Consider the following 71,502-nt stretch of genomic DNA (forward strand, 5'->3'; position numbering starts at 1 on the left):
TCATTTTTAGCTGCATTAGCTTAGCCAAGCTCCACCCATCAAAGAAAACTGCCCAGGCTTTTTTTTCCTGATGCTGTGCAAAGCATGATGGGATTTCTTATGTTGTTATTCACGTTGCCTAGCAACTGGGAGGGGTGATCAGAATACAGGATAGTTGGAACTGTGTCTCATGCTCCCTGTCATCTCCTTTCAACCAAAAACATGGTTGCCCCCATGAAATGAAACATTTGCCTGTTCTTTTAAAACAGGGTGGGTAAGAGATTATATTACCTACTGTATCTATTTTAATTAACATAACTATTGTAACTTAATGACAGTATGTTTGTTTAGGCTGAAGTTCCTCTTTAACAACCAAGGATTTATACAGGAAAATCATGACGATTAACAACGTTGCCCAAACTTTCGCATCCCACTGCATTTCTATTTTCAATGTTGATATGAAGGAATATGAACCAGGATAGAAAGGACGAGTGGGGTTTGAATTATAAAACAACATACTTTTCTTATGAAATCTTTACTGTATGTGTGACTTAGGGATCTACTGAAGATGTTATTATGGGTGTGGCATGGGCGTGGCTTAAATGTGCCTCTTTCTAATCTGAAAAAGTTGGGAGGTATGCAGATGTTTGCCTTAAGTTTGACTGGATTAGCTGCATGCTTGATTCCTACACTGCTGGTGGATGAAAGTTTGGTAGGAAGCCAGGCAACTGGTATTGTTTAATAGAAAAATACCCCTCTTAGTTCAGTTTCCTTTAATAAACAGTACTCTGTGTGTGCTGCAGGGCTGCTGCAGCAGCTGCTATGTGTCTGTGTGTGTGCTATGCACAGACCAGGCCAGCTGCTGGCCTGCTATTAACCTTAGCTACATTATAGTTAGGGAATAGGATTACTGTGTTTTTGTTAGTAGTACTGCGGTAAGCTAGTTAGTTGTTAGAGTAATAGTACTACTGTGTTAGCTTACTACAGAACTGCTTTGCTGTGAGCAGTGCCAGTGTGACAGTTAGTGTGCACTAGTGTCTTCTCCTCTGCTGTCTGATTGTCACTCATCACTTGGCACTTTGCACTTTGCATTTGGCACTTTGCACTTGGCACTTGGCACTTTGCACTTTGCACTTGGCACATGGCACTTTGCACTTGGCATTTGGCACTGTTCACTTGGCACTGTTCACTTGGCACTTTGCATTTGGCACTTGGCACTTTGCACTTTGCACTTGGCACTTTGCACTTGGCACTTTGCACTTGGCATTTGGCACTTTGCACTTGGCACTTGGCACTTGGCACGTGGCACTTTGTACTTGGCACTTGGCACATGGCACTTTGCACTTGACATTTTGCACTTGGCACTTGGCACGTGGCACGTGTGCCACGTGCCACGTGCCAAGTGCAAAGTGCAATGTGCCACGTGCCAAGTGCAATATGACACGTGCAAAGTGCCAAGTGCAAAGTACCAAGTGCAAAGTGCCAAGTTCCAAGTGCAAAGTGCCACATGCCAAGTGCACCGTGCCACTGCCAAGTGCAACCTTCGGCATGCTCCTGGCAGACGTTACACCTGCTGCTGCTGCATTGCCCTGCTCTTGCTGCCTTTGCTGCTCCCACCGCCAGGGTGCAACAGGCCACTGCTGCTGTGCTGATACCACCTATATTTAACCCAAAACACAAATGCTGTGTCATTTTTTGGAGGTGTCTGGGCTGAAAACTGTCATGCCCCAGATTGTGCGGTTGGACTTTAGACACAATGTGGGTTGCACGACCACTGTCTGGAACCTAGTCCTGATTAACAGCCATCGGGGTATCGGAGCAGCAATGTCTTTGTATAAATCTTTTTCAGGGAATGTCTTTATAAAGAATAAATGCCATGTTGAAAATCCCCCATGGAGAGACGGACTAGCCCAAAATCTGTCGGTAATGTCAGATTTCTAATACTTACTGTAAGTGACAGCAACATAGGAGAAAAGTCATTTATGGCTCATTTTACTCTGGAAGAAATTAACTTTATATCAGTATGTGTTTTACATTTTAAGATTTTCGCAACAGTTCCTCTTTAAACACAAAGGGCTTGATTTACAAAAGAGTGATAATTGAGTAATCATGCCAAAAAAGCTTTGCACGTGCAAACTTGCGTGCAAGCCATTTTGCACGTGTGTTGTTTTCACATGCAAGCGGACTTACGCAACGTACACAACGATAAGTCCGCTTGCATGTGAAAACGACAGCGCTTCGCGTGCTAACCTATTAGAGTGTACGCTTAGCACGCCCATGCTAAGCTGGTTTGCATGTGATGTAATGCACATAAACTTATGACTTCACACGATGTCATTAGTTTACGCGCGTAAAGCTTTACACGCATGATATCACATGCAAAGCAGCTTTGCACTGGCGTGCTTAGTGTTAGAACTCTTTTGTGAATCAAGCCCAAAGCCTGTTACAAGACGGGAGAGAGCTCTGACACAGTGGCCGTGCTCACACAACTAATATACTGCGAATGCCAGAAGTCCTCTACACAAACATGTTTCATGGAGTCACTGAGACCCCTCGTGGCAAACAGTGCACATTACATGTCCATTTGTTGGTTTCTGTATGAATAATAGTAAGCTCATTTCTTCTGAGTGGTGGAGCTCACTTCTAGGAGCTGCACAGCACCCAGAAAGTGCATAGGATGACAACAAGTATCGGATCAGCAATATAAACAGGGGCTTGAATACTATCCTTCTTGGAAAGCAGGTGTTGATGAGCATAAAGACCTAATTACGATTTCGTGAAAATTTGCACCATTAATGAAATTACGATTGCAGCCGTAATCGAACAATTATAATTTTGCAAAATTATGCAAAATTTCACATTTACGCGGAATTCCATAATTACAGATGTTTTTCATAATTACGACCATTTCCGTATGAAAACTAATTGGAATTTCATGTTTAAAGTGAAAATGTGTCCGTTGTGTTCCAGTCTAGAGCCTCCTGATACATTTAAAGAGCAATCAGAGATGCGCTAAGCCCCCCTCAAGGTGTGTTTGTAATTCCTGGGGGGGCTCAGCGCATCTCTGATGGAGGCCATTCAGAGGCAAGCTGGTGTTGCGCTGATCCACCTTTTGCGCAATTTTCAATTTCCGATTTTACTTGATTAGCCGCACCCAGGCTATGCATATACATAGGTTAGGATTTAGTTAGAGTTAGGCCCCTCCCATGGAGGATTGACTTCTTCGCAGTGGGAGGGACGAGTACTTAATAGGTTGCATGCAAGCTGTTACAGGAAACCAACATCCTCCAGTGGTAGACAGGTCATGTGTATGCTCGGTGTGTATTATATCCCACAAGTGGGGCTTGCACTCTTTTGCAGGTAGGCACTTTGCTGTTTTTAAGTAGCGCTGTTCATTTCCTTGCTATGTACACCTTTTCACTGCACCTATGTGACTGCTGCACATTGTATTATAATACCAGTCACTGCATACCTTTCACTGCACCTGTGTGACTGCACATTGTTCTACCAGCAGTCAGTACATACCTTTCACTACACCTGTGTGACTGCACATTTTTATACCAGCAGTCACTGCATACCTTTCACTGCATCTGTGTGACCGCACACTGTTTTATTTACCAGCAGTCAGAGCATCAATTTTCACTGTACCTGTGTGACTGCACAATGTTATACCAGCAGCCAGTCACTGCATACCTTTCACTGCACCTGTGTGACTGCACATTGTTCTACCAGCACTCAATACCCTTCACTGCATCTCGTTACCTTGCGGCGGTGAAGGGGCTTGCGTATCACATTGAAGCAATGACTGGCTATATGAGTTTGTTGGGGGGCACACCCAAGATAATAAGGTCGTTGCTTCATTGTAGACAGACCAAATTCGATCAGCTGGACAGTCACTGTTGTTCTGTCATTGAGCTACCTCAGCCCGACCAAATGGGCTGGAAAGCTGCCATCACCTGCACTCTCACCAACGTGCGCACCAGCACGGCCATCTGTTTGCGGTGTGTTACACAGTGAGTTTGGTCTGTCAGTTTGAGGCAGTACACTACTTACACTACCTGTTGATCCATGTCTACACACGCAAGATGTTTTCAAGCACTTTACGCCTCCAATTTAGGAATGCAATGTGATTTCTGCCCTTAAAACCCTGCTGTGCATCAAATCCGTAATTTTCCCCGGGACTTTTGGCATGTATCCAACTCCACCATGCCCCCTACAGGTGTTAGACCCTTTGAAATATCTTTTCCATCACTTTTGTGGCCAGAAACAGTGTTTGTAGTTTTTCAAGTTCGCCTGCCCATTGAAGTCGATTGAAGTTTGCAGGTTTGCGAACTTTTGCGGAAGTTCGCGTTCGAGGTTCGCGAACCGAAAGTCGGAGGTTCAAGCCAACTCTATCATTAATGTGCTTCAACCTGCATTCAAATTTTTAGATTAGGAATTAGTACATAATTTGCATCTGGTTTGCATTCAGGCATGTATTTAGCCCCTTTGGGGCTCTGCATGCCTCTGTTGGCTTTTATTTCCGTTTGCAGCCTGGAGCGCTGTCTCTTGTTTGATGTCTGTTTGAAGAAATGTGTATACCATTTATGATTAGCAGCACCATTCAAATTATTTTTTATTGTTAGACTTAGACTAGCAGTAGGTCTTCCCCGCAAGGGCCCATCATCACCCTGGGTAAGTCTAGTAGGGAATAACTTGTGCACATATTATTTATACTGATGCTAACGCCCTCCTTTGCTGTACCTGTTTTGTCCATATTTTGGAGCTCTGCACATCTTTGCAAATAGCTAATTCGGGTACAGCCTCTGTCTAAAGGCACTGCCAATTTCTCCTGCTATACAAAATTAAGTATTAATGAAACAGAGGCGCCAATATATTAAAAACAGTTGAAAACAAGAGGCAGTGGTGAACTTACCTCCCCAATGAAAACTCGATATAACAATGTCAGATAAAAACAAATATTTATTGATCACTCCAATAATGCTGCAACACATTTCATGGGTCTACAGCACACTTCATTGGGCAATTATAAGAATGAGTAACTGTGATTCATAGAGTCAAAGCCATGTGACTCTGTGACTGTGCATTAGTTTCTAACCAAATTCAGTACCCCTCAGCATTGATTTCAGACACACTGTTTGGTATGAATGTAAGGTCTTCCAAAACAGCAATACCATTAAAAAAAGCCTCTTTGAATCCATATTATCCTGCCTTTACTGTCATAAGTTAGAGAAGTCCTAGATAAGAAAAATGAGTTGTCTAATTTGTCTGAAGAGGAAAAATATACACCTTTATCTGCAGAAACTTCCTGCCCGGGCAATTAAAGTTGATATTGCTATCACCACTCCTTTGCCAGGAAGCAAGAGCTTTCCATTTTATCTGGGCCCTGGCCAGTTGAAGGCCCTAAAAGTAGCCATACATCTTGCGACTTTGCTTCATTGACTAAGCAATCAACTTAACTGGGCCACCGACCTCAGCGTGGTTGATCGGAAGTCGATTGGCTAGTGGCCCAAACATTACAAGTGATACATTATGTGATTCACTTTCACAAATCGATCTGACCAATGTTGTGCCCCCATGCTCTAAATGCAAAAATCAATTCAGTATAGATTCAGTATAGATCAAATGATATGTGGACAGTTGCTGATTCCTGTGTGACGCACCGATATCTCCCATCCTGGTCAACAAAGTTGGTCAATTCAACATATTGACCACTTTTCATTGAACGGGTATACTGAAATACACTTGATTCGATAAGATTATTAAATTAAAGGGTCGATCATATGGCCATAGGCCAAATTATGGCCACCTTAAAAATAGTCAGATCATGCCTGGGTGGTCAACCATCCTGTGATGCTGATGTGTTATTTGAGAATTCTTAAGAGTCAACATACAGACATACAGCAGGGTAAAGGATTTTCTTGAGATTACTCAATGACACTGTTTTTCTTTTAATTTTTATATTTAATTTATATTTAAAATTAGCATAACATTGAAAGCAATTAAGAACAATATATTCTTGCGGCTAAAGCATAAAATGCTGTAAGTATATTTTAAATTTTTATCTCCAGCTTTTTAGGCTCAGTATTTAGTTTAAGTAATTTCAACCCTTATTCTGTTTGCAAGCTGTGATGAACAGGACATTATCAAAATCAATTAAATGACTCTTAGATTTTCTAGGGGTAGCTTCACATTGGAGGATCGTCATTCCTTCTCCAACAAGAGCCTTTTTTGCAAAATTTTCATCATACTTGAAAACATGGAATTTTTGCTCCCCACATGTGTAATATGAGGCATTTGTTATCCCAAGTATGATCAGGTGTCCTCCTGGTTTTAAAAGCTCTATCATCTTTCTTAGGTTCCATATGTACTCCTCTTCATTTTCAGATATCATACCCAGCAGCCAAGCTGAGATGACGCAGTCGGCCTGTTGACCTCCTATCAGATCCGCTAGAGATTCTGTGTCTGTGTCAAATTTCACAACCCGGGTAATAGCCTCCTTAAGCTTCAACTCCTTAGCCTCAGAGTCATCATCACTGGAGAAATATGATATGTTATCAAACTGAGGATCACAGGTGATACAAATAGTACTTTTGATTGCAAAGGTCCTTATTGATTGCAAAGGTCATTCTACAAGAACTCACCTCTTTCCTTCTAATTTAACAACATGGGTGGCTGCGTGCCCCCAGCAGAAAGCTCCAGTGCGATCACCCTGCCATTTCAATATCTCCATGATGCATTTCTCATTGGTCCTCATCAGCATGATCTCTTGGAAGAATTCACAGGCAAATAAGAGATGATGAATTGATGGGCTAGCACTGAGGTCAATCAACAATTTTCCAGCCAGGCGACCTGCAGAAGGTACACAGGAAAGGACCGTAAAAATTAGAAAAAAAATCTGATACCTATTTCTTCAATATCATTGTAACAAGTTTATTACTAGCAAACAGGTCACAGAGGCAGCAGCAGCAGAACACATCCACTTTATTGTATAAACCTTTAAAATGGCATAGGCCAAATCACAAAACCACAGGTGAGAGAGAAGCCAATCAATTAGTAAAGTGGTCGACAGCTGTTTTGCTCCTGCTATCATGGCCCTTTATTAGAATGGTCCTGACAAAGCTACATGATAGGAGCGAAACAGCGGTCGACCTCTATAATAATTTATTGACCCCTCTCTCACCTGTGATTTGTGCTTCGGCCTATGCTGTTTTAAAGGTTTAAACAATAAAGAAGTGGCTAATAAACTGGATGTGTGCTACTGCTGTGACTGCTTGATACAATTGGCAGATCTACTTTTTGCATGCTGCACTCCTCAAAGCTGTGGCAATAGATCCAGTGCTCCTCCTCTCTTTACAACTGTCACTGGAGAAGTCAATCAGTCAAAGCCAATCAGTGAGGAAGGGAACTGTGAGCATGTGACCGATGTTTGAGGAAGGAGGGGATTTGAGATGTAAAATGGTAATGTGCTGAATTTATTTTGGTGTTGCAGTGAGGCTTTGATCAGATTCAGTATGTAATGTTATGTATGTCATACCAGTCTAGGTCATGAAGATCTAAAACCACTAATCTTTTTTGCAGCAAGCTAAAAAAAGTAAACGTATATATATATATATATATCTACGGGCAGCACGGTGGTGTAGTTGTTAGCACTCTTGCCTTGCAGCGTGCCGCTCGGTCCCTGTTTTGAACCCCAGCCAGGTCATCATCTGTAAGGAGTTTGTATGATCTCCCTGTCTCTGTGTGGGTTTCCTCCGGGTGCTCTGGTTTACTCCCACATCCAAAAAAACATACAAAAAAGTTAATTGGCTTCCCCCTAAATTGACCCTAGACTACAATAAATGCACTGCAGAATACATACATAGACAAATTACTATGGTAGGGATTAGATTGTGAGCTCCTCTGAGGGACAGTTATGTGACAAGACAATATGTTCTCTGTACAGCGCTGCAGAAGATGTTGGCGCTATATAAGTACTATATATATATATATATATATATATATATATATATATATATATATATATATATATATATATATATATATATATACTAGCTGGTCGCCCGGCGTTGCCCGGGTATGTAATTGGCTAGTGTTAGCTCTGTCCACTTTTTCTAATCCTAACACACAATTACTCAATGATGACCTAGTTTGTGAGCTTTGCGGTCTTTGGCATCAATAATTGGCATTGGAATGAAATAAATCTAATTGGCTGTGGCTCCACTCCTTTGAAAATCAATAGGTGAATTTTTATTAGCTTTTGTAGGCTCCACCCACTTTTCTGAATATTAATCCCAGTCACCCAGTGACCAACTGTGCAAAGTTTAAGAACCCTGCCTTTGACAGACAGTGTAAGAATGGCTGCAGTTTACATTCTGGCAGTTAAATTTGTATTTTTCTCCACCCACTAATGTCCTAATGTTTCCCGGGTATGTATTTGGCTGCTGTTGGCTGTGGCCACTTTTTCTAACCCTAACACACAATTGTCAATTGTGTGCTAGGGTTAGAAAAAGTGGCCACAGCCAACAGCAGCTACACATATGATACGCTCTTAATAGGTGACACAATGTTCCTCTTCATGCTGCTCTCACTGAGACCGTAACGCTATGCTCCTTTATGCCTCTCCCCCTAACCGTACAGTCAGATCAACATTGCGCATATCACCTTTCCACCTATTTTGTGTCCCTTACACACACACCCCATCGGAATACTCGTTTCCCCCCCCCCCTTTAGTTTTCCCCATCTTGCCCTGTATACACATATTCTCCACTATATATATATATATATATTCCCCCATCCACACACATTTACTTTTTATCTTTTATTTTTTACACACATCAGTATATCCCCACTTTACTCTGGGCCCCTCCTGCCCTCTCACTTGTTTAAACACTCACTTTTCCATTACAGCATAATAGCTAACATTGAGTGGTAGACAGGTCATGTGTATGCTCGGTGTGTATTATATCCCACAAGTGGGGTTTGCACTCTTTTGCAGGTAGGCACTTTGCTGTTTTTAAGTAGCGCTGTTCATTTCCTTGCTATGTACACCTTTTCACTGCACCTATGTGACTGCTGCACATTGTATTATAATACCAGTCACTGCATACCTTTCACTGCACCTGTGTGACTGCACATTGTTCTACCAGCAGTCAGTACATACCTTTCACTACACCTGTGTGACTGCACATTTTTATACCAGCAGTCACTGCATACCTTTCACTGCATCTGTGTGACCGCACACTGTTTTATTTACCAGCAGTCAGAGCATCAATTTTCACTGTACCTGTGTGACTGCACAATGTTATACCAGCAGCCAGTCACTGCATACCTTTCACTGCACCTGTGTGACTGCACATTGTTCTACCAGCACTCAATACCCTTCACTGCATCTCGTTACCTTGCGGCGGTGAAGGGGCTTGCGTATCACATTGAAGCAATGACTGGCTATATGAGTTTGTTGGGGGGCACACCCAAGATAATAAGGTCGTTGCTTCATTGTAGACAGACCAAATTCGATCAGCTGGACAGTCACTGTTGTTCTGTCATTGAGCTACCTCAGCCCGACCAAATGGGCTGGAAAGCTGCCATCACCTGCACTCTCACCAACGTGCGCACCAGCACGGCCATCTGTTTGCGGTGTGTTACACAGTGAGTTTGGTCTGTCAGTTTGAGGCAGTACACTACTTACACTACCTGTTGATCCATGTCTACACACGCAAGATGTTTTCAAGCACTTTACGCCTCCAATTTAGGAATGCAATGTGATTTCTGCCCTTAAAACCCTGCTGTGCATCAAATCCGTAATTTTCCCCGGGACTTTTGGCATGTATCCAACTCCACCATGCCCCCTACAGGTGTTAGACCCTTTGAAATATCTTTTCCATCACTTTTGTGGCCAGAAACAGTGTTTGTAGTTTTTCAAGTTCGCCTGCCCATTGAAGTCGATTGAAGTTTGCAGGTTTGCGAACTTTTGCGGAAGTTCGCGTTCGAGGTTCGCGAACCGAAAGTCGGAGGTTCAAGCCAACTCTATCATTAATGTGCTTCAACCTGCATTCAAATTTTTAGATTAGGAATTAGTACATAATTTGCATCTGGTTTGCATTCAGGCATGTATTTAGCCCCTTTGGGGCTCTGCATGCCTCTGTTGGCTTTTATTTCCGTTTGCAGCCTGGAGCGCTGTCTCTTGTTTGATGTCTGTTTGAAGAAATGTGTATACCATTTATGATTAGCAGCACCATTCAAATTATTTTTTATTGTTAGACTTAGACTAGCAGTAGGTCTTCCCCGCAAGGGCCCATCATCACCCTGGGTAAGTCTAGTAGGGAATAACTTGTGCACATATTATTTATACTGATGCTAACGCCCTCCTTTGCTGTACCTGTTTTGTCCATATTTTGGAGCTCTGCACATCTTTGCAAATAGCTAATTCGGGTACAGCCTCTGTCTAAAGGCACTGCCAATTTCTCCTGCTATACAAAATTAAGTATTAATGAAACAGAGGCGCCAATATATTAAAAACAGTTGAAAACAAGAGGCAGTGGTGAACTTACCTCCCCAATGAAAACTCGATATAACAATGTCAGATAAAAACAAATATTTATTGATCACTCCAATAATGCTGCAACACATTTCATGGGTCTACAGCACACTTCATTGGGCAATTATAAGAATGAGTAACTGTGATTCATAGAGTCAAAGCCATGTGACTCTGTGACTGTGCATTAGTTTCTAACCAAATTCAGTACCCCTCAGCATTGATTTCAGACACACTGTTTGGTATGAATGTAAGGTCTTCCAAAACAGCAATACCATTAAAAAAAGCCTCTTTGAATCCATATTATCCTGCCTTTACTGTCATAAGTTAGAGAAGTCCTAGATAAGAAAAATGAGTTGTCTAATTTGTCTGAAGAGGAAAAATATACACCTTTATCTGCAGAAACTTCCTGCCCGGGCAATTAAAGTTGATATTGCTATCACCACTCCTTTGCCAGGAAGCAAGAGCTTTCCATTTTATCTGGGCCCTGGCCAGTTGAAGGCCCTAAAAGTAGCCATACATCTTGCGACTTTGCTTCATTGACTAAGCAATCAACTTAACTGGGCCACCGACCTCAGCGTGGTTGATCGGAAGTCGATTGGCTAGTGGCCCAAACATTACAAGTGATACATTATGTGATTCACTTTCACAAATCGATCTGACCAATGTTGTGCCCCCATGCTCTAAATGCAAAAATCAATTCAGTATAGATTCAGTATAGATCAAATGATATGTGGACAGTTGCTGATTCCTGTGTGACGCACCGATATCTCCCATCCTGGTCAACAAAGTTGGTCAATTCAACATATTGACCACTTTTCATTGAACGGGTATACTGAAATACACTTGATTCGATAAGATTATTAAATTAAAGGGTCGATCATATGGCCATAGGCCAAATTATGGCCACCTTAAAAATAGTCAGATCATGCCTGGGTGGTCAACCATCCTGTGATGCTGATGTGTTATTTGAGAATTCTTAAGAGTCAACATACAGACATACAGCAGGGTAAAGGATTTTCTTGAGATTACTCAATGACACTGTTTTTCTTTTAATTTTTATATTTAATTTATATTTAAAATTAGCATAACATTGAAAGCAATTAAGAACAATATATTCTTGCGGCTAAAGCATAAAATGCTGTAAGTATATTTTAAATTTTTATCTCCAGCTTTTTAGGCTCAGTATTTAGTTTAAGTAATTTCAACCCTTATTCTGTTTGCAAGCTGTGATGAACAGGACATTATCAAAATCAATTAAATGACTCTTAGATTTTCTAGGGGTAGCTTCACATTGGAGGATCGTCATTCCTTCTCCAACAAGAGCCTTTTTTGCAAAATTTTCATCATACTTGAAAACATGGAATTTTTGCTCCCCACATGTGTAATATGAGGCATTTGTTATCCCAAGTATGATCAGGTGTCCTCCTGGTTTTAAAAGCTCTATCATCTTTCTTAGGTTCCATATGTACTCCTCTTCATTTTCAGATATCATACCCAGCAGCCAAGCTGAGATGACGCAGTCGGCCTGTTGACCTCCTATCAGATCCGCTAGAGATTCTGTGTCTGTGTCAAATTTCACAACCCGGGTAATAGCCTCCTTAAGCTTCAACTCCTTAGCCTCAGAGTCATCATCACTGGAGAAATATGATATGTTATCAAACTGAGGATCACAGGTGATACAAATAGTACTTTTGATTGCAAAGGTCCTTATTGATTGCAAAGGTCATTCTACAAGAACTCACCTCTTTCCTTCTAATTTAACAACATGGGTGGCTGCGTGCCCCCAGCAGAAAGCTCCAGTGCGATCACCCTGCCATTTCAATATCTCCATGATGCATTTCTCATTGGTCCTCATCAGCATGATCTCTTGGAAGAATTCACAGGCAAATAAGAGATGATGAATTGATGGGCTAGCACTGAGGTCAATCAACAATTTTCCAGCCAGGCGACCTGCAGAAGGTACACAGGAAAGGACCGTAAAAATTAGAAAAAAAATCTGATACCTATTTCTTCAATATCATTGTAACAAGTTTATTACTAGCAAACAGGTCACAGAGGCAGCAGCAGCAGAACACATCCACTTTATTGTATAAACCTTTAAAATGGCATAGGCCAAATCACAAAACCACAGGTGAGAGAGAAGCCAATCAATTAGTAAAGTGGTCGACAGCTGTTTTGCTCCTGCTATCATGGCCCTTTATTAGAATGGTCCTGACAAAGCTACATGATAGGAGCGAAACAGCGGTCGACCTCTATAATAATTTATTGACCCCTCTCTCACCTGTGATTTGTGCTTCGGCCTATGCTGTTTTAAAGGTTTAAACAATAAAGAAGTGGCTAATAAACTGGATGTGTGCTACTGCTGTGACTGCTTGATACAATTGGCAGATCTACTTTTTGCATGCTGCACTCCTCAAAGCTGTGGCAATAGATCCAGTGCTCCTCCTCTCTTTACAACTGTCACTGGAGAAGTCAATCAGTCAAAGCCAATCAGTGAGGAAGGGAACTGTGAGCATGTGACCGATGTTTGAGGAAGGAGGGGATTTGAGATGTAAAATGGTAATGTGCTGAATTTATTTTGGTGTTGCAGTGAGGCTTTGATCAGATTCAGTATGTAATGTTATGTATGTCATACCAGTCTAGGTCATGAAGATCTAAAACCACTAATCTTTTTTGCAGCAAGCTAAAAAAAGTAAACGTATATATATATATATATATCTACGGGCAGCACGGTGGTGTAGTTGTTAGCACTCTTGCCTTGCAGCGTGCCGCTCGGTCCCTGTTTTGAACCCCAGCCAGGTCATCATCTGTAAGGAGTTTGTATGATCTCCCTGTCTCTGTGTGGGTTTCCTCCGGGTGCTCTGGTTTACTCCCACATCCAAAAAAACATACAAAAAAGTTAATTGGCTTCCCCCTAAATTGACCCTAGACTACAATAAATGCACTGCAGAATACATACATAGACAAATTACTATGGTAGGGATTAGATTGTGAGCTCCTCTGAGGGACAGTTATGTGACAAGACAATATGTTCTCTGTACAGCGCTGCAGAAGATGTTGGCGCTATATAAGTACTAATATATATATATATATATATATATATATATATATATATATATATATATATATATATATATATATATATATATATACTAGCTGGTCGCCCGGCGTTGCCCGGGTATGTAATTGGCTAGTGTTAGCTCTGTCCACTTTTTCTAATCCTAACACACAATTACTCAATGATGACCTAGTTTGTGAGCTTTGCGGTCTTTGGCATCAATAATTGGCATTGGAATGAAATAAATCTAATTGGCTGTGGCTCCACTCCTTTGAAAATCAATAGGTGAATTTTTATTAGCTTTTGTAGGCTCCACCCACTTTTCTGAATATTAATCCCAGTCACCCAGTGACCAACTGTGCAAAGTTTAAGAACCCTGCCTTTGACAGACAGTGTAAGAATGGCTGCAGTTTACATTCTGGCAGTTAAATTTGTATTTTTCTCCACCCACTAATGTCCTAATGTTTCCCGGGTATGTATTTGGCTGCTGTTGGCTGTGGCCACTTTTTCTAACCCTAACACACAATTGTCAATTGTGTGCTAGGGTTAGAAAAAGTGGCCACAGCCAACAGCAGCTACACATATGATACGCTCTTAATAGGTGACACAATGTTCCTCTTCATGCTGCTCTCACTGAGACCGTAACGCTATGCTCCTTTATGCCTCTCCCCCTAACCGTACAGTCAGATCAACATTGCGCATATCACCTTTCCACCTATTTTGTGTCCCTTACACACACACCCCATCGGAATACTCGTTTCCCCCCCCCCCCTTTAGTTTTCCCCATCTTGCCCTGTATACACATATTCTCCACTATATATATATATATATTCCCCCATCCACACACATTTACTTTTTATCTTTTATTTTTTACACACATCAGTATATCCCCACTTTACTCTGGGCCCCTCCTGCCCTCTCACTTGTTTAAACACTCACTTTTCCATTACAGCATAATAGCTAACATTGAGTGGTAGACAGGTCATGTGTATGCTCGGTGTGTATTATATCCCACAAGTGGGGCTTGCACTCTTTTGCAGGTAGGCACTTTGCTGTTTTTAAGTAGCGCTGTTCATTTCCTTGCTATGTACACCTTTTCACTGCACCTATGTGACTGCTGCACATTGTATTATAATACCAGTCACTGCATACCTTTCACTGCACCTGTGTGACTGCACATTGTTCTACCAGCAGTCAGTACATACCTTTCACTACACCTGTGTGACTGCACATTTTTATACCAGCAGTCACTGCATACCTTTCACTGCATCTGTGTGACCGCACACTGTTTTATTTACCAGCAGTCAGAGCATCAATTTTCACTGTACCTGTGTGACTGCACAATGTTATACCAGCAGCCAGTCACTGCATACCTTTCACTGCACCTGTGTGACTGCACATTGTTCTACCAGCACTCAATACCCTTCACTGCATCTCGTTACCTTGCGGCGGTGAAGGGGCTTGCGTATCACATTGAAGCAATGACTGGCTATATGAGTTTGTTGGGGGGCACACCCAAGATAATAAGGTCGTTGCTTCATTGTAGACAGACCAAATTCGATCAGCTGGACAGTCACTGTTGTTCTGTCATTGAGCTACCTCAGCCCGACCAAATGGGCTGGAAAGCTGCCATCACCTGCACTCTCACCAACGTGCGCACCAGCACGGCCATCTGTTTGCGGTGTGTTACACAGTGAGTTTGGTCTGTCAGTTTGAGGCAGTACACTACTTACACTACCTGTTGATCCATGTCTACACACGCAAGATGTTTTCAAGCACTTTACGCCTCCAATTTAGGAATGCAATGTGATTTCTGCCCTTAAAACCCTGCTGTGCATCAAATCCGTAATTTTCCCCGGGACTTTTGGCATGTATCCAACTCCACCATGCCCCCTACAGGTGTTAGACCCTTTGAAATATCTTTTCCATCACTTTTGTGGCCAGAAACAGTGTTTGTAGTTTTTCAAGTTCGCCTGCCCATTGAAGTCGATTGAAGTTTGCAGGTTTGCGAACTTTTGCGGAAGTTCGCGTTCGAGGTTCGCGAACCGAAAGTCGGAGGTTCAAGCCAACTCTATCATTAATGTGCTTCAACCTGCATTCAAATTTTTAGATTAGGAATTAGTACATAATTTGCATCTGGTTTGCATTCAGGCATGTATTTAGCCCCTTTGGGGCTCTGCATGCCTCTGTTGGCTTTTATTTCCGTTTGCAGCCTGGAGCGCTGTCTCTTGTTTGATGTCTGTTTGAAGAAATGTGTATACCATTTATGATTAGCAGCACCATTCAAATTATTTTTTATTGTTAGACTTAGACTAGCAGTAGGTCTTCCCCGCAAGGGCCCATCATCACCCTGGGTAAGTCTAGTAGGGAATAACTTGTGCACATATTATTTATACTGATGCTAACGCCCTCCTTTGCTGTACCTGTTTTGTCCATATTTTGGAGCTCTGCACATCTTTGCAAATAGCTAATTCGGGTACAGCCTCTGTCTAAAGGCACTGCCAATTTCTCCTGCTATACAAAATTAAGTATTAATGAAACAGAGGCGCCAATATATTAAAAACAGTTGAAAACAAGAGGCAGTGGTGAACTTACCTCCCCAATGAAAACTCGATATAACAATGTCAGATAAAAACAAATATTTATTGATCACTCCAATAATGCTGCAACACATTTCATGGGTCTACAGCACACTTCATTGGGCAATTATAAGAATGAGTAACTGTGATTCATAGAGTCAAAGCCATGTGACTCTGTGACTGTGCATTAGTTTCTAACCAAATTCAGTACCCCTCAGCATTGATTTCAGACACACTGTTTGGTATGAATGTAAGGTCTTCCAAAACAGCAATACCATTAAAAAAAGCCTCTTTGAATCCATATTATCCTGCCTTTACTGTCATAAGTTAGAGAAGTCCTAGATAAGAAAAATGAGTTGTCTAATTTGTCTGAAGAGGAAAAATATACACCTTTATCTGCAGAAACTTCCTGCCCGGGCAATTAAAGTTGATATTGCTATCACCACTCCTTTGCCAGGAAGCAAGAGCTTTCCATTTTATCTGGGCCCTGGCCAGTTGAAGGCCCTAAAAGTAGCCATACATCTTGCGACTTTGCTTCATTGACTAAGCAATCAACTTAACTGGGCCACCGACCTCAGCGTGGTTGATCGGAAGTCGATTGGCTAGTGGCCCAAACATTACAAGTGATACATTATGTGATTCACTTTCACAAATCGATCTGACCAATGTTGTGCCCCCATGCTCTAAATGCAAAAATCAATTCAGTATAGATTCAGTATAGATCAAATGATATGTGGACAGTTGCTGATTCCTGTGTGACGCACCGATATCTCCCATCCTGGTCAACAAAGTTGGTCAATTCAACATATTGACCACTTTTCATTGAACGGGTATACTGAAATACACTTGATTCGATAAGATTATTAAATTAAAGGGTCGATCATATGGCCATAGGCCAAATTATGGCCACCTTAAAAATAGTCAGATCATGCCTGGGTGGTCAACCATCCTGTGATGCTGATGTGTTATTTGAGAATTCTTAAGAGTCAACATACAGACATACAGCAGGGTAAAGGATTTTCTTGAGATTACTCAATGACACTGTTTTTCTTTTAATTTTTATATTTAATTTATATTTAAAATTAGCATAACATTGAAAGCAATTAAGAACAATATATTCTTGCGGCTAAAGCATAAAATGCTGTAAGTATATTTTAAATTTTTATCTCCAGCTTTTTAGGCTCAGTATTTAGTTTAAGTAATTTCAACCCTTATTCTGTTTGCAAGCTGTGATGAACAGGACATTATCAAAATCAATTAAATGACTCTTAGATTTTCTAGGGGTAGCTTCACATTGGAGGATCGTCATTCCTTCTCCAACAAGAGCCTTTTTTGCAAAATTTTCATCATACTTGAAAACATGGAATTTTTGCTCCCCACATGTGTAATATGAGGCATTTGTTATCCCAAGTATGATCAGGTGTCCTCCTGGTTTTAAAAGCTCTATCATCTTTCTTAGGTTCCATATGTACTCCTCTTCATTTTCAGATATCATACCCAGCAGCCAAGCTGAGATGACGCAGTCGGCCTGTTGACCTCCTATCAGATCCGCTAGAGATTCTGTGTCTGTGTCAAATTTCACAACCCGGGTAATAGCCTCCTTAAGCTTCAACTCCTTAGCCTCAGAGTCATCATCACTGGAGAAATATGATATGTTATCAAACTGAGGATCACAGGTGATACAAATAGTACTTTTGATTGCAAAGGTCCTTATTGATTGCAAAGGTCATTCTACAAGAACTCACCTCTTTCCTTCTAATTTAACAACATGGGTGGCTGCGTGCCCCCAGCAGAAAGCTCCAGTGCGATCACCCTGCCATTTCAATATCTCCATGATGCATTTCTCATTGGTCCTCATCAGCATGATCTCTTGGAAGAATTCACAGGCAAATAAGAGATGATGAATTGATGGGCTAGCACTGAGGTCAATCAACAATTTTCCAGCCAGGCGACCTGCAGAAGGTACACAGGAAAGGACCGTAAAAATTAGAAAAAAAATCTGATACCTATTTCTTCAATATCATTGTAACAAGTTTATTACTAGCAAACAGGTCACAGAGGCAGCAGCAGCAGAACACATCCACTTTATTGTATAAACCTTTAAAATGGCATAGGCCAAATCACAAAACCACAGGTGAGAGAGAAGCCAATCAATTAGTAAAGTGGTCGACAGCTGTTTTGCTCCTGCTATCATGGCCCTTTATTAGAATGGTCCTGACAAAGCTACATGATAGGAGCGAAACAGCGGTCGACCTCTATAATAATTTATTGACCCCTCTCTCACCTGTGATTTGTGCTTCGGCCTATGCTGTTTTAAAGGTTTAAACAATAAAGAAGTGGCTAATAAACTGGATGTGTGCTACTGCTGTGACTGCTTGATACAATTGGCAGATCTACTTTTTGCATGCTGCACTCCTCAAAGCTGTGGCAATAGATCCAGTGCTCCTCCTCTCTTTACAACTGTCACTGGAGAAGTCAATCAGTCAAAGCCAATCAGTGAGGAAGGGAACTGTGAGCATGTGACCGATGTTTGAGGAAGGAGGGGATTTGAGATGTAAAATGGTAATGTGCTGAATTTATTTTGGTGTTGCAGTGAGGCTTTGATCAGATTCAGTATGTAATGTTATGTATGTCATACCAGTCTAGGTCATGAAGATCTAAAACCACTAATCTTTTTTGCAGCAAGCTAAAAAAAGTAAACGTATATATATATATATATATCTACGGGCAGCACGGTGGTGTAGTTGTTAGCACTCTTGCCTTGCAGCGTGCCGCTCGGTCCCTGTTTTGAACCCCAGCCAGGTCATCATCTGTAAGGAGTTTGTATGATCTCCCTGTCTCTGTGTGGGTTTCCTCCGGGTGCTCTGGTTTACTCCCACATCCAAAAAAACATACAAAAAAGTTAATTGGCTTCCCCCTAAATTGACCCTAGACTACAATAAATGCACTGCAGAATACATACATAGACAAATTACTATGGTAGGGATTAGATTGTGAGCTCCTCTGAGGGACAGTTATGTGACAAGACAATATGTTCTCTGTACAGCGCTGCAGAAGATGTTGGCGCTATATAAGTACTAATATATATATATATATATATATATATATATATATATATATATATATATATATATATATATATATATATATACTAGCTGGTCGCCCGGCGTTGCCCGGGTATGTAATTGGCTAGTGTTAGCTCTGTCCACTTTTTCTAATCCTAACACACAATTACTCAATGATGACCTAGTTTGTGAGCTTTGCGGTCTTTGGCATCAATAATTGGCATTGGAATGAAATAAATCTAATTGGCTGTGGCTCCACTCCTTTGAAAATCAATAGGTGAATTTTTATTAGCTTTTGTAGGCTCCACCCACTTTTCTGAATATTAATCCCAGTCACCCAGTGACCAACTGTGCAAAGTTTAAGAACCCTGCCTTTGACAGACAGTGTAAGAATGGCTGCAGTTTACATTCTGGCAGTTAAATTTGTATTTTTCTCCACCCACTAATGTCCTAATGTTTCCCGGGTATGTATTTGGCTGCTGTTGGCTGTGGCCACTTTTTCTAACCCTAACACACAATTGTCAATTGTGTGCTAGGGTTAGAAAAAGTGGCCACAGCCAACAGCAGCTACACATATGATACGCTCTTAATAGGTGACACAATGTTCCTCTTCATGCTGCTCTCACTGAGACCGTAACGCTATGCTCCTTTATGCCTCTCCCCCTAACCGTACAGTCAGATCAACATTGCGCATATCACCTTTCCACCTATTTTGTGTCCCTTACACACACACCCCATCGGAATACTCGTTTCCCCCCCCCCCTTTAGTTTTCCCCATCTTGCCCTGTATACACATATTCTCCACTATATATATATATATATATTCCCCCATCCACACACATTTACTTTTTATCTTTTATTTTTTACACACATCAGTATATCCCCACTTTACTCTGGGCCCCTCCTGCCCTCTCACTTGTTTAAACACTCACTTTTCCATTACAGCATAATAGCTAACATTGAGTGGTAGACAGGTCATGTGTATGCTCGGTGTGTATTATATCCCACAAGTGGGGTTTGCACTCTTTTGCAGGTAGGCACTTTGCTGTTTTTAAGTAGCGCTGTTCATTTCCTTGCTATGTACACCTTTTCACTGCACCTATGTGACTGCTGCACATTGTATTATAATACCAGTCACTGCATACCTTTCACTGCACCTGTGTGACTGCACATTGTTCTACCAGCAGTCAGTACATACCTTTCACTACACCTGTGTGACTGCACATTTTTATACCAGCAGTCACTGCATACCTTTCACTGCATCTGTGTGACCGCACACTGTTTTATTTACCAGCAGTCAGAGCATCAATTTTCACTGTACCTGTGTGACTGCACAATGTTATACCAGCAGCCAGTCACTGCATACCTTTCACTGCACCTGTGTGACTGCACATTGTTCTACCAGCACTCAATACCCTTCACTGCATCTCGTTACCTTGCGGCGGTGAAGGGGCTTGCGTATCACATTGAAGCAATGACTGGCTATATGAGTTTGTTGGGGGGCACACCCAAGATAATAAGGTCGTTGCTTCATTGTAGACAGACCAAATTCGATCAGCTGGACAGTCACTGTTGTTCTGTCATTGAGCTACCTCAGCCCGACCAAATGGGCTGGAAAGCTGCCATCACCTGCACTCTCACCAACGTGCGCACCAGCACGGCCATCTGTTTGCGGTGTGTTACACAGTGAGTTTGGTCTGTCAGTTTGAGGCAGTACACTACTTACACTACCTGTTGATCCATGTCTACACACGCAAGATGTTTTCAAGCACTTTACGCCTCCAATTTAGGAATGCAATGTGATTTCTGCCCTTAAAACCCTGCTGTGCATCAAATCCGTAATTTTCCCCGGGACTTTTGGCATGTATCCAACTCCACCATGCCCCCTACAGGTGTTAGACCCTTTGAAATATCTTTTCCATCACTTTTGTGGCCAGAAACAGTGTTTGTAGTTTTTCAAGTTCGCCTGCCCATTGAAGTCGATTGAAGTTTGCAGGTTTGCGAACTTTTGCGGAAGTTCGCGTTCGAGGTTCGCGAACCGAAAGTCGGAGGTTCAAGCCAACTCTATCATTAATGTGCTTCAACCTGCATTCAAATTTTTAGATTAGGAATTAGTACATAATTTGCATCTGGTTTGCATTCAGGCATGTATTTAGCCCCTTTGGGGCTCTGCATGCCTCTGTTGGCTTTTATTTCCGTTTGCAGCCTGGAGCGCTGTCTCTTGTTTGATGTCTGTTTGAAGAAATGTGTATACCATTTATGATTAGCAGCACCATTCAAATTATTTTTTATTGTTAGACTTAGACTAGCAGTAGGTCTTCCCCGCAAGGGCCCATCATCACCCTGGGTAAGTCTAGTAGGGAATAACTTGTGCACATATTATTTATACTGATGCTAACGCCCTCCTTTGCTGTACCTGTTTTGTCCATATTTTGGAGCTCTGCACATCTTTGCAAATAGCTAATTCGGGTACAGCCTCTGTCTAAAGGCACTGCCAATTTCTCCTGCTATACAAAATTAAGTATTAATGAAACAGAGGCGCCAATATATTAAAAACAGTTGAAAACAAGAGGCAGTGGTGAACTTACCTCCCCAATGAAAACTCGATATAACAATGTCAGATAAAAACAAATATTTATTGATCACTCCAATAATGCTGCAACACATTTCATGGGTCTACAGCACACTTCATTGGGCAATTATAAGAATGAGTAACTGTGATTCATAGAGTCAAAGCCATGTGACTCTGTGACTGTGCATTAGTTTCTAACCAAATTCAGTACCCCTCAGCATTGATTTCAGACACACTGTTTGGTATGAATGTAAGGTCTTCCAAAACAGCAATACCATTAAAAAAAGCCTCTTTGAATCCATATTATCCTGCCTTTACTGTCATAAGTTAGAGAAGTCCTAGATAAGAAAAATGAGTTGTCTAATTTGTCTGAAGAGGAAAAATATACACCTTTATCTGCAGAAACTTCCTGCCCGGGCAATTAAAGTTGATATTGCTATCACCACTCCTTTGCCAGGAAGCAAGAGCTTTCCATTTTATCTGGGCCCTGGCCAGTTGAAGGCCCTAAAAGTAGCCATACATCTTGCGACTTTGCTTCATTGACTAAGCAATCAACTTAACTGGGCCACCGACCTCAGCGTGGTTGATCGGAAGTCGATTGGCTAGTGGCCCAAACATTACAAGTGATACATTATGTGATTCACTTTCACAAATCGATCTGACCAATGTTGTGCCCCCATGCTCTAAATGCAAAAATCAATTCAGTATAGATTCAGTATAGATCAAATGATATGTGGACAGTTGCTGATTCCTGTGTGACGCACCGATATCTCCCATCCTGGTCAACAAAGTTGGTCAATTCAACATATTGACCACTTTTCATTGAACGGGTATACTGAAATACACTTGATTCGATAAGATTATTAAATTAAAGGGTCGATCATATGGCCATAGGCCAAATTATGGCCACCTTAAAAATAGTCAGATCATGCCTGGGTGGTCAACCATCCTGTGATGCTGATGTGTTATTTGAGAATTCTTAAGAGTCAACATACAGACATACAGCAGGGTAAAGGATTTTCTTGAGATTACTCAATGACACTGTTTTTCTTTTAATTTTTATATTTAATTTATATTTAAAATTAGCATAACATTGAAAGCAATTAAGAACAATATATTCTTGCGGCTAAAGCATAAAATGCTGTAAGTATATTTTAAATTTTTATCTCCAGCTTTTTAGGCTCAGTATTTAGTTTAAGTAATTTCAACCCTTATTCTGTTTGCAAGCTGTGATGAACAGGACATTATCAAAATCAATTAAATGACTCTTAGATTTTCTAGGGGTAGCTTCACATTGGAGGATCGTCATTCCTTCTCCAACAAGAGCCTTTTTTGCAAAATTTTCATCATACTTGAAAACATGGAATTTTTGCTCCCCACATGTGTAATATGAGGCATTTGTTATCCCAAGTATGATCAGGTGTCCTCCTGGTTTTAAAAGCTCTATCATCTTTCTTAGGTTCCATATGTACTCCTCTTCATTTTCAGATATCATACCCAGCAGCCAAGCTGAGATGACGCAGTCGGCCTGTTGACCTCCTATCAGATCCGCTAGAGATTCTGTGTCTGTGTCAAATTTCACAACCCGGGTAATAGCCTCCTTAAGCTTCAACTCCTTAGCCTCAGAGTCATCATCACTGGAGAAATATGATATGTTATCAAACTGAGGATCACAGGTGATACAAATAGTACTTTTGATTGCAAAGGTCCTTATTGATTGCAAAGGTCATTCTACAAGAACTCACCTCTTTCCTTCTAATTTAACAACATGGGTGGCTGCGTGCCCCCAGCAGAAAGCTCCAGTGCGATCACCCTGCCATTTCAATATCTCCATGATGCATTTCTCATTGGTCCTCATCAGCATGATCTCTTGGAAGAATTCACAGGCAAATAAGAGATGATGAATTGATGGGCTAGCACTGAGGTCAATCAACAATTTTCCAGCCAGGCGACCTGCAGAAGGTACACAGGAAAGGACCGTAAAAATTAGAAAAAAAATCTGATACCTATTTCTTCAATATCATTGTAACAAGTTTATTACTAGCAAACAGGTCACAGAGGCAGCAGCAGCAGAACACATCCACTTTATTGTATAAACCTTTAAAATGGCATAGGCCAAATCACAAAACCACAGGTGAGAGAGAAGCCAATCAATTAGTAAAGTGGTCGACAGCTGTTTTGCTCCTGCTATCATGGCCCTTTATTAGAATGGTCCTGACAAAGCTACATGATAGGAGCGAAACAGCGGTCGACCTCTATAATAATTTATTGACCCCTCTCTCACCTGTGATTTGTGCTTCGGCCTATGCTGTTTTAAAGGTTTAAACAATAAAGAAGTGGCTAATAAACTGGATGTGTGCTACTGCTGTGACTGCTTGATACAATTGGCAGATCTACTTTTTGCATGCTGCACTCCTCAAAGCTGTGGCAATAGATCCAGTGCTCCTCCTCTCTTTACAACTGTCACTGGAGAAGTCAATCAGTCAAAGCCAATCAGTGAGGAAGGGAACTGTGAGCATGTGACCGATGTTTGAGGAAGGAGGGGATTTGAGATGTAAAATGGTAATGTGCTGAATTTATTTTGGTGTTGCAGTGAGGCTTTGATCAGATTCAGTATGTAATGTTATGTATGTCATACCAGTCTAGGTCATGAAGATCTAAAACCACTAATCTTTTTTGCAGCAAGCTAAAAAAAGTAAACGTATATATATATATATATATCTACGGGCAGCACGGTGGTGTAGTTGTTAGCACTCTTGCCTTGCAGCGTGCCGCTCGGTCCCTGTTTTGAACCCCAGCCAGGTCATCATCTGTAAGGAGTTTGTATGATCTCCCTGTCTCTGTGTGGGTTTCCTCCGGGTGCTCTGGTTTACTCCCACATCCAAAAAAACATACAAAAAAGTTAATTGGCTTCCCCCTAAATTGACCCTAGACTACAATAAATGCACTGCAGAATACATACATAGACAAATTACTATGGTAGGGATTAGATTGTGAGCTCCTCTGAGGGACAGTTATGTGACAAGACAATATGTTCTCTGTACAGCGCTGCAGAAGATGTTGGCGCTATATAAGTACTAATATATATATATATATATATATATATATATATATATATATATATATATATATATATATATATATATATATATATATATATACTAGCTGGTCGCCCGGCGTTGCCCGGGTATGTAATTGGCTAGTGTTAGCTCTGTCCACTTTTTCTAATCCTAACACACAATTACTCAATGATGACCTAGTTTGTGAGCTTTGCGGTCTTTGGCATCAATAATTGGCATTGGAATGAAATAAATCTAATTGGCTGTGGCTCCACTCCTTTGAAAATCAATAGGTGAATTTTTATTAGCTTTTGTAGGCTCCACCCACTTTTCTGAATATTAATCCCAGTCACCCAGTGACCAACTGTGCAAAGTTTAAGAACCCTGCCTTTGACAGACAGTGTAAGAATGGCTGCAGTTTACATTCTGGCAGTTAAATTTGTATTTTTCTCCACCCACTAATGTCCTAATGTTTCCCGGGTATGTATTTGGCTGCTGTTGGCTGTGGCCACTTTTTCTAACCCTAACACACAATTGTCAATTGTGTGCTAGGGTTAGAAAAAGTGGCCACAGCCAACAGCAGCTACACATATGATACGCTCTTAATAGGTGACACAATGTTCCTCTTCATGCTGCTCTCACTGAGACCGTAACGCTATGCTCCTTTATGCCTCTCCCCCTAACCGTACAGTCAGATCAACATTGCGCATATCACCTTTCCACCTATTTTGTGTCCCTTACACACACACCCCATCGGAATACTCGTTTCCCCCCCCCCCCCCTTTAGTTTTCCCCATCTTGCCCTGTATACACATATTCTCCACTATATATATATATATATTCCCCCATCCACACACATTTACTTTTTATCTTTTATTTTTTACACACATCAGTATATCCCCACTTTACTCTGGGCCCCTCCTGCCCTCTCACTTGTTTAAACACTCACTTTTCCATTACAGCATAATAGCTAACATTGAGTGGTAGACAGGTCATGTGTATGCTCGGTGTGTATTATATCCCACAAGTGGGGCTTGCACTCTTTTGCAGGTAGGCACTTTGCTGTTTTTAAGTAGCGCTGTTCATTTCCTTGCTATGTACACCTTTTCACTGCACCTATGTGACTGCTGCACATTGTATTATAATACCAGTCACTGCATACCTTTCACTGCACCTGTGTGACTGCACATTGTTCTACCAGCAGTCAGTACATACCTTTCACTACACCTGTGTGACTGCACATTTTTATACCAACAGTCACTGCATACCTTTCACTGCATCTGTGTGACCGCACACTGTTTTATTTACCAGCAGTCAGAGCATCAATTTTCACTGTACCTGTGTGACTGCACAATGTTATACCAGCAGCCAGTCACTGCATACCTTTCACTGCACCTGTGTGACTGCACATTGTTCTACCAGCACTCAATACCCTTCACTGCATCTCGTTACCTTGCGGCGGTGAAGGGGCTTGCGTATCACATTGAAGCAATGACTGGCTATATGAGTTTGTTGGGGGGCACACCCAAGATAATAAGGTCGTTGCTTCATTGTAGACAGACCAAATTCGATCAGCTGGACAGTCACTGTTGTTCTGTCATTGAGCTACCTCAGCCCGACCAAATGGGCTGGAAAGCTGCCATCACCTGCACTCTCACCAACGTGCGCACCAGCACGGCCATCTGTTTGCGGTGTGTTACACAGTGAGTTTGGTCTGTCAGTTTGAGGCAGTACACTACTTACACTACCTGTTGATCCATGTCTACACACGCAAGATGTTTTCAAGCACTTTACGCCTCCAATTTAGGAATGCAATGTGATTTCTGCCCTTAAAACCCTGCTGTGCATCAAATCCGTAATTTTCCCCGGGACTTTTGGCATGTATCCAACTCCACCATGCCCCCTACAGGTGTTAGACCCTTTGAAATATCTTTTCCATCACTTTTGTGGCCAGAAACAGTGTTTGTAGTTTTTCAAGTTCGCCTGCCCATTGAAGTCGATTGAAGTTTGCAGGTTTGCGAACTTTTGCGGAAGTTCGCGTTCGAGGTTCGCGAACCGAAAGTCGGAGGTTCAAGCCAACTCTATCATTAATGTGCTTCAACCTGCATTCAAATTTTTAGATTAGGAATTAGTACATAATTTGCATCTGGTTTGCATTCAGGCATGTATTTAGCCCCTTTGGGGCTCTGCATGCCTCTGTTGGCTTTTATTTCCGTTTGCAGCCTGGAGCGCTGTCTCTTGTTTGATGTCTGTTTGAAGAAATGTGTATACCATTTATGATTAGCAGCACCATTCAAATTATTTTTTATTGTTAGACTTAGACTAGCAGTAGGTCTTCCCCGCAAGGGCCCATCATCACCCTGGGTAAGTCTAGTAGGGAATAACTTGTGCACATATTATTTATACTGATGCTAACGCCCTCCTTTGCTGTACCTGTTTTGTCCATATTTTGGAGCTCTGCACATCTTTGCAAATAGCTAATTCGGGTACAGCCTCTGTCTAAAGGCACTGCCAATTTCTCCTGCTATACAAAATTAAGTATTAATGAAACAGAGGCGCCAATATATTAAAAACAGTTGAAAACAAGAGGCAGTGGTGAACTTACCTCCCCAATGAAAACTCGATATAACAATGTCAGATAAAAACAAATATTTATTGATCACTCCAATAATGCTGCAACACATTTCATGGGTCTACAGCACACTTCATTGGGCAATTATAAGAATGAGTAACTGTGATTCATAGAGTCAAAGCCATGTGACTCTGTGACTGTGCATTAGTTTCTAACCAAATTCAGTACCCCTCAGCATTGATTTCAGACACACTGTTTGGTATGAATGTAAGGTCTTCCAAAACAGCAATACCATTAAAAAAAGCCTCTTTGAATCCATATTATCCTGCCTTTACTGTCATAAGTTAGAGAAGTCCTAGATAAGAAAAATGAGTTGTCTAATTTGTCTGAAGAGGAAAAATATACACCTTTATCTGCAGAAACTTCCTGCCCGGGCAATTAAAGTTGATATTGCTATCACCACTCCTTTGCCAGGAAGCAAGAGCTTTCCATTTTATCTGGGCCCTGGCCAGTTGAAGGCCCTAAAAGTAGCCATACATCTTGCGACTTTGCTTCATTGACTAAGCAATCAACTTAACTGGGCCACCGACCTCAGCGTGGTTGATCGGAAGTCGATTGGCTAGTGGCCCAAACATTACAAGTGATACATTATGTGATTCACTTTCACAAATCGATCTGACCAATGTTGTGCCCCCATGCTCTAAATGCAAAAATCAATTCAGTATAGATTCAGTATAGATCAAATGATATGTGGACAGTTGCTGATTCCTGTGTGACGCACCGATATCTCCCATCCTGGTCAACAAAGTTGGTCAATTCAACATATTGACCACTTTTCATTGAACGGGTATACTGAAATACACTTGATTCGATAAGATTATTAAATTAAAGGGTCGATCATATGGCCATAGGCCAAATTATGGCCACCTTAAAAATAGTCAGATCATGCCTGGGTGGTCAACCATCCTGTGATGCTGATGTGTTATTTGAGAATTCTTAAGAGTCAACATACAGACATACAGCAGGGTAAAGGATTTTCTTGAGATTACTCAATGACACTGTTTTTCTTTTAATTTTTATATTTAATTTATATTTAAAATTAGCATAACATTGAAAGCAATTAAGAACAATATATTCTTGCGGCTAAAGCATAAAATGCTGTAAGTATATTTTAAATTTTTATCTCCAGCTTTTTAGGCTCAGTATTTAGTTTAAGTAATTTCAACCCTTATTCTGTTTGCAAGCTGTGATGAACAGGACATTATCAAAATCAATTAAATGACTCTTAGATTTTCTAGGGGTAGCTTCACATTGGAGGATCGTCATTCCTTCTCCAACAAGAGCCTTTTTTGCAAAATTTTCATCATACTTGAAAACATGGAATTTTTGCTCCCCACATGTGTAATATGAGGCATTTGTTATCCCAAGTATGATCAGGTGTCCTCCTGGTTTTAAAAGCTCTATCATCTTTCTTAGGTTCCATATGTACTCCTCTTCATTTTCAGATATCATACCCAGCAGCCAAGCTGAGATGACGCAGTCGGCCTGTTGACCTCCTATCAGATCCGCTAGAGATTCTGTGTCTGTGTCAAATTTCACAACCCGGGTAATAGCCTCCTTAAGCTTCAACTCCTTAGCCTCAGAGTCATCATCACTGGAGAAATATGATATGTTATCAAACTGAGGATCACAGGTGATACAAATAGTACTTTTGATTGCAAAGGTCCTTATTGATTGCAAAGGTCATTCTACAAGAACTCACCTCTTTCCTTCTAATTTAACAACATGGGTGGCTGCGTGCCCCCAGCAGAAAGCTCCAGTGCGATCACCCTGCCATTTCAATATCTCCATGATGCATTTCTCATTGGTCCTCATCAGCATGATCTCTTGGAAGAATTCACAGGCAAATAAGAGATGATGAATTGATGGGCTAGCACTGAGGTCAATCAACAATTTTCCAGCCAGGCGACCTGCAGAAGGTACACAGGAAAGGACCGTAAAAATTAGAAAAAAAATCTGATACCTATTTCTTCAATATCATTGTAACAAGTTTATTACTAGCAAACAGGTCACAGAGGCAGCAGCAGCAGAACACATCCACTTTATTGTATAAACCTTTAAAATGGCATAGGCCAAATCACAAAACCACAGGTGAGAGAGAAGCCAATCAATTAGTAAAGTGGTCGACAGCTGTTTTGCTCCTGCTATCATGGCCCTTTATTAGAATGGTCCTGACAAAGCTACATGATAGGAGCGAAACAGCGGTCGACCTCTATAATAATTTATTGACCCCTCTCTCACCTGTGATTTGTGCTTCGGCCTATGCTGTTTTAAAGGTTTAAACAATAAAGAAGTGGCTAATAAACTGGATGTGTGCTACTGCTGTGACTGCTTGATACAATTGGCAGATCTACTTTTTGCATGCTGCACTCCTCAAAGCTGTGGCAATAGATCCAGTGCTCCTCCTCTCTTTACAACTGTCACTGGAGAAGTCAATCAGTCAAAGCCAATCAGTGAGGAAGGGAACTGTGAGCATGTGACCGATGTTTGAGGAAGGAGGGGATTTGAGATGTAAAATGGTAATGTGCTGAATTTATTTTGGTGTTGCAGTGAGGCTTTGATCAGATTCAGTATGTAATGTTATGTATGTCATACCAGTCTAGGTCATGAAGATCTAAAACCACTAATCTTTTTTGCAGCAAGCTAAAAAAAGTAAACGTATATATATATATATATATCTACGGGCAGCACGGTGGTGTAGTTGTTAGCACTCTTGCCTTGCAGCGTGCCGCTCGGTCCCTGTTTTGAACCCCAGCCAGGTCATCATCTGTAAGGAGTTTGTATGATCTCCCTGTCTCTGTGTGGGTTTCCTCCGGGTGCTCTGGTTTACTCCCACATCCAAAAAAACATACAAAAAAGTTAATTGGCTTCCCCCTAAATTGACCCTAGACTACAATAAATGCACTGCAGAATACATACATAGACAAATTACTATGGTAGGGATTAGATTGTGAGCTCCTCTGAGGGACAGTTATGTGACAAGACAATATGTTCTCTGTACAGCGCTGCAGAAGATGTTGGCGCTATATAAGTACTAATATATATATATATATATATATATATATATATATATATATATATATATATATATATATATATATATATATATATATACTAGCTGGTCGCCCGGCGTTGCCCGGGTATGTAATTGGCTAGTGTTAGCTCTGTCCACTTTTTCTAATCCTAACACACAATTACTCAATGATGACCTAGTTTGTGAGCTTTGCGGTCTTTGGCATCAATAATTGGCATTGGAATGAAATAAATCTAATTGGCTGTGGCTCCACTCCTTTGAAAATCAATAGGTGAATTTTTATTAGCTTTTGTAGGCTCCACCCACTTTTCTGAATATTAATCCCAGTCACCCAGTGACCAACTGTGCAAAGTTTAAGAACCCTGCCTTTGACAGACAGTGTAAGAATGGCTGCAGTTTACATTCTGGCAGTTAAATTTGTATTTTTCTCCACCCACTAATGTCCTAATGTTTCCCGGGTATGTATTTGGCTGCTGTTGGCTGTGGCCACTTTTTCTAACCCTAACACACAATTGTCAATTGTGTGCTAGGGTTAGAAAAAGTGGCCACAGCCAACAGCAGCTACACATATGATACGCTCTTAATAGGTGACACAATGTTCCTCTTCATGCTGCTCTCACTGAGACCGTAACGCTATGCTCCTTTATGCCTCTCCCCCTAACCGTACAGTCAGATCAACATTGCGCATATCACCTTTCCACCTATTTTGTGTCCCTTACACACACACCCCATCGGAATACTCGTTTCCCCCCCCCCCTTTAGTTTTCCCCATCTTGCCCTGTATACACATATTCTCCACTATATATATATATATATTCCCCCATCCACACACATTTACTTTTTATCTTTTATTTTTTACACACATCAGTATATCCCCACTTTACTCTGGGCCCCTCCTGCCCTCTCACTTGTTTAAACACTCACTTTTCCATTACAGCATAATAGCTAACATTGAGTGGTAGACAGGTCATGTGTATGCTCGGTGTGTATTATATCCCACAAGTGGGGCTTGCACTCTTTTGCAGGTAGGCACTTTGCTGTTTTTAAGTAGCGCTGTTCATTTCCTTGCTATGTACACCTTTTCACTGCACCTATGTGACTGCTGCACATTGTATTATAATACCAGTCACTGCATACCTTTCACTGCACCTGTGTGACTGCACATTGTTCTACCAGCAGTCAGTACATACCTTTCACTACACCTGTGTGACTGCACATTTTTATACCAGCAGTCACTGCATACCTTTCACTGCATCTGTGTGACCGCACACTGTTTTATTTACCAGCAGTCAGAGCATCAATTTTCACTGTACCTGTGTGACTGCACAATGTTATACCAGCAGCCAGTCACTGCATACCTTTCACTGCACCTGTGTGACTGCACATTGTTCTACCAGCACTCAATACCCTTCACTGCATCTCGTTACCTTGCGGCGGTGAAGGGGCTTGCGTATCACATTGAAGCAATGACTGGCTATATGAGTTTGTTGGGGGGCACACCCAAGATAATAAGGTCGTTGCTTCATTGTAGACAGACCAAATTCGATCAGCTGGACAGTCACTGTTGTTCTGTCATTGAGCTACCTCAGCCCGACCAAATGGGCTGGAAAGCTGCCATCACCTGCACTCTCACCAACGTGCGCACCAGCACGGCCATCTGTTTGCGGTGTGTTACACAGTGAGTTTGGTCTGTCAGTTTGAGGCAGTACACTACTTACACTACCTGTTGATCCATGTCTACACACGCAAGATGTTTTCAAGCACTTTACGCCTCCAATTTAGGAATGCAATGTGATTTCTGCCCTTAAAACCCTGCTGTGCATCAAATCCGTAATTTTCCCCGGGACTTTTGGCATGTATCCAACTCCACCATGCCCCCTACAGGTGTTAGACCCTTTGAAATATCTTTTCCATCACTTTTGTGGCCAGAAACAGTGTTTGTAGTTTTTCAAGTTCGCCTGCCCATTGAAGTCGATTGAAGTTTGCAGGTTTGCGAACTTTTGCGGAAGTTCGCGTTCGAGGTTCGCGAACCGAAAGTCGGAGGTTCAAGCCAACTCTATCATTAATGTGCTTCAACCTGCATTCAAATTTTTAGATTAGGAATTAGTACATAATTTGCATCTGGTTTGCATTCAGGCATGTATTTAGCCCCTTTGGGGCTCTGCATGCCTCTGTTGGCTTTTATTTCCGTTTGCAGCCTGGAGCGCTGTCTCTTGTTTGATGTCTGTTTGAAGAAATGTGTATACCATTTATGATTAGCAGCACCATTCAAATTATTTTTTATTGTTAGACTTAGACTAGCAGTAGGTCTTCCCCGCAAGGGCCCATCATCACCCTGGGTAAGTCTAGTAGGGAATAACTTGTGCACATATTATTTATACTGATGCTAACGCCCTCCTTTGCTGTACCTGTTTTGTCCATATTTTGGAGCTCTGCACATCTTTGCAAATAGCTAATTCGGGTACAGCCTCTGTCTAAAGGCACTGCCAATTTCTCCTGCTATACAAAATTAAGTATTAATGAAACAGAGGCGCCAATATATTAAAAACAGTTGAAAACAAGAGGCAGTGGTGAACTTACCTCCCCAATGAAAACTCGATATAACAATGTCAGATAAAAACAAATATTTATTGATCACTCCAATAATGCTGCAACACATTTCATGGGTCTACAGCACACTTCATTGGGCAATTATAAGAATGAGTAACTGTGATTCATAGAGTCAAAGCCATGTGACTCTGTGACTGTGCATTAGTTTCTAACCAAATTCAGTACCCCTCAGCATTGATTTCAGACACACTGTTTGGTATGAATGTAAGGTCTTCCAAAACAGCAATACCATTAAAAAAAGCCTCTTTGAATCCATATTATCCTGCCTTTACTGTCATAAGTTAGAGAAGTCCTAGATAAGAAAAATGAGTTGTCTAATTTGTCTGAAGAGGAAAAATATACACCTTTATCTGCAGAAACTTCCTGCCCGGGCAATTAAAGTTGATATTGCTATCACCACTCCTTTGCCAGGAAGCAAGAGCTTTCCATTTTATCTGGGCCCTGGCCAGTTGAAGGCCCTAAAAGTAGCCATACATCTTGCGACTTTGCTTCATTGACTAAGCAATCAACTTAACTGGGCCACCGACCTCAGCGTGGTTGATCGGAAGTCGATTGGCTAGTGGCCCAAACATTACAAGTGATACATTATGTGATTCACTTTCACAAATCGATCTGACCAATGTTGTGCCCCCATGCTCTAAATGCAAAAATCAATTCAGTATAGATTCAGTATAGATCAAATGATATGTGGACAGTTGCTGATTCCTGTGTGACGCACCGATATCTCCCATCCTGGTCAACAAAGTTGGTCAATTCAACATATTGACCACTTTTCATTGAACGGGTATACTGAAATACACTTGATTCGATAAGATTATTAAATTAAAGGGTCGATCATATGGCCATAGGCCAAATTATGGCCACCTTAAAAATAGTCAGATCATGCCTGGGTGGTCAACCATCCTGTGATGCTGATGTGTTATTTGAGAATTCTTAAGAGTCAACATACAGACATACAGCAGGGTAAAGGATTTTCTTGAGATTACTCAATGACACTGTTTTTCTTTTAATTTTTATATTTAATTTATATTTAAAATTAGCATAACATTGAAAGCAATTAAGAACAATATATTCTTGCGGCTAAAGCATAAAATGCTGTAAGTATATTTTAAATTTTTATCTCCAGCTTTTTAGGCTCAGTATTTAGTTTAAGTAATTTCAACCCTTATTCTGTTTGCAAGCTGTGATGAACAGGACATTATCAAAATCAATTAAATGACTCTTAGATTTTCTAGGGGTAGCTTCACATTGGAGGATCGTCATTCCTTCTCCAACAAGAGCCTTTTTTGCAAAATTTTCATCATACTTGAAAACATGGAATTTTTGCTCCCCACATGTGTAATATGAGGCATTTGTTATCCCAAGTATGATCAGGTGTCCTCCTGGTTTTAAAAGCTCTATCATCTTTCTTAGGTTCCATATGTACTCCTCTTCATTTTCAGATATCATACCCAGCAGCCAAGCTGAGATGACGCAGTCGGCCTGTTGACCTCCTATCAGATCCGCTAGAGATTCTGTGTCTGTGTCAAATTTCACAACCCGGGTAATAGCCTCCTTAAGCTTCAACTCCTTAGCCTCAGAGTCATCATCACTGGAGAAATATGATATGTTATCAAACTGAGGATCACAGGTGATACAAATAGTACTTTTGATTGCAAAGGTCCTTATTGATTGCAAAGGTCATTCTACAAGAACTCACCTCTTTCCTTCTAATTTAACAACATGGGTGGCTGCGTGCCCCCAGCAGAAAGCTCCAGTGCGATCACCCTGCCATTTCAATATCTCCATGATGCATTTCTCATTGGTCCTCATCAGCATGATCTCTTGGAAGAATTCACAGGCAAATAAGAGATGATGAATTGATGGGCTAGCACTGAGGTCAATCAACAATTTTCCAGCCAGGCGACCTGCAGAAGGTACACAGGAAAGGACCGTAAAAATTAGAAAAAAAATCTGATACCTATTTCTTCAATATCATTGTAACAAGTTTATTACTAGCAAACAGGTCACAGAGGCAGCAGCAGCAGAACACATCCACTTTATTGTATAAACCTTTAAAATGGCATAGGCCAAATCACAAAACCACAGGTGAGAGAGAAGCCAATCAATTAGTAAAGTGGTCGACAGCTGTTTTGCTCCTGCTATCATGGCCCTTTATTAGAATGGTCCTGACAAAGCTACATGATAGGAGCGAAACAGCGGTCGACCTCTATAATAATTTATTGACCCCTCTCTCACCTGTGATTTGTGCTTCGGCCTATGCTGTTTTAAAGGTTTAAACAATAAAGAAGTGGCTAATAAACTGGATGTGTGCTACTGCTGTGACTGCTTGATACAATTGGCAGATCTACTTTTTGCATGCTGCACTCCTCAAAGCTGTGGCAATAGATCCAGTGCTCCTCCTCTCTTTACAACTGTCACTGGAGAAGTCAATCAGTCAAAGCCAATCAGTGAGGAAGGGAACTGTGAGCATGTGACCGATGTTTGAGGAAGGAGGGGATTTGAGATGTAAAATGGTAATGTGCTGAATTTATTTTGGTGTTGCAGTGAGGCTTTGATCAGATTCAGTATGTAATGTTATGTATGTCATACCAGTCTAGGTCATGAAGATCTAAAACCACTAATCTTTTTTGCAGCAAGCTAAAAAAAGTAAACGTATATATATATATATATATCTACGGGCAGCACGGTGGTGTAGTTGTTAGCACTCTTGCCTTGCAGCGTGCCGCTCGGTCCCTGTTTTGAACCCCAGCCAGGTCATCATCTGTAAGGAGTTTGTATGATCTCCCTGTCTCTGTGTGGGTTTCCTCCGGGTGCTCTGGTTTACTCCCACATCCAAAAAAACATACAAAAAAGTTAATTGGCTTCCCCCTAAATTGACCCTAGACTACAATAAATGCACTGCAGAATACATACATAGACAAATTACTATGGTAGGGATTAGATTGTGAGCTCCTCTGAGGGACAGTTATGTGACAAGACAATATGTTCTCTGTACAGCGCTGCAGAAGATGTTGGCGCTATATAAGTACTAATATATATATATATATATATATATATATATATATATATATATATATATATATATATATATATATATATATATATATACTAGCTGGTCGCCCGGCGTTGCCCGGGTATGTAATTGGCTAGTGTTAGCTCTGTCCACTTTTTCTAATCCTAACACACAATTACTCAATGATGACCTAGTTTGTGAGCTTTGCGGTCTTTGGCATCAATAATTGGCATTGGAATGAAATAAATCTAATTGGCTGTGGCTCCACTCCTTTGAAAATCAATAGGTGAATTTTTATTAGCTTTTGTAGGCTCCACCCACTTTTCTGAATATTAATCCCAGTCACCCAGTGACCAACTGTGCAAAGTTTAAGAACCCTGCCTTTGACAGACAGTGTAAGAATGGCTGCAGTTTACATTCTGGCAGTTAAATTTGTATTTTTCTCCACCCACTAATGTCCTAATGTTTCCCGGGTATGTATTTGGCTGCTGTTGGCTGTGGCCACTTTTTCTAACCCTAACACACAATTGTCAATTGTGTGCTAGGGTTAGAAAAAGTGGCCACAGCCAACAGCAGCTACACATATGATACGCTCTTAATAGGTGACACAATGTTCCTCTTCATGCTGCTCTCACTGAGACCGTAACGCTATGCTCCTTTATGCCTCTCCCCCTAACCGTACAGTCAGATCAACATTGCGCATATCACCTTTCCACCTATTTTGTGTCCCTTACACACACACCCCATCGGAATACTCGTTTCCCCCCCCCCCTTTAGTTTTCCCCATCTTGCCCTGTATACACATATTCTCCACTATATATATATATATATATTCCCCCATCCACACACATTTACTTTTTATCTTTTATTTTTTACACACATCAGTATATCCCCACTTTACTCTGGGCCCCTCCTGCCCTCTCACTTGTTTAAACACTCACTTTTCCATTACAGCATAATAGCTAACATTGAGTGTTGCAAGCACTACTGCAATTTTTGCATATTTTGTGTATATATGTGTCTATCATCTCACACTTGTTTAATTTACATATGCATATGTCCGAGATCATATACCAATTGTGCCTCTTGTCCCCAGTTGTATGTACTCCGTTTGTTATTGCCTGAGGAAGCGGGTTTTACCTGCGAAACGCGTTGCGACTACCCCCCGGAGTGTACCAATAAATCTTTTTACTTCTGAATACACAGCTTGTTGTGTCTGCTTGTGGGAGGTAAGTCCACCACTGCCTCCTAAGCAATTCTTTTTAAAAACTTTTAATTACTGTTTTTACTCTTTTGGCGCCTCTGTTCTCGTTACGTTATACTTAATATCCACCCTTGGTGGAGGGGGATACCCCAAAAATCTTTTTCCTGTCTACAGAGAGCGACTTCTTATTCCTGAGTGAGGACAGGCTAAGTTCCTCACCTGCCCATACAGTGGTTGCCTGGAGGTAACCCTGGTTTGTGAGTATATCACTGTACTCTTCTACATTTACCCATTGTCTTAACCTACTACACTATATTTGGCTCTCGGTTCTTCTTTTTACACAATTGTCAATAGTCAATGACCAAGTTTGTGAGATTTGTGGTCTTTGGCATGAATAATTTTCATTGAAATGAAACACATGTGATTCGCTGTTTGTGGCCCCACCCCTTTTCTAAATATTTAACCCCAGTCACCCAATGATCAACTGTACCAGGTTTGAGGCTTGTGCCATTAACAGTGCAAAAATGGCAGCAATTAACCACTTAACATCTCAGTCATTTTCAGCTTATGCATCCGAGCAATGTTCACCTCCCATTCATTAGCCTATAACTTTATCACTACTTATCACAATGAACTGATCTATATCTTGTTTTTTCCGCCACCAATTAGGCTTTCTTTGGGGGGGGGGTACATTTTGCTAAGAGCCACTTTACTGTAAATGCATTTTAACAGGAAGAATAAGAAAAAAAATGAAAAAATTCATTATTTGTCAGTTTTCGGCCATTATAGTTTTAAAATAATACATGCCTCCATAATTAAAACCCACGTATTGTTATTGCCCATTTGTCACGGTTATTTCACTATTTAAATTATGTCCCTATCACAATGTATCGTGACAATATTTTATTTGGAAATAAAAGAGCATTTTTTCCATTTTGCATACATCACTATTTACAAGCTTATAAAAAAAAATAGAGAGAAATATTTCATCTTTACATAGATATTTAAAAAGTTTAGACCCTTAGGTAAATATTTATGTGTTTTGTTTTTTTTATAGTAATGTTTTTTTTTTTTTTTTAAATTAAACATTTTATGTGGGCATTTTTGGGAGGGTGGGATATAAAAGTGTTTTATTTGGGGAAATATTGGTGTATTGTAATGTTTTTTGGCATTTACTTGTAGTTTTACTTTTTGGCCACAAGATGGCAATCTCGATTTTTTTTACATGACGTCCCTCTAAGCGTACAATGTACGCTTAGAGGGACACAGCTTCAGAAAGAGCGAAGCTTCCGAGAGAAGCTGTCGCTTTTTCAGCGGGGGAGAGAAATCAGTGATCGGGCTCCATAGCCCGATACATTGATTCCGTGGCTACCGACTCCGCGGCCGGGAGTGCGCGTGAACGCGCGCGATCGGCCGCGGGAGCGCGCCTGTCCTCCTTGACGTTTTTATACGTCAAGGAGGACAAAGTGGTTAAATATTTGCTTTGAAAATCAATAGGTGAATTGTGATTGTTTTTTGTAGGCTCCTCCCACTTTTCTGAATATTAATCCCAGTCACCCAGTGACCAACTTTTAGAATTAATAGTGTAAGAATGGCTGCAGTTTACATTTTCCCAGTGAAATGTGTGTTTGTCTCTGCCCACTGAAGACTCAGCATTACCCAGGTATGTATTTGGCTGGAGCTGGCTCCGCCCACTTTTTCTAACCCTAACACAAAATTACTTAATGACCAAGTTTGTGAGCTTTGCAGTCTTTGGCATCAATAATTTGCATTGAAATAAAATAAATCTGATTAGCTGTGGCTCCACCCCTTTTCTGAATTTGAACCCCAATCACCTAATGGCCAACTTTACCAGGTACAGGTGATTAAGAGTGCAAGAATGGCATGAATTAAATATTCTCCTTAAAGATTAATAGGTGGATTTTGATTGACTTTTGTAGGCTCCACCCAATTTTCTGAATCTCAGTCACCCAGTGACCAACTGTGCAAAGTTTGAGAGCCCTACCATTAATAGTGTAATAATTGCTGCAGTTTACATTTTCTCAGTGAAATTTGTATTTGTCTCTGCCTACTGATGACCCAGCATTGCCCGATTATGTATTTGGCTGGTGTTGGCTGCGCCCACTTTTCCTAACCCTAACACACAATTACTTAATTACTCAATGACCAAGTTTGTGAGCTTTGCGGTCTTTGGCATCAATAACCTGCATTAAAATGAAACAAATCAGATTGGCTGTTTGGGGCTCCACCCCGTTATATACATTTAAACCCCAGTCACGCAATGATCAACTGTACCAGGTTTGAGGCTTGTGCCATTAACAGTGCAAGAATGGCAGCAATGAAATATTCCCCTGAAAAATCAATAGGTAATTTTTGATTGTTTTTTTGTAGGCTCCACCCACTTTTTTGAATATTAACCCCAGTCACCCAGTAACCAACTGTGCAAAGTTTGAGAACCCTACCATTAACAGTGTAAGAATGGCTGCTGTTTACAATTTCCCAGTAAAATTTGTATTTGCCTCCGCCCACTTATGACCCTGCGTTGCCCGCTTATGTATTTGGCTGGTGTTGGCTGTGCCCACTTTCCTAACCCTAACACACAATTAATCAATTACTCAATTACCAAGTTTGTGAGCTTTGCGGTGTTTGGCAACAATAATTTGCATTGGAATTAATCAAATCTGATTGGCTATTTGTGGCCCCACCCGCTTTCTGAAATTGAACCCCAGTCACCCAATGATCAACTATGCCAGGTTTGAGGCTTGTGCCATTAACAGTGCAAGACTGGCAGAAATGTAAATATTCCCCTTGAAAATCAATAGGTGAAATTTGATTGGCTTTTATAGGCTCCAACCACTTTTCTGAATAATAATCCTAGTCACCCAACGACCACCTGTGCAAAGTTTGAGAACCCTGCCATTAACAGTGTAAGAAAAACAAAAGTTTGCTTTCTTAAAACAGAAAGAATTTGCAATAATGCAGGTTAGAGTGAGCTTGAGATGTCTCCCAGTGCATCACTGCTGAATATATGCAAATTAACCATTGTTACCCTTAGAAGCTAAACACACCTCCAGAACCGCTGGAATGCAATGCTGTGTCAGCGTGTTAATTTGTACAGAGCCATAATAATTCAACTTGCATACAGACTGTTTTGGATTGTTTGCTCCTTATCAGTGCATGGCATGAATTAATTTGGCTCTATGCAGTAGGGCTTGTAACACCGAGAGGTACAGACTAACCAGCAAGCTCATGGTGACCCAGAACTCATTGGAGTGTGTAAGGGACTACAATGGTCCTAAAAGCCCCCTTACTAAGATGTTAAAGAGTAACTGTCAGGCTGCAGAAGCTAATTTAAACCTCTATTCTCCTGTGTTAAACAGTTTAGAAGGAAGCCCAAAAGCAATTAGTGAAGATAAAAATCTCAGTTACCTTTGATGTGTGCTTATCAGCAAGTCTGTTATTCTTAAGAAGACGCAAGCCGCATATCATACTGCAAAGCATTCTGGGGCTCTCCCCTCGGCTGCTAATGAGACATTACAGCAGCTTGTAATCGCGTAGCACTGATAAATCTCGGGCAGACTACACTGCAGGAGTCAGCTATTGTTCCTAGCCACATGGCTCATTAATATTCACTGCACACTGTGTTATTTAGTACAAGCTTATCTGTGATCAGGAAGCAGGCAGGACATGATGACACATTTGACAGAAAAACATGGAACCTGCCATGAGCTGTCAGGAGCATCTATCTCTGCATATACTATATACAAATTCTGTGAAATCCAAACGTGGACAGTGAAATGCATATGTAATGTAAGTACAGCCAATGTTTAGCTACTGATATATGTGTTTATTTTCTCTGAGACCTTATACCTAACAGCTTCTCTTTAAGAAAAACAAAAGTTTGCTTTCTTAAAACAGAAAGAATTTGCGATAATTCAGGTTGGAATGAGCTTGAGATGTCTCCCAGGGCATCACTGCTGAATATATGCAAATTAACCATGCTACCCTCAGAAGCTAAACACACCTCCAGTGTAACAGTGTAAGAATGGCTGCAGTTTACATTTTCCAGTGAAATTTGTATTTGTCTCTTTTTGGTTATGGGAATAAAAAGTATCCTATACTTTTTTCCAGGTAATGTACTATGTGTGTGCCAAATTTCATTCAAATCCGTTCAGCCGTTTTTGCGTGATCGAGTAACAAACATCCAAACATCCAAACATCCAAACATCCGAACTTTCCCATTTATTATATTAGTATGATATGTGTGTGTGTGTGTGTATATATATATATATATATATATATATATATATATTATATATATATATATATATATATATGCATATATATTATATATCCACTTCTCTACCACAGGTTTTTTGTTTTTTGTTTTTTTCCCCTTAAAAAGCTCTTTATCGCTAATTATCACACTGAAATGATCTATATATTTCTTTATTTGGGCAGTACTTTATGCTAAGAATTATATTATTATATATGCATTTGACAGGGAAGAATAAGAAAAAATGAAAAAAATCACCATTTCTCAGCTTTCAGCTATTGTAAAAATTGTAAAATTAAAATGTGCTATTGTAGATAAACACGTTTTATGTGCCCATTTGTCACGGTTATTACAATGTTTAAATTGTGTCCCTAGTACAATGTATGGCAATAATATTTTATTTTGGGTTAGGGGTGAAGGAGTTACAGTAAAAAATAATGAACATGTATTTAATTTTTCTACAGTAAGTGTATAATGGTGTATTTGGAAGTAGTTTTATTTTTTGGCCACAAGATGGTGCTATACTAACTCCATTTTCTAAAAACAGATACAAGTGTTTACATGTGTTTACAGGTGTTTATAAACATGGTCGTAGAAAAGTGTGGCAGAAGTTGCTAAGTGAATATATCTTACTAATATTACAAATGCAAAAGTTTGGATGTTTAGATGTTTGTTACTCAACCACGCAAAAATGGCTGAATGGATTTGAATGAAATTTGGCACACACATAGTAAATTACCTGGAATAAAGTATAGGATACTTTTTATTCCCATAACCAAAAAGTGGGCGGAGACAAATACAACTTTCACTGGGAAAATGTAAACTGCAGCGATTCTTACACTGTTAATGACTGTGCTTCTTTGCTACTGATGTTCTATTCCAGTGATGGCTAACCTTGGCACTCCAGCTGTGGTGGAACTACAAGTCCCATGAGGCATTGCAATACTCTGACAGCTCTAAGCATAATTCAGGGAGGCAGAGGCATGATGGGATTTGTAGTTTCATTATCTGTACTACACATACAATTAATTGTATTATACTTTTTTTTTTTTTTAGTATTGGGGAGAAATTCAGGGTGATCAGATTATCCCCTCAAAGAGACTCTGTAACATCATTTTGAGCCTTATTTCTTCTATCCTATATGTTCCTATAGCTGTTCTAATGTGCTCTGTCTTACTGCAGCCTTTCCTATTTGCACAGTGGCTGTATTATCTCTGTTATAGGATCTAATCTTCTCTCCTCTGTCGGGTCTGTCGGGCTGAGGCAGTCAGGCTGAAATGTGCTGTGCTGCTTGTGATTGGATAGAAGCTATACACACCCTCTCCAGGCCCCCTGCACACTCTGTACGACCCACACACTAAGCTACTCTCAGCGTATCAAATTGCTATGCCTTTTGTTTGTAAACACTGCATAAAAATGGCAATTACAAGCCAAGATTGCAGTAGGGAGAGGCAGAAACAGCACAGAGCAGCCCAGGAGAATATAATGAATAGAATGGTATGCTTTTTATTGTAAGAATTTTACAGTACAGGTTCTCTTTAAGGATGGGAAACTTACTGGGCAAGAAGCTCAGCATCTTCTATGCTCACCAGCAGTGTGCACAGCATTTTGCGGGAAACAAAAGGTAAGGTGCCGAGGTGCAGATACCTAAATAGATGCCAAAGTACTGTATGTTTAGAAGCTAAGGGGAAGTATGCTTTTTCACTCAGGGGGTAAGTTAAAATTTTCCATTTTCACATAAAAATTTGCATTTTCCTGTGGCTCAATACTTTCATGAAAATATTATGGATTTACGCAAGGAACTGACTTGCACGAAAATAAAGACTTTCTTGACAATGTGCTTTCTCATGCTTATCTTTGTTTCTCCAATATTCTAATTTGTGTGAAAATGTTTTATGTTTGTGAAAATGATGGCAAAAAAGAATATGGTCATATTTATTTAATACTACTAAGCACCAATATCAGTGATGGCTAACCTTGGCACTCCAGCTGTGGTGGAACTACAAGTCCCATTAGGCATTGCAATACTCTGACAGCTCTAAGCATAACTCGGGGATGCAGAGGCATGATGGGATTTGCAGTTTTCACAGCTGGAGTGCCAAGGTTAGCCATCACTGACCTATATAATGCCACTATGTGCTCTGGATGGCAAATAGCGGTACATGGTGAAGAAAGATTGGGGTCGCTGGCCACAACTACCATACATGCACTTCGGCATTCCTTGCAAACCTTTACATGCTATGTGATTTATGGAGTGTGCAACTCTTTGGTTGTGTGCTCCCTTTCTATTTATAATATATACTAGCTGATGACACGGCATTGCCCAGATATGTATGTTTTTGTTGTTGGCTCCGACCATGTTTATGAGCTTTGGGGTCCTTGGCATCAATAATTTGTATTTTCCCATTGAAATGAAACAACTCAGATTGGCTGATTGTGGATTTTTCTAAATTTGAACCCCAGGCACCCAGTGACCAACCGTAGCAGGTTTGAGGCCTCAATCAGGAAGTGCTCCCCCAACACAGGAGAGGGGATTTGGGGGGTATTAACCCCTCGTTTTGCCGTGGGATAGCGGTGGTTTAGCTGTGCTTATGGGGCTTAACATTAATATAGGTTAAAAAATAGAATTGAGACTCGCTTCAGAGTCTCTTTAAAGTGGTCTAACACCCAGCATTTCAACTTTGCTTACAGCTTAGAAACGATTATGCCAGATTTTTGTTTTAGCAGAAATTCACTGAATGGATTAAACATGACATTTTAGTGCTGCATTTAGCTAAAAATCCTCCTCCGTGCTTAGGTTTAGTTACAAATGTATCTATTTACAAAGTAATAAACAAACACTGCTCTGAGAGAACAAAGAGGGCTTCCCCGGCAGGCTTTTCAGAGGTCTAATTGCATTCCAAACAAAGATACATTTGTAACTAAAGATAAGAATGGATGCGGATTCCTAGTTAAATCCAACACTAAAATGTCATGTTTAACCCATTCAGTGAATTTCTGCTTAAAAAAAAATCTGGCATAATAATTTCTAAGCTGTAAGCAATCTTTTAAAGCAAAGTTGTAATGCTGGGTGTTAAACCGCTTTAATCACGAGGATGTGGATTTTAAGGTTTAAAGTGTACCCGAGGGAACATGTGACATGATGAGACAAACATGTGTATGTACAGTGCAAATGTTTGCTTACTTAAAACAGAAAGTATTTGCGATAATTCAGGTTGGAGTGAGCTCCGAGATGTCTCTCTCCCAGTGTATCACTGCTGAAATATGCAAATCAACCACTGTTGCCCTTAGACGCTAAATACACCTCCAGATCCACTTAAAATGCAATGATGTATCAGCTTGTTAATTTGTACAGAGCCACAATAATCCAACACTCATACAGACTGTTTCGGATTGGTTGATCCTCATCAGTGCATGGCATGGATTAATGTTACTCTATGGCAGGGGTCTCAAACTCAATTTACCTGGGGGCCGCAGGAGGCAAAGTCAGGATGAGGCTGGGCCGCATAAGGGATTTCACAAAAAAAGTCCTCAAATGTCATTATTAACAGTTTTAATTATTTCTTCTGAACATGAAGTGTCCAAACTATTTTGCCTATTTTACCTTATAGTTCGCTTCAGTGGTCCCATTACAAGTAATCCGCCGTGTCCCTGTCACAAAACGAGGACTGCAGAGCCCCTAAATCCCCCAGGGGGGCAATCCGCCGGCATTTCCTGGTAGGGGCAGAGCTTTCAGCTTCAGCTCTTTCCCTCTTGATGTCAATCGCGGCGGATTGACGCCTCTGCCCGCCCCTCTCACTCTTCCTTCACAGAGAGGGGCGGGGAGAGGCGGCGATCCGTGCGGCGATTGACGTCAGGAGGGGGAGAGCTACAGCTGGAAGCTATGCCCCTCAGCGCAGTCGTGGATGTTTGCCCGGGGGATTTGGGGGCTCTGCAGCCCTCGTTTAGCGGTGGGGATACGGCGGATTACTTGGGAGCACTGAAGCGAAGTATAAGGTAAAATAGGCAAAAATAGTTTGCTTCATTGTCTCTTTTGCTTTTGCCAGCGCGGGACACAAAATATTGTACCGAGGGCCACAAATGGCCCGCGGGCCACGAGTTTGAGACCTCTGCTCTATGGAGTACAAGCAGACAAGCACTTAGACTGCCACTGAGCAGACACAAGAAAACATCCAATCTACTTTGTAAATGTTGAATTATAAAATAAAACCATTGGATAGATAAAAAAGGTAATTTTTAGGAGTAGGGGTACAATTACAATTGTTTATCTCATCAGTTTGTTTTCAGCTCGGGTTTACTTTAAAGCGGAATGAAACCCAGCATTTCATCTTTGCTCTTAAAGATTATTTACAGCATAATATATGCTACCACCATTTTTTTTTTACTAGAACAGCATTCAATTAGTTAAACACATGAGTTGCAAGCTCCCTGCTGGGAAAGCTGGACGCATCCGAACTGGAGATAATGTTATCTTGTGTTTACTTAATTGTTTTAAGTGAGGAAGGTGACACATTCTCTGACTGTGCAGACTCTCCTGAACACAGACAGACACTCAGAAAGCATTTCTGCTTTAACCAGTTCACCCCCAAGGGTTTTTATCCTAACGGACCAGAGCAATTTTCAGTTGTCAGTGCTCCTCCCTTTTATTACCTAATAACTTTATTACTACTTATCACAAGAAAATGATCTATATCTCGTTTTTTCCGCCACCAATTAGGCTTTCTGTGGATAGCACATTTTGCTAAGAATTTTTTTATTCTAAATGCATTTTAATGAGAAAAACAGGAAAAAAAAAATATTATTTCTCAGTTTTCAGCCATTATAGTTTTAAAATTAAACATTCTCCTGTGGATAAAACAAACACGTTTTATTTGCCCAGTGGTCCCGATTATTAAACCGTTTAAATTATGTCCCTATCACAATGTATGGCGACAGTATATTATTTTGAAATATAAGTGTTAATTTTCTGTTAATTTTTTTGTTGTTCAGGCCATAATTACAAGCCCCTATGTAATAAATTAAAATTAATTTTCCCCCATAAAATATAGAATAAAAAAGCTGAGTCCATAAAGCAGCTATTTATTTATTTTTTTAAGCTGATTTTTTTTTTACAAGTGTTTTTTTTTTTTGGGGGGGGGGGGGGGAGGGTTGGAAGTGTAATTTTATTAATGTTGTGTATATACTTGAAAATGTATGTATTTTGTAGGTGTAATATACTTTTTGGCGCTAGTGAACACTCATAGGAAGTGTTCATTTTTTTTTTTTTACACTTTATTTAATTGTTACATTTCCTGTTTTTGTGAATGGATGTAGCCGCTGTTCGCTGTCACGTCCATTCACTCCAGGCACTGCGATTGGGTAGAGGAAAGTTCGGTCTTCTTCCCCAATCACCCAGCACGGGATCCCGATGGAAGCAGCGGCGGTAGCGGCGTGCACACGCTGGTAGCAGCGGCGGGAATGCGTGACGTATTAAAACGCCATGTTGCCGTTAATAGCGGTAAGCATGACGTTTTAATACGATAGGATGTCGGTAAATGGTTAATACAGGATGAATAAAAACATGTATAATATGCAAAGGCTGTTCTTATAGCAAAAAAAATTTACTTTGGGAACTTGTAATTTCTAAATGAATAATAATACTTGTGCACAAAAGCAAATATGCTAACCGTATGGCATTTAAAAAAAGGAAAACATGTTTTTATTGAATATTATGTCAGGGTTTTATACCGCTTTAAAGAGACAATGAAGTGTAAAAAAAATATGATATAATGATTTGTGTAGTACAGCTAAGAAATAAAACATTATGAGCAGAGACATAAGTCTAATTGTTTCCAGTACAGGAAGAGTTAAGAAACTCCAGTTGTTATCTCTATGCAAAAAAGCCATTAAAGAGAATCTGTATTGTTAAAATCGCACAAAAGTAATAATACCAGTGCGTTAGGGGACATCTCCTATTACCCTCTGACACAATTTCGCCGCTCCTCGCCGCAATAAAAGTGGTTAAAAACAGTTTTAAAAAGTTTGTTTATAAACAAACAAAATGGCCACCAAAACAGGAAGTAGGTTGATGTACAGTATGTCCACACATAGAAAATACATCCATACACAAGCAGGTTGTATACAGCCTTCCTTTTGAATCTCAAGAGATCATTTGTGTGTTTCTTTCCCCCTGTTCTCATGCACTGAAGTTTCAGGCTGCTTGTTTCTTCCTGCAAACAGCTTTGCCCTTGTCTGTAATTCTTCAGTATGTGAAAGCCCAGCCAGCTCAGAGGACGATTTATCCAGCTTGTAAAAGATAAGAGAGAAGAGAGAAGCTGCTCTAATCCTAAATAACACACAGGCAGTGTGCATAGAGGGGCCTGGAAGGGGGAGTTCATAGCAGAATCACAACACTGAAGAACTTGGCAGCCTTCGAGACACAGGCCAACAAGTCTGACAGTAGAAAGATACATTGATTTATTACAGAGACAGTGATAGTATAAAGTGCTGCAGTAAGCCAGAACACATTAGAATAGCTTTTTGAACTTGTAGGATGATAAAAAACAGGATGCAATTTCTGTTACGGAGTCTCTTTAAGCTTTTGTCCAAGACTTTCAAAGTCGCAAAGAGGTCTGTCTTCTTTATTATCTCAACTGTCAGGCAAGGTTTTACTTTTTCTACTGCAGAGGACAGGTCGATAGTTCACAAGACTGCTCTGTAAAAACATTTAGAATGCTGAGTAGTGTGGAAACTGCAAATATTAAAGAATGATGCAATGTTATAAAAAACACTATATAACTGAAAATAAAAGTATGAGAATATTTTCTTTGCTATCAATCTTCTAGTAATTATCTGTACTACACAACCAATTCATTGTGTATATTTTTTTCGGTTCAGTGTCTCTTTATTAGAGATGGCCCGAACGGTTCACCGGTGAACGGTTCCCACGGCAAACCGGGAACTTTTCCGGAAGATCGGTTAGCCCCCATAGTGCGTCATGAGGGTCAACATTTTTAAGGCTGCTGGGCACACCCAAGAAGATAATAAGGTTGTTGCTTCATTGTGGACAGACCAAATTTGATCAGCTGGACAGTCACTGTTCTGTCAATTCAGCTACCTTAGCCCGATGACCATATCGGCTTGAAAACCGCCACTGCCTGCACTCTGGCCATGATGCGCACCAGTCTAGCACAGCTGTCACTACACAAATAGCTGTTTGCGGTGCGTTACACAGTGAGTTTGGTGTGTCAGTGTGAAGCAGTACTCTAATTACACTCACTGATTGATGTATACACATGCAAGATGTTTTAAAGCACTTTAGGCCTGCAATTTAGCATTCAATGTGATTTCTGCCCTTATAACGCTGCTTTGCGTCAAATTCAGATTTTTCCCCAGGACTTTTGGCGTCTATCCCACTCCGCCATGCCCCCCTCCAGGTGTTAGACCCCTTGAAACATCTTTTCCATCACTTTTGCGGCCAGCATAAGTGTTTCTAGTTTTCACAGTTGGCCTCCCCATTGAAGTCTATTGCGGTTAACAAAAGTCTGAACCGAAAATCAGAGATTCGTGCCATCTCTAGTCTTTATGCTTTAGTTCATACAGGTATCTGTAATAACTCCTGAAATAACTCCTTTTGTTTAGTTCTGACCACTCCAAATTATTTTCTGCTAATGCCTAAAAAAGGGATTGGATTTGTTTGTGTAAATGGTTACATTTAGAAGATTGGGGAGTCAGTGAGCCCATCAAGTAGAGCTCCGTAAACCAGCCAGGAGCTGATTTCATAGGATCCTGACCCTGTGATCAGTGTGAGCCACATAGACATTCAATTCAATTTTGTTTAATCCATTTGTAATTTCTAATTTTATGTAATTTTCATGTAATTTTGGCATAATTTCATACTGAATTTAACAGTTAAAGAGTAACTGTTGGGCATAAAATCAAAAAACAATTCTTTGTTTTTATCTGGTAAACAAGTAATGAGGATGCCAGGCAATTCAAAAGTTAAAAAAAAATCACTCTTATTTTTCTTCTCCATAAAACATCATTCCCCAGTTTCCCTTGCTCTTGTTTTCTACATCTGCCGCACAAAGGAAGTTGCGGGGCATGCTGGGTTTTCTTTTTTTTTCCTCTTTACTTTCCCCTTAGACTTAAAGCGGATCCGAGATGAAAAAACTAACTATAACAAGTAGCTTGTCTATATATCTTATCTAAAGTTTAGATAGTTTACACAGCAAATCTAGCTGCAAACAGCTTCAACACAATACATTATTATTTCTTCCTGTGATACAATGAGAGCAGCCATGTTCTGCTTGAGATCATTACACAAAGGCAAGCTGCTCTGCATCTCCACCCCTCAGCCTGTGAAAACTCTGGCTAGTAACACCTCCTCCTCCTCCTGCCCAGACAGACTGAGCTCCCCTAAGCCCTTGCTACATGGGTCTCAGAGTGCCTAGGCGCTGGAGGAGCTGTGGGTGAGGCTTGTTTAGTTTATAGGGATTTAGGGTATTAAAACAAAAAAAAACAAAAAAAAAGTATTTGGCTTGAGGAATTTTCTATAAACTATATATAAGGAACACAATTATTCAATGAGTAAAAGTTTATCTCGGATCCATTTTAACTAATGCAACCTGATTAGCTGAAGCCTCTTTCCCTCCTGTTTTCCCCTCCCACACCTCTGTTCCTCTCTGATTGACCCATATTTATAAATGCACTTTTTACTGCAGACCTGGGTGGGAGTGTCTGAAGACTAGGAGGGGGGCAGGCAATGATACACAGACAGAGTAAGGGCTGGTTCACACTAAAATAACTTTTTTAAGCACTTTGTGATTTTAAAAGCTCTTGCTAATCTTATCCTGTATGTGTGTCTTCACACTGGAGCGATGTGATTTTGTAATATAAAGTGCCCCATAGCATTGCATTAACAAGAACTTTTAAAGTCTCTAGCGCTTAAAAAGTTCTTGTAGTGTGAACAAGCCCTAAGGGAGGAAATTATGTCAGGATTGGCTTCAAGATAGAGACATAAAAAAATGGAAAATCGTAAGAAGGATTTTCTCCTTTTTTACCATCAAAAAATCACTAACATCAAAATGTGGACAGTGCATGCAATACATATGTTATGTAAGTAGAGCAAGTATTTATCTACTTATATATACAGTGGGATGCGAAAGTTTGGGCAACCTTGTTAATCGTCATGATTTTCCTGTATAAATCGTTGGTTGTTACGAAAAAAATGTCAGTTACATATATCATATAGGAGACACACACAGTGATATTGCATTTTTTGTCGTAACAACCAACAGGAAAATCATGAAGATTAACAAGGTTGCCCAAACCTTTGCACCTCACTTTATGTTTTTATGAGATAGTATGGCTGACGACTCCACTTTAATGACAAAGCTACCATATATGCTATTGTCACCACTATTGCTATATATGTTAAGAAGAGTAGTGTTACTAATTAAAAAAATAATTTTCAAAAAGACCTTGTAGTTTTTGAGAAAATCGATTTTAAAAAGGGCAAAGTAAAAATGTTTTTTTTTTATAAATTTTCATTTTCCTGAGTTTAAAAATGCATTTTTAAAATCATTTTTTTAAAAAAACAACATGGTCTTTTTGACTTGTTTCCACTCTTCTCCTTAATCTGCATAACAATTTTGGTGACAATGCCATATTTGGGGGTTTTGCTATTAACTGCTTAAGTCAGCATAAAATTACGCACACATTTTGCAAAATTGCAAAATTATGGTCCTTGGTGAAATTTAAAAATGAAATTAATTGCAATTTTTCCTGAAATGTCATACAGGGATTATGCATTGCAATTGCGAATTACAATGCAAAATTACGATTATGCTAAATTTGTGCTCGTCAATAGTAATTAATGCAGCATCCCAACTTCCAAATGCTAAATGCTCATGAAAATCTAACTTTAGAATTGGCTAAGCAGCTGACTTTACATAAAAAATGAATGGATTCTTGTTTAGTATAGTGACCACATAAGTCTGTAGCAAAATTGTCAACATGTCCATTATTTTCCCCTAGCACCCTCAAACCATATGTATTGCACTCCTGCTTAGACATTTGTTGAAGAAGTTCTCCTCTTTTTTAATGTTTAACCACTCTGCGACCACCTAACGCAGGACGGAGGCCGCACAGTGGCTCTCTCGTTTGTCCACCATGCACTGGTGCGTCATCTGGCGATGTGGGAGAATAGCAAGGAGCGAGCACACGTGCGAGCACCCGTTCACTGGAGGAGGAACAGGGAGATGGCTGTGAACAGCCTGCCAGCCGAGACCGGAGCTGGCAGGCTGTAAATATATATAAAAAAGGCAAAAATAATTTGTACAGTGCTGCAATCTAGTACAGCGCTGTATGGGGGCAGTTCTTTCACTGAACTGTCCCCAGGAGAGGCACACAGTCGAGTCCCTTTCATAGGCTGATGCCTATGAAAGGTGATGTAATTTCTTCAGAATATCTAAAATGAATTACAAAAATTCTGTTCAATAGAATTAGACTACCTACCCTTTTTAAATGCATTGTGAAGTTTCTCCATGGGACCTGTCATTGAGTCATCTTTAAATACCAATTCAGGGTCTGCAGAAAAATACATGTCTAGCAACGGCCTGGTATCTGGCTGGTCTTTATGGTAGAGCTTGTAGGAGCTGCGGTCCATCTTGTATGTCAGGCAGAAGACAATACACAGCTTTCCGCTCTGTAGTTCTGGTGATAATGAGAAGGTCCTGGTGCTTCTGTTATGCTCATAAGACTCTTCAGCCATTCGGATTACCATAAGCACATCATGTATTCAGGATGTGATCATGAGAACTCAGCTGAAAGTATTCTAATTCCATCATATGCTCTGACTGACTGTCAGACAGACTGAAGCGTACCTCTGCCTTTCCAAAAGAAATAAATAAATGGCTGTGTTGGAAACTGGTAAAGCTAACAAGTGATCAGGAGATCAGAAGATAACAAAAGGTGAACACTCGTCAATCTCAGTGATGATTGTAATCTGTTAACTACTTATAATTATTTTTTGCAGTAACGGCCATATGTAATTACGGTTTGGATGGTTTGGACATGCAGTTGATTTTGCGTAATGCTATCATCACCAAAAATGTTAAGTAGAATATTGGGAACAAATGTATTTAAAAAAAAGTTTAAAAACTATGTTTCCTTTGCATTTTCAAAATCAACTATCTCAAAAACTACAAGGTCTTATTGAAAAATTCTGGTTTTTGACTTGTTCACTTAATATACGTTGTAATTTTGGTGATCACAGCCTGTATGGGGGTTTTGCTATTAACCGCTAAAGTCGGCACAAAATTGTGCAGAATTTCACGTAATTACGCAACATTATAGATGGATTACATTTACATGCAGAATTACATACAAATTTTCCTGAAATTTCGCATTACAAGTTTGCACTGTAATTGCAAACTGCGATGCAAAATTACAATTATGCAAAATTTGTGCTCATCACTTGTCAGTCGAAGAAAGGTCAGCAGAAGGTATTCGGCAGTAGAGATGGTCAAAGAGATGAAAATAATTCTAAGGGCTGGCGCACACCAAGAGCGCTTCTGAGCACTTTTTAAAAAGCTTACGCTTCAAAAAGTGCTTGGCTAATGTATTTCAACGGGATGGAGTACACCAGAGCCCTGTGCTTTTTCCCCAAATGCAAACTCAGGTCCTGCAGCAATTTTGCTCAAAGTTAGGTATAGGCAAGTTGAAAATCGCTCTGAAAAGCGCTAGACCAGAGCGATTTTCCAAGTGTTTTTGTTACAGAAGCTGTTCCGTTACATCTCTATTGTAACAAAATATAAAAAACGCTACACCAAAACGCTTCAGAAATCGCTAGGCATGCTTAGAAAATTGCTAGGCACATGCCTAGAATCGCTCTGAAAAAATCACTTAAAAATTTGCTGAACGTTTGCTTTTACGCTATCGCTTTTTGGTGTGCACTGGCCCTAACTTGCATGCAGGTAGTAGTGCAAATGAACAGTGATAAGATAAAGTGCAACACTTAAAGGACTTACGAGGCCAAATTAGTCAAAAAAGTTAATTACCTGTATAATCTTTTACGGCACGGAGGACACCGTCCGCGCCCTCCGTGCCGATCTGCCGGGTCCCCCCGCTCATTAGCCCCCCGGGCAGCTCCCGACCCCACGGCCCGGGTCGGGCCCCCCTGCCTCTCCCAAAATGGCCGCTTCCTCTGGCCGCGGCTGCGCAGTCCGCATAGCCGCGAGTGCGGCTGCGCAGCTCTAGGGCCAACCTCCCCGATCCACGCACGTAGCTCCATTTGGACTCCTTGCTGTTTATTGCTCCTGTTGTTTATTGCCTGATGAAGCCGTATTTTGCCTGCGAAATGAGTTGCAACTTGTGCTAGGAGTATGTGAATAAATTGCTTTCGACTTTAATTGACAGTACTTGTGTCTGTCTTTGGGTTGGCTAGTCCACCACCGCATGCCGAAAGTTTTAAACATTTTAGTGAATTTTTATCCTACTGGCGCCTCGGTACAGCTCTACACATATATTATTAAATACAAATTATTATTATTTATTGTATTTATAAAGGGCTAACATATGCAGATCTGGACAATAAATACACACAATGATACAAAGGATGACAGACATAACGTAACAAGGTTATACAACATAGGACAAAGCTATACATGGAAAACAGGGTACAAAATACATGATCATGCAATTTTGGTCTGGTTAGGTAGGCCCAGTAGTACAAGTACGAGGCAGTCAAAGTAAAAGAACACAATCATGTAGAATACACTAGGGAAGGGAGGACCCTTCCAAAGGCTTAATTCTGAGGGGAGGGGAGATGGACATGCTAGGTAGGGCTGTAGAATAAGTACTCAGTAGTGTGTAGTAGGGGGTGAGTAGGCCATCTTGATGGGTTTTGAGGGCTTGCTTGAATGTGTTGAAGGAGGGGCAATTCTGAGGGGTGGTGGTGGAAGGGAGTTCCAGAGAGTACGGGTCGGCTGTTAAGAAATACTGCAGGTGGGAGTGGGAAATGCGTGGGGTGGTGAGGCGAAGGTCGCTGGAGGACCAGAGGGGGCCGACCTGGTGTATACTTGTGAACAAGCTCTGAGATGTACCGTAGGTAGGGCAGTTTCACATAATTTGATATAAACAGTAAAAGAGCAGCAACAAGATGATCATAATCAACTAATTAAGATTACGCAAAAAATGTTTGTAACTTTTTGCAACTACGCCTATATGTAATTACTAACTGTAAATTCAAAAATATGGTTTCATTTTCACATAATTTTGTGCCAACATTAGTAGTGAACAGCAAAGCCCTCAAACATGCTATTGACACCAACATTGCTACAAATTTTAAGGAGAATAGTGGGTACAAGTCAGAATTTTCCAAAAAGACCTTGTAGTTTTTGAGGAAATCGATTTTAAAAATGCAAAGAAAAATGTTTTTTAAGCTCAGAAAAATGAGTTTGAATGATCGATTTTCTCAAAAACTACAAGGTCTTTTTTGAAAAAAATTATTTTTTTGACTTGTACCCACTATTCTCCTTAACATATGTTGCAATTTTGTGTGGGGGCTTTGCTGTTAGACATCAAATTCGGCACACAATTATGCAAAAATTACACAAAAAATTATGAGATAATTGTATTACATGCAAAATGAATTGCAATTTTCTCTGAAATTTATCATTTTGATTACGATGCGTAATTGAAAATTTCGATACGTAACTACGTATAGGCGTAATTTCTGCTCATCAATAGCAACAATCCGATGCACTTATTCTAGGTTATATATATATATATATATATATATATATATATATATATATATATATATATATATACTTAGGTTATTCTATGAGAACTCACCCTTTTCCTTCTAATTCAACGACATGGTTGGCTGCGTGCCCCCAGAAGAAAGCTCTGGTATAATCTTTATGCCATTTCAATATCTCGATGATGCATTTCTCATTGACACTCATCACAATGATGTCTTGGAAGTGTTTACAAGCAGAATAGAGATGATGAATGGATGGGCAAGTGCTGGTGTCAATCAACAACTTTCCAGTTATTTGACCTGCGGGGGAAGGGGAATAGGACATGCCATTACAAATAGAAACAAAAATCTAACAGCTATCTATATATATAAAATCGTGTGTGTGTGTGTGTGTGTGTGTGTGTGTGTGTGTGTGTGTGTGTGTGTGTGTGTGTGTGTGTGTATGTGCCATGATCACGCGAAAACGCCTTGACCGTTTTGAACGAAACTTGGTATACAGATTCCTTTCTACCTGGGATGATATGTTCTGGGGGTCTCGGGTCCCCCCTGCACACCTGGGCGGAGCTACAAACAGCAAATCAGATTTCATCCATTCAAGTCAATGGAAAAAATGTAAAAGTCTGCCATTCTCACAGTAATCAAGCCAGAGTCCCCACACATGGCACAGTTGGTCACTTGGTGACCGAGGTTACAAATCCAGGAAAAGTGGGCGGAGCATAAAACAGCCAATCAAATTTCAGCCGTTAATTTGAAATGGGAAAATGTAAACTGCAGCCATTCTTAGACTGTTAATCGCAGGGTTCTCAAACTTGCCACACTTGGTCACTGGGTGAATACGATTAAGATTCAAGAAAATGGGTGGAGCCTACAACATCCAATCAAAATTCACCTATTGATTTTCAAGGGGAATATTGAAACTACTGCTATTCTTAGACTTTTAATGGCAGAGGCTTCCAACTTGCTACAGTCGGTCATTGGGTGACTGGGGCAAAAATTCACTAAAGGGGCGGGGCCACATACAGCCAATCAGATTTCCTTGGTGGATAAACTGCTTCCATTCACACACAAACCTGATACAGTCAGTAATTGGGTGACTGGGGACCAAATGCACTAAAGGGGGTGGAGGCACAAACAGCCAATCATATTTGTTAGATTGATTTCAGCCATTCTGTTATTGGCAGGGTTCTCAAACTTGACACAGTTGGCCACTGGGTGACTAGGATTAATATTCAGGAAAGTGGGTGGAGCGTACAGCAGACAATCAAAATTCATCTTTTGATTTTCAAGGGGAATATTTACATTGCTGCCATTCTTGCACCGTTAATGGCACAGATTATTATACAGATAAGTGGGTGGAGCCTAAAAAAAGCCAATCAGAATTCACCAGTTGATTTTCAAGGGGAATATTAAAATTGCTGCCATTCTTGCACTGTTAATGGCACAAGCCTCAAACATGATACAGTTGGTCATTGGGTCACTAGAGTTCAAATTCAGAAAAGGGGATAGAGCAGGCATGGGCAAACTTGGCCCTCCAGCTGTTGAGGAACTACAAGTTCCACAATGCATTGCAGGAGTCTGACAGCCACAGTCATCACTCATAAAGGCAAATGCATTGTGGGATTTGTAGTTCCTTAACAGCTGGAGGGCCAAGTTTGTCCATGCCTGGGATAGAGCCACAAACCGCCAATCAGATGTGTTTTATTTCACTGGGAAAATACAAATTATTGATGCTAAGGACCCAAAGATCACAAACATGGTCATTGAGTGACTGTGTGTCCAGGTTACAAAAAGTGGGCGGAGCCAAAAGCAAATTTCACTGGGAAAATGTAAACTGCAGCCCTTCTTCACTGTTAATGGCAGGGATCTCAAACTTTGCCAAGATGGTCACTGGGTGACTGAGATAAATATTCAGGGAAGTGGGTGGAGCCTATCATAGCCAATCAAAATTCACCTGTTGATTTTCAAGGGGAATGTTTAAATTGCTGCTATTTTTACACTGGTAATAGCAGATGCCTCAAACCTGCTATAGTTGGTCATTGGGTGACTGGGATTCAAATGTTGGAGAGGGGCGCAGCCACAAACAGCCAATCTGATTTGTTTAATTTCTATGGGAATATACAAATTATTGATGCCAAAGACCCCAAAGCTCACAAACTTGGTCATTGAGTGTTCATGCATTAGGGTTAGAAAAAGTGGGCGGAGCCAAAACCGGTCAAATACATACACAGGCAGGCAGTTCCAGGTCATTAGTGGGCGGAGACAAATACAAATTTCACTGGGAAAATGTATACTGCAGCCATTCTTACACTGTTAATGGCAGGGTTCTCAAACTTTGCACAGTTGGTCACTGGGTGACTGGGTTTAATATTCAGAAAAGTAGGTGGAGCCTACAAAAGTGAATCAAACTTCACCTATTGCTTCTCAAGGGGAATATTTAATTGCTGCCATTCTTGCACTGTTAATGGCACAGGCCTCAAACCTGCTACAGTTGGTCATTGGGTGACTGGGGATCAAATTCAGAAAAGGGGGTGGAGCCACAAACAGCCAATCAGATTTTTTTTCATTTCAATGCAAATTATTGATTCCAAAGAACGCAAAGCTCACAAACTTGGTCATTGAGTAATTGAGTGTTAGGGTTAGAAAAAGTGGGCGGAGCCAACACTAGCCAAATACATTCCCGGGCAACGCCGGGCAATCAGCTAGTTGGAGAATAAAACTTTTGCTCACTGAGAAGCTGGAGTGTTAACCAATTTCTTCTACTATTGGACTGTTCATTGGATGCTGCTTGACATCCGTGGTTATGCACCCGAATATTACGGAAAGGTGTGCCTCTCCCCACTACTCACCCTGAAAGTTAAGGTGGCCACACACGATACAATAAAGTGATCCAATTTTACGGCAATTCAATAAAAACGACCGTATCTCCCGAAAATTTTGAAAGCTTTTTTTTCATTCGACTGAAAAATCTGATCGGATTTCCCGTTTTCTTAGATTTTTATCAATCCGGAATGACAGATATTTTTCTTCAATCTTTCTAAAGATTGTATGGTGTGTGTTAGATTGTCAATTTATTAATATACACACCCTAGCAATTTTGTCAGAGTTTCCAATCATTTTTTATCATAATTGTGGAAAAGTTGAACATACGTGTGTGGTATTGGTCAATAATTTTGAAATGTTACAATCAGTCAGAAAAATGTATTGCAATTCTTAAATTGAACAGATATTTAAAAAATTGTATGGTGTGTGGCCACCTTTAGGCTTTATTATATAGGATAAAGACACCCCTTGAAAAAGATTTATAGAAAGATGCTGGCCAGCCTCCCTGCTCACCGTACACTTTTTTTGCAGTTGTACAGAGCAATTGCCATTTGCTTCGTGCTTTTGAAACTGAACAAAACCATGAGAATCCCTCATGGGACATGGGCTAGTCCAAAACCTGTTGGTTCTATCAGATTACTGCTGTAAGTGACAAGCAACTGAGGAGAAAAGTAATGTATGGCTCATTTTATTCTGGAAGAAACATACTTCTTATTTGAATGTGCTTACATACAGTATATTTTTAATTTTACCATTTTTGCGATCGATGTCCTTTAAACTATTTCACAATGCACTGCTATGGAATGCAACACAGATGTCTGATTATTAGGTGATCTGCAGTATCACCAATAATACAGATGCTATACCTGATTATGTGGTGATCTGCAGAATCATCAATAATGCAAGTATAGCTGGCAGAGATACTGTGTAAGTAGTGCTTGGTGCAACAGTACGTAATGGTAAGATAGGCCTTGCCAGAGGGGCTGGAAGGTCTACCTGAACAGTAATGAACTACAAATACAAAAACCTCACCAGAGGAGCTGGTGGGTTAAATACAACAGTAACTGTATAGTTTGGCTGGACCTTCCAGAGGAGCTGGTAAGGTACTGTCAGCAACTGTAATTAGATAGCTTGGCTAGACCTTACCAGAGGAGATGGTAAGGTACTATCAGCAACAGTAGCTCACCAGTGGCAAGGGCCCACTGGTGAGTAGAAAAGTCAGACAGGCTAGGTTGGGTAACTGAGAGGCAGATGCAGTACAGAATCAGAAGGCAAAAGCGTAGTAGGTAAACAGGCAGAGGTTCAGCAACGTAGATCAGATGGGCAGAGGTACAGAAACGTTAAGCAGAAGCAGGGTGTGATAGATAGCGGAGAGGCCGCTGCGGCGGTGAGCGGCATGGCGGCTGTATTCGCATCTCAGCCGGCGGCCTCCACCGCTCAGTTACATGTTGGAGTTTTGCCTGGTCCCTCAGTTGCACATAGACTGAGGGCTACGCCAGGCGATAGGACCTTTATGCAAGTAGAACGGGAGTCAGCTGATCAGCCGGTCAACAAACTGATATAGGTAACGACAGATCAGATAAGCAGGGGATAATAACAGGTATTCAGGACAGATTGGTCAGTCCAGGAAAGGTCAGCAGAAAGCATTCGGCAGTAGAGATGGTCAAAGAGATGGAAATAATTCTGACTTGCATGCAGGGACGCAGTTGTGCTTCTTTGAGGCCCTCCAGCAGAACATATGGTTATTATGAAAAGACGTACTTAAATAAACAAACAAACAAACAAACTTAAAATGAAGTGACACATGATTTGTAATATAGAGGATGAAATGACAGGTGACATATTATAGGGGATGGCGTGATAATTTAAGTGGCCAATTGCCACCTGAAGCTTCATTCACTTCAGCAGCAATACTGTAAATATAATCAATCTGAACTCACAATCAGTCTCTGCTGGCTCAGTTCTGTTTTGGTGAGCTCTGGGCTGGTGCACTTCCTTGACCTTGACTGAGAGACTTATTGCCTGAGGAAGCGTGCTCGACCCACTAAACGCGTTGCAGCAAAAGAAGTAAAATTCCAATAAAGTAGTGTTCTATACTGAAATCGACTAAAATATACTGAAATTGTGTCATCTGTTGGGAGTCAAGTCCATCGCTGCCTCCCACGTTTAAACTGTGTTTAGTGTATTTTATTCTTTTTGGCACCTCTGCTAATCCTATACCAGTCTCCTTGTCCATGTACACCACTCTTGCTCCACAAAGTGTAGATACAATAGGACAGAAGGAAGCACATCACAAGCTTGAACTTGTGTTCCCTTTATTATATGTATTATGCACACTAGATGTTTCAGGACCAGCCCTTCATCAGTTGTGAAAGATCAAGCCTGGAATGTGCCTCCTTCTGTCCTGTTACAAACTGTAAATATAACCTCTAGCAATGAAGTACCTTCATTGACCCAAATTACCCTTTTGTATGACCTCAACCCCCCCCCCCCCCTTCTTATCATGATGAGCAGAGAAATAGATTTGGCTTCCATAAACATATGAAAACCAAATGAGTTGAATAAGACCGAGACCATGACCATGAGTGCAGACAGAGAAGAAAGGGGTCCATGGACATAAGCTTATAGTATTCCAGAAGAGACAGATCTTCAGGAGGAGTTGGTGCTAGAATATGAAACAGTAAATGTCTTATCCGTGAGACAGGGAAAAGTAAAACCAAGACGGAGCGGGAATGCCCTGGGAGGGGAAGCAGAGATTCAAGGAGAATTAAAACAGAATAGAAACCTTTACATGTAGCAGTCAACAAGTTATTTGTTACTTTGACAATGGCCACTACCTTCAAGTTATTATGATGGAGACAAGAATGAAGGTGAACAAACGGAATTCTAAGAAAGACAGCACACCAAGAAAGGTGAGTACTTTCTGTCCTGTGACTCTGAATCACTGATGTTTAACTATGTATTCATTTGTTCAGTGCTAATATTGTTATATGCAGCAGCATAAACAAACTGAGTTTTCTCACATTGCCAGCCTCGTGCTAAACAAAAAATTGTAAGGATTCACATATTAGAAGATTTTATGATTTAAGCCCTGAAAGCCCCATAGTAAGCTTTAGTCCAACCTATTATTATTTAGTATTCATAGAGTCAACATCTTCTGCAGCACTTTACAGAGTACATAGTCATGTCACTGACTGTCCTCAGAGGAGCTCACAATCTAATCCTGCCATAGTCATGTGTCCATCATAGTCTAGGGCCAATTTTAGGGAGAAGCCAATGAACTTAGCCATATGTTTTAGGGTTGTTTGTGATGAGTGCCTGGAGGAAACCCACGCAGACATAGGGAGAACATTCAAACTCTATGCAGATAGTGCTCTGGCTGGAATTTAAACTGGGGACCCAGTTCTGCAAGGAGAGATTGCTATCCACTATGCCACCTGTATTCTAACATGAGTAAACCTCACAATGTGGCTGCAACAATGTTTTTGTGAAGTATACTGTTGCCTCATACGTTCATCCTCAGTCATAAATGATTTACAGTATACCAGTAATGCCTGTACAGGACTTTCCCCTTTCTAATAAATAGTCATGTTCCGAATCCTCAGACAAGATTGTTAATCAGTCACAGATGATCAGTGTGCTATATTGCACTTTATCACCAATGTAGGCTGTAGGTAGTTCTGTCACTCAAATCTGACCATATCTACTCAGCAGCTGTTCCACCCAAACAAGACCATGGCTAGTTAGCAGCTGTTCCACCCAAACATGATTATATCTACTCAGCAGTTTTTTCACCCAAACAAGACCATGGGCCTGATTCACAAAGCGGTGCTAACAGTTAGCACGCTGTTGAAAAGCCCTTTATCATGCCTAAACTCAGTTTAGGCATGATAAGTTTAGGTGTGATAAGTTTAGGTGTGATAAGTTTAGGCATGTTAAGTTTAGGCATGATTAGTTTAAGCACCAACTGGACTAGCACCGCAGTGCACAGCTGATCAAAAGTTTTGCGCTAGCAAAGTCTGGTGCACTTCGCATAGAGTTTAATGGCGCGGCTTTGCGTGCGGGACTTTGCGTGCATTCTAAACTTATCTAAACTTAGCATGCCTAAACTTATCATGCCTAAACTTATCACGCCTAAACTTATCACGCCTAAACTGGCTTTTCACCAGCGTGGTGCAATGGTTATCACGCCTAAAGTCTCTAACTGGGTTAGCACCGCTTTGTGAATCGAGCCCCATGTCTACTCATTAGCTTTTTGAAGATGAGGAGAAGATGGTGGCCACCTGACATCCCTCTGGGGATTGTAGTGGGAGGAGTCTGCACACAGCCATTCACAATGTACTCCGCTTAGGTGAGTGAGCTTTGCTTTTTATTAAGCTCTTTCCTTTTTGATACTGCAAATATCACAGTCCCTGTGTAAGCATCACAACATGTCAATCCAGTGTGTAAATATTGTAAGGAGTCTTTGGGTAAGGCTTCCTAATGCTCCTTGTCAGCCATGTAGCATACCTTTAGTGGCTGCAGCCCTGAAGCACTTTGAGTCTGCCAGGAGAAATACATGATTAAAATGTTCTGTGTCTTGTCTTATGCCTCAGGTCATGCAGCATATTATTAAGTAGATAGATGTAGGCCCATTTCTATGGGCGTGCAAATAGTGCGACCGCCCGAGGCACCGGGCGGAGTGGGGTGCAGCGGTGGGGGAGAGCGGGCATAGCGCAATTAATACTCACCTTCCATGATCCCCTCACGCACATAGCCTCTTTCTTCTTCCTCTCCCAGGTGTCTCTCGTGTTGGTAACAGCGCCCCATGTGATGACGTGACCGCATGTCACTCTCCCCCCACCCCTATGCTTGGCTGTCATAACTAAACATACCACATGACATCAGACGCTAGAGCAAGGATTATGCGGTGGAACGCACGGAAGGCCCGCCGCTGCCCACACTCTAACTTAAGCTGGAGGGGAGCGCAGAGGGGAGAGCCCCGAGGTGAGAGAGGGGGGGGAACCATCCCCCCTCCCCGCCGACTGTGGACATGGCTTTCCCCTCATGCTGCATCCCCTCCAGCAGGCATGCTCGGGTCCCCATAGACTTCCATTATGTTCGGTGTTTGGCTGAATATATCGAACATCTGGACCATGTTCGACCGATCAACACTAGTGGACGGGTGGAGACACGCATGTGCAGATGGTGAGTCAGCACAGCGGTGGCCATCTTTGTGGTGGGCAAATGCGCCCCAACATGTTGGAGATCTGAGTTCAGGCTTGTGGGAATGAAAGTAGACAGTGGGGAGAGGCACACCTTACCGCAGTGCGGGTGCATAACCATGGATGTTAGCAGCATCCGGTGAACAGTTCAAAAGTAGTAAGGATTGGTTAGCACTCCAGCTTCTCAAATAAGCAAAAATTTATTCTTCAATCATGTGTCAACACAAGGTTAACAATTGTTTCGGGGCCAGCAAGGGTCCCCTTCATCAGAACAGTGCAGACACTCTGCACTGTTCTGATGAAGGGGACCCTTGCTGGCCCCGAAACAATTGTTAACCTTGTGTTGACACATGATTGAAGAATAAATTTTTGCTTATTTGAGAAGCTGGAGTGCTAACCAATCCTTACTACTTTTGGCTTGTGGGAATGAGTGACGGCGTGGGCGGAGGGTAGATAGTGCGCATGTGCGGATGGTGAATCTGCATTGCGGAGGCCATGTTTATGGTGGGCAACTCTGCCCAATTACGCTGAGGATCTATGCATATAGAAAGACGAATAAATAAATAAAAAACGACATATACAAACATACAGACAAATCAATGCACACAATAAATAGCAATGGTAAAACATATGAAAACAATAATATATCAAGCATTTGGTTATACGGCCTATGTAAATGCAATTTTAACTAGTCTGCTGCCCTCATGTGCTATGTTTAATTATGACAACAAGCATGTGATCAGTATATTATGTGATTAGACTCCTTGACTGTATGCTCCTTGACTGTATGGCTTTTTACCTGCATGAATAAATTGGGACTCAGTTGAACACAGGAGTTTGTGCAGAACTTTTTCCTTTCTTGTTGTACATTTAGGTCAAGTCGCCTGGTTCCAGCACGGCCCTCGTGTCCGAGGTGCAGCGGAATTCACCTACCAACTATTGATATTATATATATAGCACAGTCCCTGGTGTCCGGCACTGGCGGGGATCGCCTGATGCCAGAAGTTTACTGGTTTTAGCAACCGTCCTGAAAAACAGAAACACCCCCTCCCCCTCTTCTAAGCTTCCTGTAGCTCTGTGGGGGCTTTCTGGCACCCTCAGTTCGCACGGAAATTAGAGCAGTGCGCAAGGAGTATTGAGCACTCCGTACGGAGAATGAAACCCACGTACGGAGAAGTAGTGGAGTTCATTTGGAGCTTTCGGGGTGCGGGCAGCTCAACTGCGCAGTTCTCCCAACATCAGCTGCTAATGAGCTGTTTAATGGCCTGTATGTCTCATTACTGATGCAGCACTTCGTGATGACGTGAGATGGCTATGTCATCCTGTTAAAGGTGCGTACACATGCCATACTTTCGCAAATGATGGGTCCGCCAGAACCTCCAGCTGGGCGGACATTCTGCCGACAGTAGCATGTGTGTGCACGCTGTCAGCAGACTGATAAGTCTGCTTCTGAACAATCTGCTGAGCGGATCGTTCAGAAACAGCGAATCGTTCAGAAACAGCCTTATCAGTCTGCCGACAGCGCATACACACGTGCTACTGTTGGCAGAACGTCCGCCCAGCAGGAGGGTCTGGCAGACCCGTCGTTTTCGGAAGTATGGCTGGTGTACGCGCCTTAAAGCGGAATATAACCCTGCATTTCAACTTTGCTCTAAAACATTATTTACAGTATATTATATGCAACCAGCATTTTTTTTTTACTAGACCAGCATTGGAAGGGTTACACAGGGCTTTAAAGTCCCTAGAGATTTCTGCAACCGAATCCGAACTTGAGTTAGATACTTTTTGTTTACAAATATGTGTTTATTATGACTCATCTCTCTCACTGAGAAGGAGCTTGGAGGACAGCCAAAGAGATGTATCTATTGATAAACAGTTACACACTAACTAAATAGAATGTAACCATCTGAATGTCTGCACCGAACTTAAAACCTCTGTGTTTAACCCTTCCAATGCTGGTCTAGTAAAAAAAAAAATGCTTTTTGCATATAATATGCTGTAAATAATATTTTAGAGCAAAGCTGAAATGCAGGGTTATATTCCGCTTTAAGGAGACACTGCTAATCTAGGTTATTTTGATACCACACTGGCAGGGGTTGGGTTTTGTCATTGGGGGGAAAGTGGCAGAGCTCCCCATTGTTCCCTTAACAGCCTAATGGGAATCTTCCTCAGGGAGGATTTGCACTGGTCTGTTAAAGGATCAATGTAGACTCCACTGGCACATTTACAGATGCTTTGTGATGGCTGATGTGTGAGAGTATTGTTCATTGAGGATTTTCAATCAAGTGTTGAGAGGATATTAGAGTGGGATAATTTCTGAGGATATTGGCATGGGAACATTATTTAAAAGTAAGCATGTATGGTTTATATAAAATATTATTTTGTGGTTGCATTTCTCTATCACTTTTATCTCTTTGCTGAAGTGGGTCAGGGGCAATTCAGTACCCCAATACTAATTTCCCTTGGGGTGGGGTGGGGAATCTGAGGGCCTCCTTGTTAAAGGTGACCCTCAGTTTCCACCATGAGCCCCCCAGGACATTGACTCTTACTGGGCACCAGAGGTGGGGAAGACCTCTATCCATGGTATGCACAAGGGCTCTGGGGAGAAGGGAAGGTTTTGTTGCCCTTCTCCTCCACCCTCCCCCCATATCAAGAACCATGCAGGCTGGTAAAGCTCGGGGTGTGGGGCCCGACACTGTTCAAGCTCCACATTCTGTGGCTATACCAGCCTGCATGGGTGACAAGGGGTTAAAGAGGATTGAGAGGGGTCACCCTACCTCATTTTTTTATTAGTACAAACAATAGGTATATTTGCCAGGGATGCTTTTACAACATTGCTGTGGCTGTGCAACAGTCATTAGCAAAATTTTGTAACTTGTCCTGGGGTATCCTGGTCTGGTGGTCATTACACACTGGCAGGAAATTCACTGATGTCCCTGGGGATTTACTGTATGTACATTTTAACTACCAGTTTTCTCAAAAACCTCAAGGTCTTTTTAAAAGATTTTTTTCCCTTTGTTCACACTGTTTTCCTTAACAACTTAAGTACCAGCGGTCTCTGCCCCCTTAACCTTCCTGGCGGTAACCCCAGGCGTTTTTTTTGCTGAGCGCAGCTAGCACTTTGCTAGCTGCGTCAGCACACCGATCGCCGCCGCCCCGCGCCGATTCGCCGCTATCCGCGCCGCCGCAGAGCCCCCCCCCTAGACCCCTGCGCTGCCTGGCCTATCAGCACCAGGCAGCACTAAGGGGTGGATCGGGACTCCCTTAGACGTCACGACGTCCATGACGTCGGTGACGTCATCCCGCCCCGTCGCCATGGCAATGGGGGAAGCCCTCCAGGAAATCCCGTTCTTTGAACGGGATTTCCTGATCGCCTATCGCCGGAGGCGATCGGAGGGACTGGGGGGATGCCGCTGAGCAGCGGCTATCAGCGCTGCCCCCTGGCGGTTTTTAATAGACCGCCAGGGAGGTTAAGGACCAGAGACTTATGGTACAATACCGACGGAATCCACATGAATCGCCGCGCATACCTGCTGCAACCGCCGTCACTGCCGCATGCTGGGATCCTCCAGACATAGACTCTGCTGTCTCTATGACAGCAAAGTCATGTGATCCGGTCAGGAGCTGCTTTCATTGGCTCCTGACCGTGACTATCAATGTAAGCCAAGGGAGCGGCTTACATTGATAGACATGGCCAGGAGCCAATGAAATCCACTCCTGACCAGCTCACATGGCTCTGCCGTCATAGAGACAGGCAGAGCCAGTGAGCTGCGGTGAGAGACATCGGGTTTGAGCGGCGCAATCAGCAGGGAGCGACGGAAATGGCGGATGCGGGCTGTGAATGAAATCTATGCCCTGCCAGCCAGGAGCACACCAAAACAGGGCATAAAGTTCAATCACCATTATCCTTAAAGCGGATCCGAGATTAACGTTTACTCATTGCATAATTGTGTTCCTTTTCTATTGTTTATAGGGCATTCCTCAAGCCAAATACTTTTTTTTTTAATACTCTAATTCTTTATAAACTAAACAAGCCACGCCCACAGGTTTTCAGAGAGCCAAGGCACTTTCAGACAGTAGCAAGGGCTCATGGGAGCTCAGTCTGGGCAGGAGGAGGGGGATGTATTACTAGCCAGAGATTTGAGAGGCAGAGGGGAGGAGGGAGGAGAAGGGGGGTTAGGTTTTTTTGTTCAAGATGCAGATAAGCCTGCCTCTGTGTAATGTTTACAAACAACATGGCTGCTGTCATTGTATCACAGGAAGAAATAATCATATTCTATTAAAGCTGTTCGCAGCTAGATTTGCTGTGTAAACTATCTAAACTTTAGATAAGATATATATAGACAAGTTACTTGTTATAGTTAGTTTTTCATCTCGGATCCGCTTTAAGTAGTTAACATACCTCATTTGGGCTGCTGAATCACGTGTTTTTTTTAGGGTCAACAAGGTTCAAATTCAAACAGCTGCCTTCCAGCCAAAGCCAATACTACCTGTGAGCCACAGTAGTTGTGTTAGTTATTTGGACATGGTGGTTTGTGAGCCAGGATACTGGAAGAGGTTTGGAACTCCAGCAGTGCAGTGGATTTTAGATAGTGATTAGTGAAGACACTTTAAACTGCCGTATGCTGGCCTGTCTGGAACCACAATTTCTATATTTTTTTTTCTTTATGCTACTTTGGGGTCTCTCTTCTGCCACACTGCCTTTTCTTGATTATTTTACCTCCTAACCCCTAACATTTTCTGCCCTTTCCACATTTCATAAACCTTCTACATTGATTCCACCTGTACCTAAATTGGCCAACTTTTACCGGCTAAGGTAAGTTAATTCTAACCAAGGGCTAGTCACCAGTATGAAGGTTTAGATAGCCAATATGGTGCCAGGAAAGCCATCTTGGTTATCCATGCTCCAGTAATTTTTTTTTAGCATCAGGACTGAAATGGGTCATTGTCATTGAAGATTATCTTTATTTACACTGACTTACATCACTAGGTGGCTTGATCAATGGTTACATTTCCGGGAAGATATAATCAAGAGTTGGTTTATTTCTGAACACATTGATAAAATGTATTTTAGGATAAGGATAAATATGTATTTCTCTTGTCTTATTAATGAGTATTTTTACATTGTTTGTTTCTTACTCTTAAAGGGAAGGTCCAAGCAAAATAAAAAAATGAGTTTCACTTACCTGGGGCTTCTACCAGCCCCATGCAGCCACCCTGTGCCCTTGTAGTCACTCACTGCTGCTCCAGTCCCCCGCTGGCAGCTTGCCGTCCTCGGTGGTCGGCGGGCCGCATTGCGTATGTTTTTACGCATTCCCGCTAGTGCAGGAACATTAACACATACATTTTTTACGCATTACTGGTTCAATGCGTAAAAATGTATGTGTTAATGTTCCTGCACTAGCGGGAATGCGTAAAAATGTACGCAATGCGGCCCACCGACCTCCGAGGTCGGCAAGCTGCCAGCGGGGGACTGGAGCAGCAGTGAGTGACTACAAGGGCACAGGATGGCTGCATGGGGCTGGTAGAAGCCCCATGTAAGTGAAACTCATTTTTTTTATTTTGCTTGAACCTTCCCTTTAATGCTTTGTAGGAATGGAGAAGAGGTACTAATTGGTACTCAGTTCCAAAGGCCAAGGAGGGAAGTTCCAATTCCAAAGGCATTTTTCCTCCCATTCTATTATCTCCAACCTCTTCCAGTCATGTTGTTTTTGGCCACTTAAGGACACCAGACTTTTTTTTCACAAATACGATCAGTGATCACTGTGATTGGCTCACAGTGATTACGGGGTCTGGAGCCAATTATACAGAGATCTGCTGTCAGCCTGACAGCAGTATCAAAGTGGGCTACAGAATTACAGCATCCGCACGGACAATGGGAGCGGCCGGCATGTACACGCAAATGCAGAAGTTGAAATCTACGCCCTGGCAGGAATAAATGGATTGGACATAAATAGGGCGAAGATTTCAACAAGATTGGTCCGGAAGTGGTTAAAGTCTCATACACAAAAGTTGAGGAAAGTACTCTTGTCCTTGAAAATTTAGACAACTGTGTTTCGATAGTGGTGATGCTTCAAGTTTTCACCTATCATAGGTTGTCCTTCAGAGATATATTCACATTTGCAGCAGATGTCACAAGACTATATACTGTACTTGTGTTGCTAGATGTTTGATTGTGAACTACTTGTATATACATGGTCCACATTATTGTCTATTTTTCTTGCTGTGCACATTGCAATGAAAAATATTTGTACTACATACATAGCAACAATAATAAATACCCTCTCGCAAGGTACCCCTCCTTCCCCTTCCCTTTTCTCACCATATGGTACATTGCTTAGTCAATAGTCAGTTCTCTCTAATGGTTTTAAAAATTAGTTTTCCACTGTATCTGGCCCCTGGGCAGTTGAAGGCCCTAAGATCATGCCCGGATGGTCAACCACCCTCTTGTGTTGATGCGTTTCGTGCGAACTCTAAAGATAGACATACAACAGTTTCAAAGGGTTTTATTGAACTTTTTCATTTGCACATCATGGTTTCTTTATTATCACATTAGCTTTACATTGAAAGCAGTTAAAGTGGACCCAAATTAAAAATACAAGATTTCAGAAATAAAATGTATTTTCTAAATTATAATAATAAATAGCAGCCTTTTTTTTCAGCTGCATGATGACAAATATAAAATATTTTACATTCATTGGAGAAACCCCTCCCTTCCTTTCAAATTGCCGGGACAAAATCCGGCAAAATGCTGGAGTAGGTAGTGTCCGGCAATGGAGGAATTGCTAATGGCTGCCACCTGTATAACCCTAGTTATGAAAAGAGAAGGGTGAAAAGCATGCACTGAAATGCTCATAGGCTTGAAGGAGTGTTTATTTATCTTTGTATGTGTCAGAGTGGTGCAACTAAATATTTTGAATTAAAAAAATGTTTGGTGTGGGTCCGCTTTAAGAGCAGAAAAATCTTGTGGCTGAAGCAAAGCAAGTTATAAGCATATATAAAGAAATTTTTTTCTCTAGATTTTTTAGGCTTAGTTGTTAATTTATTCAGCCTCGTCCTACTTCTGTTTTAAGGCTACGAGGAACAGCACACCATTATAATCAATTAAATCACTCTCAGATTTCCTTGGAATAATGTCACATTGGAGAACGGTCATTCCTTCTGCAGTAAGTGCCTTTTTTACAAAGTTCTCATCGTACTTGAAAACATTGTACCTGTGCTCCCCGCATGTGTAATAAGAAGTATTTAATGCCGAAAGCATGACCAGGTGTCCTCCTGGTTTTAGAAGATCTAATATCTTTCTCATGTGCTTCATATACTCTTCTTCGTTCTCGGAGATCGTACCCAACAGCCAAGCGGTCATGACACAGTCGGCCTGTTGACCTCCTATCAGATCTGCTAGAGATTCTGTCTCTGCTTCACATTTCACAACCTGTTTAATGGCCGACTTCAGCTCTAACTCTTTGGCCTCACTTTCGTCACTGGAGAAAAACAATAATATATTCTATTAAACTGAGGATCACAGATAACGCAATTGTCACTTGTGTATGCAAGAGTGTGCGCTTATTGAATGTAAAGGTCATTCTATGAGAACTCACCCCTTTCCTTCCAATTGAACAACACGGGAAGCCGCGTGCCCCCAGAAGAAAGCTCCAGTAAGATCGTTCTTCCATTTCAATATCTCCAAGATACACTTCTCATTGAGCCTCATCAGTATAATGTCTTTAAAGAATCCACAAGCAGAATAGAGGTGATGAATGAATGGCATACCACTGATGTCAATCAACAAATTTCCAGTCATTTGACCTGTTGGGGTGTTTCATAAGAAATGCCATTACAAATAAATATTAAAATCGGATCGCTATTGCTTAAAAAAAGCACAGATCACGTTGAGCCAATCAGTGGGAATAAGAGTGGGATATAAAAAACACAGATTACTGGGTTGCCTGTATAGGGAAGTATGTTAGTAGAGAGTGAATCAAAAATAAAATTAAAAATAGAGGTACTCGCAAACCCCGCTTGCTAGTTTGGCAAGCATGTTTAGCCACTTTGCGACTGCCTAACGCTGATTATGGGACACAGAGTGGCTTCCTTGCTCCTCAGTCCC

General features: G+C 41.1%; 7 protein-coding genes across 7 annotated transcripts in view; all 7 read right to left on the reverse strand.

Moving 5' to 3' along the window:
* Window positions 1-4,923: 4,923 nt before the first annotated feature.
* On the reverse strand, window positions 4,924-6,826 carry LOC137523005 (nicotinamide N-methyltransferase-like). Its single transcript, XM_068243179.1, has 2 exons — window positions 6,624-6,826; window positions 4,924-6,515 (listed from the first exon to the last, which is right to left on the reverse strand). The coding sequence occupies exons 1-2, from the start codon at window positions 6,740-6,742 to the stop codon at window positions 6,083-6,085; spliced, it is 552 nt and encodes a 183-aa protein (XP_068099280.1). The 5' UTR covers window positions 6,743-6,826; the 3' UTR covers window positions 4,924-6,082.
* Window positions 6,827-10,561: 3,735 nt separating this feature from the next.
* LOC137523006 (nicotinamide N-methyltransferase-like) lies at window positions 10,562-12,464 on the reverse strand. The gene is made up of 2 exons (XM_068243180.1): window positions 12,262-12,464; window positions 10,562-12,153 (listed from the first exon to the last, which is right to left on the reverse strand). Exons 1-2 carry the CDS (start codon window positions 12,378-12,380, stop codon window positions 11,721-11,723), a joined length of 552 nt encoding a protein of 183 aa, XP_068099281.1. The 5' UTR covers window positions 12,381-12,464; the 3' UTR covers window positions 10,562-11,720.
* A 3,737-nt stretch (window positions 12,465-16,201) lies between these two features.
* On the reverse strand, window positions 16,202-18,104 carry LOC137523007 (nicotinamide N-methyltransferase-like). Its single transcript, XM_068243182.1, has 2 exons — window positions 17,902-18,104; window positions 16,202-17,793 (listed from the first exon to the last, which is right to left on the reverse strand). The coding sequence occupies exons 1-2, from the start codon at window positions 18,018-18,020 to the stop codon at window positions 17,361-17,363; spliced, it is 552 nt and encodes a 183-aa protein (XP_068099283.1). The 5' UTR covers window positions 18,021-18,104; the 3' UTR covers window positions 16,202-17,360.
* A 3,734-nt stretch (window positions 18,105-21,838) lies between these two features.
* Window positions 21,839-23,741, reverse strand: LOC137523008 (nicotinamide N-methyltransferase-like). The gene is made up of 2 exons (XM_068243183.1): window positions 23,539-23,741; window positions 21,839-23,430 (listed from the first exon to the last, which is right to left on the reverse strand). Exons 1-2 carry the CDS (start codon window positions 23,655-23,657, stop codon window positions 22,998-23,000), a joined length of 552 nt encoding a protein of 183 aa, XP_068099284.1. The 5' UTR covers window positions 23,658-23,741; the 3' UTR covers window positions 21,839-22,997.
* Window positions 23,742-27,486: 3,745 nt separating this feature from the next.
* LOC137523009 (nicotinamide N-methyltransferase-like) lies at window positions 27,487-29,389 on the reverse strand. Its single transcript, XM_068243184.1, has 2 exons — window positions 29,187-29,389; window positions 27,487-29,078 (listed from the first exon to the last, which is right to left on the reverse strand). Exons 1-2 carry the CDS (start codon window positions 29,303-29,305, stop codon window positions 28,646-28,648), a joined length of 552 nt encoding a protein of 183 aa, XP_068099285.1. The 5' UTR covers window positions 29,306-29,389; the 3' UTR covers window positions 27,487-28,645.
* A 3,738-nt stretch (window positions 29,390-33,127) lies between these two features.
* LOC137521893 (indolethylamine N-methyltransferase-like) lies at window positions 33,128-52,413 on the reverse strand. Its single transcript, XM_068241752.1, has 3 exons — window positions 52,122-52,413; window positions 34,828-35,035; window positions 33,128-34,719 (listed from the first exon to the last, which is right to left on the reverse strand). Exons 1-3 carry the CDS (start codon window positions 52,387-52,389, stop codon window positions 34,287-34,289), a joined length of 909 nt encoding a protein of 302 aa, XP_068097853.1. The 5' UTR covers window positions 52,390-52,413; the 3' UTR covers window positions 33,128-34,286.
* Window positions 52,414-69,885: 17,472 nt separating this feature from the next.
* Window positions 69,886-71,502, reverse strand: part of LOC137523010 (nicotinamide N-methyltransferase-like) — a 4,615-nt gene continuing 2,998 nt past the window's right edge. Inside the window, exons 2-3 of the mRNA XM_068243185.1 lie at window positions 70,994-71,201; window positions 69,886-70,876 (exon numbers count right to left, since the gene is read on the reverse strand). Of these exons, the coding sequence (XP_068099286.1) occupies window positions 70,453-70,876; window positions 70,994-71,201 (632 nt within the window). The 3' untranslated portion in view covers window positions 69,886-70,452. The remainder of the gene's footprint in view (window positions 70,877-70,993; window positions 71,202-71,502) is intronic.

The sequence above is a fragment of the Hyperolius riggenbachi genome, chromosome 6 (assembly GCF_040937935.1).
Source record: "Hyperolius riggenbachi isolate aHypRig1 chromosome 6, aHypRig1.pri, whole genome shotgun sequence".
Lineage (NCBI taxonomy): Eukaryota > Metazoa > Chordata > Amphibia > Anura > Hyperoliidae > Hyperolius > Hyperolius riggenbachi.

Coding starts and splice junctions, on each gene's coding strand:
- LOC137521893 (XM_068241752.1), bottom strand. CDS start 52,389: ATGGTAATCCGAATGGCTGAAGAGTCTTATGAGCATAACAGAAGCACC. Junction 35,036..52,121: donor TCACAATGCATTTAAAAAGG/GTAGGTAGTCTA, acceptor TACCTTCTGCAG/GTCGCCTGGCTGGAAAATTG. Junction 34,720..34,827: donor GTTAAATTAGAAGGAAAGAG/GTGAGTTCTTGT, acceptor ATATTTCTCCAG/TGATGATGACTCTGAGGCTA.
- LOC137523009 (XM_068243184.1), bottom strand. CDS start 29,305: ATGCTGATGAGGACCAATGAGAAATGCATCATGGAGATATTGAAATGG. Junction 29,079..29,186: donor GTTAAATTAGAAGGAAAGAG/GTGAGTTCTTGT, acceptor ATATTTCTCCAG/TGATGATGACTCTGAGGCTA.
- LOC137523006 (XM_068243180.1), bottom strand. CDS start 12,380: ATGCTGATGAGGACCAATGAGAAATGCATCATGGAGATATTGAAATGG. Junction 12,154..12,261: donor GTTAAATTAGAAGGAAAGAG/GTGAGTTCTTGT, acceptor ATATTTCTCCAG/TGATGATGACTCTGAGGCTA.
- LOC137523005 (XM_068243179.1), bottom strand. CDS start 6,742: ATGCTGATGAGGACCAATGAGAAATGCATCATGGAGATATTGAAATGG. Junction 6,516..6,623: donor GTTAAATTAGAAGGAAAGAG/GTGAGTTCTTGT, acceptor ATATTTCTCCAG/TGATGATGACTCTGAGGCTA.
- LOC137523007 (XM_068243182.1), bottom strand. CDS start 18,020: ATGCTGATGAGGACCAATGAGAAATGCATCATGGAGATATTGAAATGG. Junction 17,794..17,901: donor GTTAAATTAGAAGGAAAGAG/GTGAGTTCTTGT, acceptor ATATTTCTCCAG/TGATGATGACTCTGAGGCTA.
- LOC137523008 (XM_068243183.1), bottom strand. CDS start 23,657: ATGCTGATGAGGACCAATGAGAAATGCATCATGGAGATATTGAAATGG. Junction 23,431..23,538: donor GTTAAATTAGAAGGAAAGAG/GTGAGTTCTTGT, acceptor ATATTTCTCCAG/TGATGATGACTCTGAGGCTA.